Source organism: Thermobia domestica, chromosome 9 (genome assembly GCF_964235325.1).
Source record: "Thermobia domestica chromosome 9, izTheDome1.hap1.1, whole genome shotgun sequence".
NCBI classification, from domain to species: domain Eukaryota; kingdom Metazoa; phylum Arthropoda; class Insecta; order Zygentoma; family Lepismatidae; genus Thermobia; species Thermobia domestica.
In genome coordinates, this window is record NC_137462.1 from 122789972 (window position 1) to 122862060 (window position 72089).

Here is a 72089-nt window from a genome sequence, read left to right on the forward strand (position 1 = left end):
GGTGGAAAACACTGTGTGTACGTGGGTTTACTCAGAGTCTTCCCCTTTCTTCATTCCGTCATTTCATTCATTTAACATCATCACCGTTTTTGCCGTAGCCTACATCATATCGCAACGTGAGGGAATTATTGCAATAAGTAGTTATAACTGCAATGATGACTATCGCAAGCTACATTGCAAATTTTGCATTGCGTTGATGTTAACTAGTACGAAATGAGTTCCCTTTTGTTCAGCTGATCGGACCAGCACCTTAACCCTTATCCGGGCAACCGGGGCCTCCCGGCCCAGTAGCTTCATTTTTCTAAAATTTCTCAATAACCATACATATTTCGAAGACATAAAATACTGAATTCTTCTATCTTTCGTCGAAGTTAAAATCATGAACATATCGAGTTGGTAAAGCTTTTTTTTTTAAATTTGAAAATCTTTTCCTGACGTAACCGGCCAACCGGGGCCTAGGAGGCCCCGTATAACTTTAGTGAAATTCCTGTCAAATATTAGATCAAATTGTCACATAATTATATATTGAACACGTGACTATTGTAACCTTTAGTCGGAACAGTATGCAGCAACAGACATTGAATTTTGAGTGTTCTGCACTTAAAATATATACTGGGCCTGACAGGCCCCGGTTGCCCGTTTACGTTACAAAAATGTCTGGACCGGATTTGCTATTCTGCTTGGTCGGCTTTCAAAAGCGTGACACGAAGTTTCGCTACTTGACAAAAATATATACCGGTACATTCTAGACTAGTCTGAACAGTAAGTGACAATAGGCATTGATTTTGTGTATTCTGCACTTAAAATATATACTGGGCCTCACAGGTCCCGGTTGTCCGTTTACGTTACAAAAATGTCTTGCCCGGATAAGGGTTAAATTATTTTCAATTCTTTTAGGTAAAGCATTCTAGCTTCACTGCTTTACAAATGAAATCGAGGGGACAATATTTGATATACCAGAAAGCCTTAAGAAATGTATATTATTTTTGGAAGCCCTAATGGTAGATATTTTACTGAAATAGGTCCAAATTGCATTTCTGTTTCATTTGAAAGGTTTTTTTCTTTTTCTTTCTTTTTTTTTGTGAACCTATAATATACTTCATTTACATATTCATATTCGAATCCTGTCATATGAAATAGGACAGTTTTGTCTTGCAGTGAGTTCTCTCGAACATCGGAAAGCTTACAGAGGAGTGCAATGCCTCATCTGCCCCTCCCTACACAAATTACGGTCCTGATGGCAAGTGTGGCCAATTTTTTTATGACAGGGGCAACGCAAAAAGAGAAATAGGCTTTGAGAAGTAAAAAATCCGTTTCCAGGACTTTTTACAAGTAAGCTGAATTTCCTGACTTTTTAAGGATTTCCAGATCAGTGGGAATAATGTATATTGTATGTTAAGCAAATTTGTACTTGGTTTGATATATTTAGTGCACTGGACTTCACTTCAAACAATATCTTAAAATTTATCCATCAGAAAATGTAGTCAAATACTTTTGTCGGGAAATGTTTGTGACATATCTCGATTTACTTATTGTTAGTTTGGACTGAGATGTTACCTGAGAAGTGTGAACGTTTGGTACGAAGATGATATTTTAAACTTATATATATTTTTTTATATATATATATATATATTTTTAATTATTATTTTAGTTTTGTATTCCTATCTACTTGAAAATCTAGAGGATTTTAGAGTTAAGTGGGCCTCTCGAAACAGAGACTCCCTTGTGTTGAAGGCGTTCAAAAATGTGAATTCATAGTACTGTAATGTGTCCTGTAGCTAATGTGGTTAGAATCAACAATGAGAAATGTCTTATTTGGCTTTCAGGATTGTGTGTATTTATGCGTCCAATGACAAAAGATGCAGAGTGATTCAGTGTTTCATTCTAGAAAAGGCAGCAGCGCCAGACTTGAGACTAATGAGCCGTTCCGTCTCTTTGAGCAGTCAAAGTTGTTTCAACGTTCAACAAGAAAGATCACGGAAGCGCGTGCAAATAAATTGCTAGTTATCGAACAAAGAAATCTAAATCATAAAACATGTCTGTACAACACACAGAAAAACGTATTTCATAATGATTTTGCTTTATAATGTTAAGCTTTACGATTATACAGGGTGTTTTTTTTTTTTTTAACTCGTGGATTTCATTTGGGTCTAGAATTTCAAACTGAAGTCTAATTTTCCTGCGCTCATGTCCAAAATGATTGTCGCATATCTATAACTGTCTTCTTGTAAGAATATAATTTGATAATGATTTTGCAGGGTACTTTTAATACTGATACCATGTGTATAATAGGGAAATGTATGTTTGTAGTTAATTTCATAGGAAAAGAATTATAAATACGAAAATTAGAATGAATAAAACAAAATGTTACTAATTGGACAAGAAAGATTTATTTTCGTTTTATTGTTCTTATTTACTGCTCTTTTGACATGAAATTTTCCACATACATGTCTTTGCCGATTATACACTACTAAGATTATAAGAAATACCGGGCAAATTCGTTATCAAATTATATTCCTACAAAAACATAGTTATAGACATGCGACAATAACTTTGGACATGAGTATACATTACAATTTGAATGAGATGCAGTCAACGGCGCCGACTTTCCAAAATTTATGTGGGTGCATATCATTGGCGTGTTATATGTTTTCAAGGGAGTCTCGATATTTTTTTGATTGATTTCCTTTTAGTTAAAATATTTTATGAACACTGCCATAAAGGGCTGTTATCGATTCTATTCATAATATAGTTCCTTTTTTTTTTTTTTTTTTTTTTTTTATTGTGGGGACTGCCTTTGACTAGGCCAAAGACAAGCAAGAAAGGGGGAAGTGTGCTGCTTGGTTGCTTTTGCACAAACATATTTGAAACAAACAATTATGTTTTGGGTGTTAGAAATTTTAACTATGAACTCAATGTTTACATTACTTATTATTCTTTGAAAATGACAAGTGAGAAATATTTATTTTGTTCTTATCAAACTAAAAATCTTGAGGGTGCGGCGCACACACAAGATTACTTTTCTGGATGATGGAGCCCCGGAGCACCCACATAGTCGGCGCGCATGGATGCAGTGTGGGTTTCTTCGATAGGCGGCAACCTCGCTAAGGTCAATAAGAAACAGGAAACTAGGCCGTTGTGCTGGGGATTGTGTTGTACAATTCTGTGCTACTGTGAGAGTATCATCAGGGTACAGTGAGAATAGTGTACTCTTTGGAGCAACATGAGTTTATCGTTAAAAGTTTTTGGAGAATGGAATCTGTTGTTGCTACGCAAAGGGCATTTGGAAACAAATTTGCCTCATGTTCTCCCCCAGACAGGAACATAATATGATTGCTAGTGAATAAATGGGAAGAAATAGGATCGCTTCTGAGTGAGACAGGGAAGCATCGGGATCGGACCCCGTAGGTGGGTGTTGTAGAAGATGTCAGTTGTCGACTCCTTAGGTCGCCAAAGAAATCTCTTCGTAGTTCTTCGCAAGAAACCGGCTATGGCTATTCAACATGTGATCTATGGGTGTTACCACTAACACTTAACTTGTATTCTCATTAACACTTAATTTGTATTCTGCAATTTCGCTTCCAAAATCCAAAACCTCATTCCTATTGTAAGGTACACTGGTCAATATTTGCTGTTATTCTTGAAACGTGGTCGATATTACGCCGGATGAATTTAAACCAGTAAATATAGTCCGATAGATCTGCCATCCTTCGTTGATCATTTGCCACAAACCGCATGAAAATTGGACTTCAGTTAGAAATTTTAGGCCCAAATGAAATCCGTCAGTATTATAAATTCACCCTGTAGTATTTACTTAATGAAGTTACCTTTTTAAACTTTCTTTTTCTTTTCTTTTTCTCTTTTTTTTCTTTTTTTGCTATATGAAATATAAAAGGAAAATCTAATTAAATAAAAGCATGTATCTCTACAAAATGCAATATTGGGAAAGATATTTTTAAAGGCTTATGTATACTTATTGTTTTGAATTACTATATACATATGTATCTACACACTTTCATAATTTTTTAACTTTTGTCTTATAAACAAAAGGATAGATGATAAGTCTAAATATTATGTAGCAGGCACATTTGTATTACAAAAACTGTGTAATATAATAAAAGAAAATCACATAGTTCTCACTATTATTATTATTATTATTATTATTATTATTATTATTATTATTATTATTATTATTATTATTATTATTATTATTATTATTATTATTATTATTATTATTGCTCCCCGCTAGTGGCTTGCTTGCATGCCTTTGGTTCCGAGTCGTGGATTCGATTCTCGATGCGAGAAATGCAAGAAAAATTTGAACGCATTATGGTGGTTCGGATTCCTCCTTAAAGTGTAGATTTACGTCTTATATACTGTAATAATAATAATAATAATAATAATAATAATAATAATAATAATAATAATAATAATAATAATAATAATAATAATAATAATAATAAAATTCGATTTCCGGTTGGAGCTCAGGTAGTTCGAATTTCACATTAAGCAGTAGTGTCATGTCCCATATAGTCTCCTTGATAACAAGAGTAATAGAACTCAAAATAATCTAAAAATCTATAAGTATTTTTTTAAGTACTAAAGGGAGGAGGGAGGAGAATAAAGATAAAAATTATTAACAACGTTCTGGGTAAGAGTTATACTCATGTAAATTACATACAAAAATAAAAAGTTTAATTCTAATTATTTTTGAAGGAGAACCATTAACAATAAACATAGAGAGGCCTTTAAAACTATTATGAAGTGTTATCATTACAGCACTATGAATTTTACATAGATTTAAGAAATAATTTCATATTTTTTCAGAGAGTAGAGAGCGAGCTCGTGGAAGAAGAAGGCTGTCCGGTATATACCTGAATACAAGCTTACTAACATGTATAAAATTTAGTTGGAGTCACTCGTGTCTATACGGTAAGCATAAGCGCGTTTGACGCAGAAGATTCAGGTTTGATCCCCCAAGGAACCGTATATGATTCGGGTTCCAAAGGCGAGGTGAGCCGAGCTCGGCTACCAAATGGAACGATCTTTATTTCTTAGACGATAGGCTACTTGGACACTGAATTTTGTTCAGATACGGCCAGTAGTTACTGGTATTAAAGTACCACATGCAAGGCAGGTCGAGCCGAGTCGAGCCTGGCTATCAAATATAGCAATTTTTATTACTTGGCCATGGGCTATTTACCCATCCAATCTGGTTCAGATCTGGCTAGTATTTACCGTGATATAAAGTACCACATTCATAACGAACTGAGCCTGGCCACTAAATATAGCAAGTTTTATTCCCTATAGAATGGGCTATTTGCCAATCAAACGAGTAGGTAAAGAGAAATAAAGTATCAGGTATCATAGAAGGCGAGCAGAATTTGTCCCTGGCCGGTCAGAGTACCAAATATACAGATCTTTGTTCCTTAGATAATGGGCTATTTGCCCCCTGAATTTGCTTCAGATTTGACCAGTAATTATCGAGAATTAAAATACTACAAGTTGAGCTTAGCTTGTCCGTAGTCTAGCCTGGCCAGCTAATATAACATTTTTTTTTTTTTTTTTAATATTATTCAATTCGCCATGAGTTATTTATCCACAAAATTTGGTTAAGATGTTTCCAGTAGTTACGGAGAGATAAGTACCACAGAAGGCGAGCTAAGCCCGGCTACCAAATATAGAAATCTTTATTCCTTAGACGATGGACTACTTTTCCACCGGATTTCGTTCAGACCTGGTCAGTAGTCACCGAGAAATAAGGTACCACATACAAGGTGAGTCGAGCCGGGCCGAGCCGGCCACCACATATAGCACTTTTATTAATTTGGCCATGGACTGTTTGCTCACAAATTTGATTCAGATCAGGCAGTAGTTACCGAGAAATAAAGTACCACACACACACACACACAACTCGAGTGAAACTATAAGTTTCCGCATGCTTACGCCGGAACCAAATAACTAAGAATGAAGTATTGGCACACATTCTACAAGTATAAACAGTCTTATGACATTTTGCTTCTAATATTTATCTCCAACATTACGTTAGAAAATAAAAAGTAATACTTTACAGTTCCATATTGCAGGGTGCAAATGTCTTGTCGACTTGACACTATAAACAATATTATTATTTTCATATTACGCCCATTCATTCAGTGTTACGCATATTAACGCGTTACAACGAATATCTTTCGCTTGTCAACTTATGTTTTTCCTCTTTCACAGCTACTAAAGCATAACATGTAGAATTGACATTATCAGATTGATTACGTATTAAATACATAGACTATTTAGTCTACGTTGTTTACATTATCTACGTGTTGTTTATAGTAGTGATTCGTGTTCTGCAGGAGCAGTGGTTGCAGTACCAAAGGTATGTGTGTACGTGCTAGTGTTTTCCTTCCTCAGCGTTCTTGGGTCTGGAAATATGAATTAGAAAGGCTCTTCAAGCTCTATATGTATTTTTATTGATTTAAGTGCATTATCTAATATTGATTTAATATATAGACTATTTCCTTTGTTATTAAATAAAATAACCAACCACTGTTAATGTACGTACGTTTATACACTATTTATGTACAAAACTTCTATAATGATGTTATTAAACAAGAGATAAATAGAATATATAGCATGTGCTCTAAGGCATGAATGATGAGGTTGCAGGAAAAGAAGAAACTTGCATATACTCATGCACGCAGTTGAAAAAAATTATTTAGTTAAATAAATCATATTTTATTTAAAATGGAAGCTCATTCTTCGTTCTTTTCGAGTTGCAAATTCTTCTATGTATTACCTTCTGATTGAAATCTGGAATGCTGCTCACCAAGTCTCTCTCTGAATAAATAGCATCGCTACCTCAATTATTTCCCATTTTATTTTCTTTAGGGTAGAGAAACACCTCTCTCTTTCCGACAATCGGCATTTTGTTAGCATTTTTAATATATATATCATACTGTAAAGAAGTATGAAATCTAAGATTTTCTCCTTCAAAAATGAAATAAATAATTGAAACTTTAAGTTTATAGTCCCATGCTTATGTCTTTAGGCTAAAGGAGACAGACAATTATTGAGAGTGAATGACTGTGAGATTAATTTGAGTGTTCTCCTTCACAATCGAACACGGGACGATGTGCACCAAAGGCACAGAGCTAGGCATTAGACCAGCGGTAGAGCTTTATCTCCCTTGAGACATCATTTACTAAATATTAAAATTTTGAATGATTTGTCGGTTGTCAATCAATGGGATTTACCATGAATTGGAAAACTATTGAATTTGATGGTGAAAATACCTTCAATAAGGAATTTCTCTTTTGTGACTGGTAGGAGTATATTTTCATGTAGGAAAAAAGCGATTGCCAGTACTAGATATTTAATCTATTATCAGTGTTCATTTGATTTTATTTTATCTGTTATTTTTCTGTACATCATATCACATGTATGTTTGAATATTGAGTCTTCCTTATTTCAGTCCTTAAGTGTAACGATGTTTGAAATCAGAGAATATTGTAAAAACAAAATGAAGGAACCGATTAAGCATAAAAGGAATATGTATGCTTCTGAGCATAGTAATATTATTATTCATTCACTGTCACAAATTATCTCCCAGATTATAAGTTACTTGGTGTCCCTAGTTCGATCCCAGCTCGTCAGTGGTAGACTGCTTATCTCTGGTGTGTAAGGTCCCTGGTTCGATCCTCGGCCAACTAAGTTTGTGGTGAACAACGTCGTGCCCATGGGTTTTCTCGGGGTACTCCCGTTTCCTCCTTTTTCTCTTTGCACCAATTCTTCTATCATTATTCATTTGCCTTAATCATCCGTTTCCCTCAGCCTAAAGGACATAACGTGGGACGTTAAACTGAAGGATTTTACTACCAGCCAAGCTTCCTTCGAGAAACGTTTGTTCATGGGTGCAGGATCAAAATGTGAAGGAGCTGAACTGAGTAGCAATTTAACTCTTTCTTAGTCCCGCGGTGGGGGTCAATTGTCCAACTCTTGGAGGAGAAAGCCGCCTCCTAACATTATACTGGAAGAAATACTCCCACCACCAGAGGCACATTTGTTCAATGCGAGTTTATGTTTTGTGAATCAGTCTTCTCTCCATACTCTTGCCACTCAATTACCTTAACAATTGTGTCAAATGCTACCAAATGGAGGAACTCGTAACTATCACAGAAGCTAACTACAACGTTGTATTTACCGGTTGCCAAGGTGTTGCAACTACTAACAGACAATACGGGAGGATTGCAGAGATGCAGGTACAAATGCGGTCTCCAATGTTAAGAAATGCTTGCTCCCTACCATCGTTGCAACTGGAAATGTAAACCTTTCTTTCTTTCAGTTTATTAAAATGATTTTTTTAGAGATGCATCAATTGCACAACCATGCAACATATAGTACCAGCCACCCCTGGTTTATGTGTAAACGTAGACTATCGATGTTTACGCGTAGACGCCGCACATTACTGCATGACATTACACTACTGCCTTTTCAGGGGAGTACTTTAGAGGATTTCGGCTTCTAACTCCCTTGAACAACATATTATACAGAAATAAATAATTTTACCATATTACGATATGTATACAAACACCAGAAATGATATGAACGTGGAAGCTTAATCTCCTCTTTATGGAACTACGTACTCTTCTGTTTTGTACACTGTCCAGTCAACTGCAGAAACGAAAGAACCATTCCTCCTATGATGAGAGTGAGAAAGCCCTCACCACGTGCTAACATTCATTGATACATTAATACCCACGCAGCCTTGTGGTAAAAAATCAACATTCGAGGAACCCACTTTGAAGATTTTTTTCCGCATTTTTAAGTCTTCATGCAGAATGGTCTCAATAGGTCCCATAGAAACGCTTACTCTACAGGTAACCTAGTGGCACCTAATCGCTGGTCCTCCATAACAACTTCATACACTCGCAAAACTATTTGAGCTTGTTCGTGATCGAGATTGCTTGAATTCGTTAACCTATCACACGACGTTCAATCATCTGTCAACTTCCGTATCCATGAACCAGTGGCGGCTAATGTTAGTGTTGCAGCGTTGCGCAACGACCAAAATATTTCAAGAAAAAATATTATTAGCATTAGTAGTAAAGAACAGGAAAAAATACTCTCTAATACTCTCATTTACTTTAAATAACATATTTTTTTACTTCTATAACTGTCATTAATGTTTTTTAAAAAAGCGAAAAACAATCCGTCACAGAGTCTCTAATTTATATTGCATTGCAGCGAGCATACAACGACCAGATCTCTACAGCGCGGCAATTGGAGCGAATGTTAAGTCTCCTTTCTCCTATCTCAAAAGTTAAAGGTCTGGTCGTTGCAGTGCTTTTGCAACAACGCGGCACGGTTTCCAGTGAACGAGAAGGTTTTTCACGCTAAATAAGATTTCTGATTTTTTTTTTCACTACCATTTACTGAATTTTTCACTGAATTCATTTTTATGCATTCATATTTTTAAATTACGGGACTATATTGAAGCAAACCCATATAACGACAATTAAAGAAAAAGTAATCGCAGAATTACAAAATAAGAAAGAAACTATGTAGTAGAGCAGAAAACAAATGAAAGTAAACACGCATTTACAAGTTAATTCTTAGCTTATATTGATAATGAAGGTTTCTTTACAGTAATTTGTGAACCAAATATTAATAAGTCAATATATAGAATCTCCCCTCTGTGGATAATATTTTATTATATACATGTTTGTTTTATAAAATAAATGTATTTTCTACTCTTGATAACTTTCCACATAAAACTGTATGATGGGAAACGACACATTGGAGTTGGGACCAGTTAGCACTGCTCAGGGGCGCAGCTACGAAGGGGGTCCACCGGGTCCAGACCTACCCAAAATTTTGAAACTCGACTAACATTTGTAGAATTTCTTAACAAATATACTTGTTTAACAGAGAAATGATTGATGTAAGCTAAATATTTTATTTTACGCCTCATAATGTACTCTTTCTTTTCTTATAAAAATAATCATTCTATCACTTTTTTCTAAACATATAGGTGGCAGTAATTAAGAATTACTTATCGTCTTTCGGGTGCAGAATAAGACAGGTTAGGTTCGATATTACATAGACGCATTAGAGCCCCTCAAATCCTTTGGATCCCTCCCAGCAAACATTTCTGGGTATAGAACTGGCAATGTTGTTTGTTTTGACGTTCTTTGACTTTTGGTTTCTGTTATATGCTGCTCCTACATCTGGCGGGTTTCAAAGTTTTCTTTCCAGAAGTATCAGATTAACAAGCACTGTTTCGCCTCGTGTGGAAGGAGGCCTATATTGTGTTCATCGTGCATCGCTTACAAGCAAGAAGGATGATTTGGAATGTAGTTTTTTTTATTTTACACACGTGTGTGGGTTGGTATATATGTGACACTCGAGATTCATATACCTCTTTTGTATCAGCTGTTTTATTTGAATCAGCTGTTTTGGTTTTTATTTATTAGTTTTACTTGAGTTATGTGTACTCTAATTCTGTAAATAACCTACAAATTTTGAATGTATTCTATACCATGACTTCTGTACATAACTTAAAAAAAAATCAATTTGCCCAGTTCTCCACTGAGGAAAGACTTGCAATTAAGGCTTAGACAAAACAACAAAGGGCAATTCAGAAGAATGTTCGATAAAAAAAAATCCGGTTTAAATTCACAAAACATCATATGACAGCAATGTTGTTTGCATTAGATATATTTCTTCAATTTGTTTTAAATTTTCCTAGATAAATTATGAATAATGTGTGTTCAATTTACGTTTTTTATAACACTAATCTCTGCCACGAACTGTCTTCAGTCTACGCTGCAAAGGAATTTGGATCACTGTCAGGGACTGGGTTTGCTAGAATGAATTTTTCGCAATAATCTAGAAAAATGATTAGTGAATCTACAAAGCTTCTGAAATTAATATTAACTGTACCTATGATGTCAGCAAAAGGAGACAGGCGTTTTTCCACATCGAAAAGAATTGACACTTTCAAGGAATTGAACGTTCCAAGAAAGGTTATCACCATTGGTTATGCTTTCCATCGAAAAAGACCTGACAATGAGAACACCAGAGTTCAACTAGCATGTATTAGACAAATTTACTCCAATTAGAAAGAGAAGAATGGACTTACTAATTAAATAAGGTGACTAATCGGATGAAATGTTCTGCATTATTTTTAAATTTTTAAAAACAGAACTTTATTTAATTTCACATGACTCACAGCATTTGCATCTAAAGTTATGATGATTAGTCAGTGAGTCCAATGTATATCTTCTGTCTCCGATCGTTTGTACTGCAACACCCGAAACCACAATCCACCGGCCGCCACTGCCATAAACGCACATTTTTCACATCCATTACTCATTCACTACAAGCCTTACTGAGTTGCCGATAATTACCCATAGTATACACTGGTTTTACACACTGAACGTCGCCATTCGTAGTACTGAAAACGCTGTTCATTCTAGCAGCGGCTGTAGGAATTACGAGTGCCACATAGTTCTGCCATCTATATTACAAATTCAAAAAGGCTATAAGCGTATTTTAAGACGAACTGCATTCTTCCGTCTTCTCACAGTACCTGAAAAAACTTAGAACTTAAACACATCTTATATATTTAATGATATTATATTATATTATCAATTCGATGTTACAGTTAACTTTTTAAGAACAAATTACAAATTTTATTGTTACATAAAATACTATATAGCTGAAATGCCCTTTCTTCGCACGAGAAGAACATATTTATGGAAATAGTTTGAAAAGTGTATTTGACTCTCCTCGTCCCCCTTAATATGTGTATTTGAATCGAAATGAAATTATTAAAAAAACTTATCTATGTTCAATATAGGTGCAACTATATTAAAATATTCATTTAAAAAATGCAGCCATTCTTCTTCGCGAAAAATTTGAATCTCCTTCCGCCCTTTAGGATGTTATTTCAATCAAAGTGTAAGATAAAATACCACGTCAACCCAAGATCTAACTATGTTCAATAATACATTGTAAATGGTTCAACAATTTCTTTACATTAGGCATTTTATGAATATAAAGTGGGAAATTCAAATATTATAGATGCGGAATTTTCGTAAGCCTTGAGACACATGCCAAATTATTTTTAATAAAGGATTTATATTCCAAATTTCATCTACCTAATTTAAGGATCAAGTGAGATTATAATCGTCACAAGGTTATAGGAGTACTTTTGTGGACGCTCTGTATATTTCGTAAAGACAGTAATTATTTTTCGATTTATACTTTATTCTGCGACGCAATAACTTCTTTCTTTGATGGGAACTTTTCTTCTTCCCAAGCAATGGAACAAACGAGCCTTTTATCCCTCACTCATATATATATATGAAACGTTGCTTTGTTGTGAGAATATCTTAGTGAGCGACAAAGATTCTCAGTGTTTCTTCCTTACGTATTAATTTGTAAAAACTATGTTCTATAGTTATTTGGAACTGAATCAAGTGTATTCTCCAATCAATATTGCACACCAGGTATCTGAGCGCCAGAACAACGGCAGCCACATCGCTTTACCAGTTCGTTATCTAAACGTTCCCACACTCAAGTTATCGCAACGTCTTGTACGTAGTGGTCAGTGGACTAAAATTAACGTTAATTCTTTTTTATATTCGATTTGCATGTACATACAGATGATTTAACCTGAGTGCTTTTGAGAAGGAACTGCCAACATTGACCAGGCGGTCAGTGCAGCTCGTATCTCGAATCTCTGAGTTCGAGGATTGTTACTCCGTATTTCGAAGCAGCAACCACGTACGTTGCATCGGGTATCAAGCATAATGTTGTGCTAAAGGGCATACATTATTAGCCAGTCAAGGACATAGTTATGGCTAGCCCCAATCAGTGAAATCCCAGTTGTAAACGCGCCCTCCAACATTCCCATTCCATTTTGGAGACTACATACTTTTGCTGAAGATTAACGTCAACCCCTAAGGATTTTTTTGGAGCAGCAACTATAAATACTTCGTGGATCATCCCGATGTTACCCCACAGTGCTAATCCCCCATGTGCATTAACGGTGTGGAAAAGTATCTGTAGTAAAATCCCAATCTTAAGCTTCCATTGTTGTGGATGTTTCTCTCCGTTATTTTTTAAAAATATTATTTTAATAAATAATCATAGTGTCGTTTTATCCGTGTTTTTGTTGTATATATGAATAACGTTTGTGTGCGTTGTGGTCTGAATGACCATCTCATAGTCCGTGAGGTTTTCGAGACGAGACATTCGAAGCTCTCGGTGCCCAATTTTAATCTCGTTATGAAGACCGGTGAGCAATTTGGGAACGATTCTGTAATCCCTTTTTGGAGATGTCCCGCAACGTCTTACCCAGGTAAGTCCAAGTCTCCGGAAAATACTTATTGGCAGGACAATGGAGGACAGACCCCGGAAAGCGGTTATAAGATATTCTATTTTTGTGATATGGCTATTTTGAAGCTTATCCGTCCCTTAGGATACTCATTTTACTGAAAGTTAATGCATTTTGAGGTAGGTGCTAACTAGGCTTGTGTTGAAAATTTAATTTCAAATGTGTCAAGCATTTTCTCGTGACAATGAGGCGGACAACATCGATCTGAATATGGAGAAACAACTACAAAATTGCTCTTTTCCTCGATCCCTAAAGAGAAATTTTCGAAAGTACTGGGACATTTGTCTACTTATTTTTAATGAGGCATATATATACCAAAATTTCATGTTCCTAATTTAAGGAGATCATGAGATGTTCTATTTTTTCAAAAATAAATAAATAAATAAAACTCCATTTCACCCCTTAGAGTACGCATTTTTAATCAGAATGGCATAATGAAAAGGTTCGAGGAATGGGGGGGGGGGGTTCTAACTATAAATCAATTCATTTCAAACTGTTTAGCCGTTTTGCCGTGATGCGATTACAGACATCATTACTTTGTTTTAACATATTTTTTTCTGTAACTTACAATGCCTCAACTTTGTCCTAGCATCTGCCTATCGCCAAGAACGTTTTCAGTGGTATCAGACTGTAGTGGCAAGGCGAATAGAGTGTGGTGAGGTTAAGCGGTGTGAGAAATTGTATTTTAGACACAATTATGGGCGTATATAAACTTGCATTAAAGAGGGAAATTCCAGCGTTTTCTCATGTCATTTAAGACTCACACTTGACTTTCCGATGTTTGATAAGAGAGGGAGAAATAAGTGGTGTCCCTCTCGTCTTGATTCAGGAGAGTATGCGTTCGTAATGTCAATCCTCTTTTCCGATCTTATCTGGACTCTTTCTTAGACCTCATCTTCCAACACCATATAGCGTGTTCCCATGCTGCCAAATTAGTCCAGTGTATTCTACGAATTTTACGCCTTCTACTTTTAACCTGCTAGGTTTCCGGACCTAAGCCTTATTGAGCAAGTGTGGAACATGGTGAGACGGCACCTGACGACCAGCAAGCTCTGACTGTGAGAGCGACCATCTCCCAGACAGGTCCTACAGCATCTGACCTGCTACAAATCCGAACAGTTTTGTGGCCGCTTGGAGAAATTACATATTTTATTAAGACAAGTAATGTATGTTTTGGAACATGTTCAGGATGTATATACCATACGTGCCATTGGAAATGGTATCACCTGCCAACACCTCCTTGTGTCAAAATTTAGGACCAGATTCGAGAATTCCTACTGTATATTTTAAAACATGTTTGCACCAGTATCGTTCTATAGTATTTTTTTTTTTAAATGAAATCATTAATGGGTAAGGAATCTTATGATGACTCTCGTCATTTGATTACAAATTTCGAAGATTTCTTTCTTCTTCTATATTTTTTAAAAAGCCATTGGTCCATTATCTACCTTTTCTCTTCTTTTCACTATTTCTTGAACTTGTTCCTTAGAATCACAATTTCTTTTCCATCTTTGTTTACTTCGCTTTCATCTTTTATACCCAAAATACACAGCTTTTTCTTTGTGCTGTCCCTTCCAATGTGTCCCTTCCATCTGTCTCAAGTTGAACTTTGCTCGTCAAAGACTCATTTACGCATATTGTGTTTCTATGTTGACATAGTAGTTTTCCTTTGCTGCCTTCATATTTCGATTGAATTTGTCCCTATACATTATACCATATTCAAATTTGGCATATTTTTAGCAGAAGGGGTCCAGCTCTTTTCTCTAAAAAATGTTACAATTTTGGTAATTTCTGTTCACATTCGGTTAGTTTAGGGTAGGTTAGGTTAGTTTAGGTTAGTTTACGTTAGGTTAGGTTAGCTTAGTTTGCATTATATTAGTGTAGGGGTCCTGCATAATTTTCCAAAAAATGATAGAATTTCGCTTATTTCTACTAATATTGGGTTAGTTCAGGTTAGTTTAGGTTAGTTTATGTTAGTTTAGGTTAGATTTGGTTACGTTATGTTACGTCTAAGTACTTGCATCATTCATTTCTCCTGTAAATTTTGTGTTTTTACGTGCTTCTGGACCCCTTGTACTAAACATACTCCTCAAATTTCCCTATCATTTAAAATTCCTCTTGACATCTTTACGTCTATTATATACTTTCCCCTCTCTTTGTTGATTTTATTTCTTAATTTGCAGTTCCATTTTCTACCCCATTGTTTTACATTCTTCTGTGTAACTTTCCCAGCAAGAGCTTATGTGGTTCGGATTCTATGTTAATCAGAGCAGGGCCGCCCACAGGGGCGATGTATGGCGCAAGCTGCGCCATTGAGAAAAATTTTGGGGGGGATTTTACTCTACTTTCGAACTAGCAATTTTAATGTCTGAATAGCATTAAAACACGATTTTGAGAAGCTAATTTTCAAAAATTTTCCGGGGTGAACCTCCGTACCCCCTGCTTCGATACTCGATGAATGAAGTACCGCGCAAGTAGCCATATGAAAGGAAAGGTTGGTTCGTTTTAAGAGAGAAGGACCGCCCACAGGAGGGATGAATGGCACAAGTTGTGCCATCGAGAAAAAAATTGGGGAAGAATTTTACTCTAATGTCGAATAAGTAATTTTGCTGTCGTCAGAATAACATTGGAACACGATGCGATTTTTTTTTTTTAAATCTCGAGAATGAATCTCCCTACCCCCTGCTTAGAAACTCTATGAATGAAGTACCGCGCAAGTTTCTATATGAAAGGATGGCGCCAAGTTCTGGTGAATAACAGTTACAAACACTCAAGGAAACACTTTCAAATTTAGATTTGAAACTTGCCTATGTTGTCTGTTGAAAATTATAAAGTAGTTTGACATAATTGTGAGCTAGTGGTAACCATACAGACAACAGCCAAGTTTCAAATCTAAATTTGAAGTGAGCCAGTGAGTGTTTGTAACTGTTGTCCACCAGAACTTGGCGCCTATTTTTTGTGATTTCAATTCTTTTTAAGGCCACTCGTACTTGGCTCTTTTACAGGAATGTTCTTTGTTGGATATCACTTCTTTTTGTAGGCTAATTTCGAGGATAACATTTTCTTTTGGTATCAAACTCAATAACTTGTAACTTGCGTCTTACTTTTCATGTACTGTACAAGGGAATTATATCAATATTTTGTAAAGAAAAAAATACTACTAATTGTAAAAAAAAAAAAGAATACCTGTGCCATACACAGTGTGTAGAAGTTTTTATACCCTTCAATATCCTTATAGAACATATTTAGTATTGTACACTACCAAGACTATTAATAAAAGTAATGCCATTTTTATAATTACTACTGACCCTACTACTACTACAAGCATTCTATAATACTATTACAGGAAATAAAAACAACAAAAATAACAATTACTAGTACTATAAAAACTACTGCTACACTGGGCAATTGTTTTTAGAGGACTTGAGTTTTGAGGAGGGAAGAGATTATTAGTTTTGGGGGGAGTGCACCACAGGGATTGCTCTTAACCTTTGTGCCGAACTTCTACTTTCACGCTCTCTTCACAGTGACGTCACCAGCGAGGAACTTAGAGCTTGTCGTCTGCTTGGCGCGCGAAGATTTGCTACTAAGACCACAAACAATTCTTTATGTATTTTGGGTTTTTGCTATGTTGAATTGTGTTGCTTTCTTTTCTAGTGGTGTACGTGGACGAATATTATTTAATAGAGAAAAGGTCTATATCTCGGAAGATTTTTTTACGTGGGCTTGGGTGTACAGACATGCAATATTGTAAGATAGTGTGAACTTGAGTACGCGTCTACATATGTATTTTTACGTGTATTTCTCTTTCATCTCCAAGTGTTCCACATTATAGAATTAGGGATGTACCGATATATCGGTATCGGTAATATCAGCCACTTTTGGGAGTATCGGTATTGGCATTGGCAAATAAACACCGATATTTACCGATACATTTTTCAAACTATTTTCAGTTTGTTTAATATTAACAGTGACACTTATATTTCATCGGTTTCTTTTAGAGTTAAAAGTTGTTCTAAATTATTATCAATTGTACAATCAATCGATTTCTTTATGCATGTATACGCCTTTGATTTGCACTTTTCATACTCAACTCATAGTTTTAGTCCCTCCATGCCAAAATAGTGAAGAAAAGACAAAGGTCCTCAGTCAGGATCATAGGCACCCGAAGAAAATTTTCTAGGGGCAGCCGATTTCCCGATTTCAAAGTAAAATAAATTAAGTTTATTTTCCTTATTCATTTTCATAAATTTCTATGTATCCATGAAGTTCATAATTTAAAATTATTTTTCGATATTTTTTCTGCTTATTGGTCTTCTAGATCAGCGTTTCCCAACCGGTGTGCCGTGAATGGAACGCTGGTGTGCCGCAAGGAATCGAAATATAATTATTAATTTTATAGCAATCAAATTTCAAAACGTAGGGAAAAATGTATATTTGTATTTCACATTACTATGAACCTCTACTATGTTTCATACCGGGTTACTGTTCTGTACATTTCTAATGTTGAAAAAAATAGACATATTTGTTTTCATTGTTATGACCATTATTGCTTCTTTATTGTTGCAGACTATTTCGTAAATTGAAAATTTAAAATACCATGCAATCCTTTCGACAAATTACCTATTTGTGTTTTAAAAGTAAAATAGATTTGTTTGTTCGTTCGTTATTTAGTGATCTCCCTTCTTAGTAAAAAGTTGGATACAGTTTTTAAAAAGAAAGCGTATTTATTTTTACAAGTTTTATATTTACAAATGATAATACCTATAAGTGTGCTGCGAGAATCCAAGTAACACCCGTAGTGTGCCGCAAGTTACAAAAGGTTGGGAAACGCTGCTCTAGATGTTTATTTGACTTAGAAATCAGAGTAAAACTCCGGGACATCGTGTGAGTAGAACAGGTGGGGCGATTGTCCCACGCCTTGCACCACAGAATGGAAGAGTTTGACCGTTGAAGAAAACTAGCAGGTTAACTATTTCTAATTCATTGTTGAGATTAGTGTTGTCCACGGGACGAGATCGAGGTGAGAAATGTCTCGTCTCGCCTGCAATTCGAGACGAGAAGAATCTTTCAAATTCGTTTAAATTTAAAAATATGGGAGTTCTCGTCTCGTTTTCGAGGCAAGATGAGAAACTTCACGAGTCTCATGGGAAACACGGGTTCACCCAAGTATTAAACCTTAAACACTGGTTTAGTGTTGCATGGTTCATCGTTTTAAAAGAAAAAAATATAAATTGATAAAGTGATTGTAAGAACACAATGAAGAGCATTCAAAGATACACAAGTCATTACACAATATTCTCCAATAATAAATATGGTTTAACTGTTGTTATATCTCATCCTTCGTGGATCTCTCGTGACTTTAGGAAGTCAGGACAAATTTTGTACACAAATTTATACAAGAGGCTAGAGAAACTTCGAGGCGAGACGAAAAGAGCTTTTTTCGAAAATCGATTCTACAAGACGAGAAAACCTACTTTCTCGTCTCGTCTCGATTCGTAACACTAGTTAGCATACAAATATTTATATATAAACCAAATACATTTTTCCGGACTGTGTACTATTAATGTCACGAAGTGCAATCATAGCGTCAACAATGGTTACATTAAATATAATCTGTGATGGATAGTCGACATGACGTTCAACACGGATGGGTTCCGTTTTAATAATCATGTGGAGAAGATATGAATTGGCAATTTTAAACTTTAAGCCTGAGTGCCGTATTTTGAACAAAATAAAATGCTAGGCATCAAAGGGCTTCCGCAACTGAATGCATCGACGATCTATTATTAATATTCTTCTTCTTCTTCTTCTTCTTCTTATTATTATTATTTTTATTATTATTATTATTATTATTATTATTATTATTATTATTATTATTATTATTATTATTATCCATGGTTTTAAGTATTTATTGAGATATTCTTATCAGTAATCACAAAGTAATCTATTTATGCCGGGTGTGGAGCTCCCCTTATCATTGGTTCCGCAATTACTTTAACTCCAGGCACCGGAAATTTCAGAGATTGCCCTGGTAAAACACATATTTATCTGCAACTTTGTTAAATACATTCACAGCAACATTTCAGATATAAATACATTTAAAATGTAATTATAATTCAACAATTATCTATCTCATCAAAAGATAAATAAATGATCATGCAACACAGGTACACCTTGTCTCAAAAAGGTTGAGCGCATTCTTTACTGGTGTTTTGAGGCAATAATTTTCTAAGTCCAGCTTCGGGTATCTTCGGGAAAAAGTAAGCCAGGTTCGAACCTCCAAGCCAGCCTTTGCAATCGGGAAAAAGTTTGCAGATGTGTTTTTCTTCTTTTAAATATAATAAGACTTGTTACCAAGTGTTTAAAAAAGCAACATTGATTGAAATACTTAATGATACAATATTTCGAAACCTTTTTTTTTTTTTTTAATGTCAGCACATGCTTGTTTGCCATTTAGCTCTCCATACGTAATGGAACATTTAAATACATTAAAGAATCTTTCCATATGTAAAAGATTGCTCAAAGTTAAGAAATAGAACATAATTATCGCCTGAGTACTAAAATAAAAGTCAAAGTAGAACAGAAACAGCGTTTGTAATGGATATGAATGTCATAATTATCTTGAGATCCGTTATACATCGCTAGAAGCATAATTCTAGAAGTCCTTGTGCTAGCTCATTGGTAAGCTGTCGGTTTTCAAATCATAAGGTTGAGAGTTCGAATCCCGTTTAGGTTGATCCTTTTTTTTTAAATTATATTTTCCGCAATGCATGAAAAATTATATAAAATAATTACATTAGAATACATAAGTTGTGTATATATAACATAATCATTGCAGAACATAGTAATTATTATGTTTAAAATATAACATCTGAGATAATTTTCACAGTAGGTCGGTATTATATATGAGGATGTAAATACAACTTAAGAAACTCGTTCAATAGCAATAAATAAATCATGTAGTGTATTTATTTGCAGCTATTTGTCATATAGAGGGTAATTCTCAACATTCATAATACAGAATGTCATTTATGTTCTTGAAAAGTTATTCGATGCATAAACAGAAGGTATAAACAGAGAATCCAAAGTCGGAACGCTCACAAAAAAATTCATGAACCCCAAAGGTCACGTGAGTAGACTGGAATTGTCCTTATGAAGCATGCCACAGCAGAAAGTCTTTACATAGATTTTCAATTCAATTCCTGATATATGCTTTTGCAATGTGGAAATGGTGATGCCTTCAGTCGCTCTCTCTCGCTCGCTCGCTCGCTCACTCTCTATTTATACAGAATATAAAAGTGGATTTATGTGTGTATTTCAACATAATTCTGATATATCTAGAGCAATTTTAACTATATTTCTTACAGTCTGGAAAAAGAGTACTGTCGGGATACATATAAAAAATGCTAGAAACGGGTCGATATTAGTATCGAATCCATAGTTTCGTGGTCGCTTAGGTGAATGTTTCTACTTTCAATTCAAGTCCAACTAAGCTCCCATTAGCACCCAGGGTGGTTACGTAGCGACATAAAGATATCGAAATCATTCGATATTAGAATCGAATCGTAAGTTTTCAGCGCCGCTAACAGTGCAGCATTTCCCATTAGTCCACAATAGTCCACATTTCACATTAGTCCCATTGCCTAGAGGGCAACATATTTGCAGAGTGCAAAGTTTAAAACTTGAATAATATTTTATTTTTTTCCGTATGAAAAAGTTATAAATCAAGAGAAAATATACTATTTCACGAACAATCCTCTTTTACTATTCTAATATGTTTAATAATAGCGTAAGAAATCTAATAGTAATTCAGAACATGTTTCACAGTTGTTATTTTTTGTTACATAGTTGTAGCTGTAGCATGTAGTGAGTGGAATTTAACTGTAATAAATTCACTAATTAACCATATTCGAATTAAGTTTTATTTTTAAGTTCGGGATGAAGGGGCGGAGAAATATGTAGTTATTGGGGGCACCGAGCTTTTCTACATTTTACTTTCAAGATCTCCATTTTTCTTTTGTCATTTGCTCCTAATAAAAACAGTTCAGTCACTTTTGGATTGTCATAGGATAGTAGGAGTTGGATTTTGGAATGCAGCCTGTGAGATTCTAGAGGAGCTAACTGCTTGAAAAAGTATTTTTGAATCATCTGTAACATATGAAATAAGGATATGTATCATAAAAAATTGAAAGTAACTATGTCTGCGTAATCATCACGGTCAAATTGCAAAGTCAAATAAATTGACGTTTGGTATATAATCAGGCTCCAATCCCAACTGGGAAGTTATCATACGCGTGTCACTTTCATTATAATACATATCCTTAGGGGGAGTAGAAGTCCGAATTTTTGCGAAAAATTGAGTTGAGTTGAGTTGAGTTTAGCGTCCCTTTCAGCAACGAGGCTATATGAGACGTGGACCTACTGATTAACGTGGAATCCGAACCACATGAGCGAAAAATTGAGTATCTCACAAGCCGTTCAACTGAGAGCTGAAATTCAGCATATAACTCTTTATTAAAAATAAAGAGAATATGTCCTGGCATTTTTTAAAATTATCTTTTATGAGCGGGGGGACGGGGGTGCATTTTCTATATATTGGAAATTGGTAGTGGGTTGATTTGTAAAAATAATCGAAAACGATTGATATTAGTTGAGAAACAGATTGAGTAATGCAAATTAAAGTTCTTTTTGAATTTTATACCCACTGCTTTCTATTTATAATTGCTGAAGCTGGTGTTTAATATATGGAGCGTTCCGAGCATAAGGCAATCAAGCCATAAAGTTAGAGAAAAATGGCCATAAAATTTGTATTCTAAACTTAATTACATGGGCATTTTCAATTAGTACGGCATGCTTAATTATATAGAAAATTAGTTTCTCTCTCTCTCTCTCTCTCTCTCTCTCTGTTTTTTTTACGTTGGTCTACTTTTCCTTGATTTGAAACTTTCAAATTTCACCCTATTTTCTACTGAAATGTGTCTGTAAGGCAACAAAGAAATAATTATATATGATAAATTTAAATTCATTTTAATTTGGAAGATGAGAAACACTTTGCCATTATATATCGTAAAGGTCAGACCCACCAGTATTGTAACAGAGAGGTGCTTGAGCCATTAACGGTAGAAATTCAAACTCCGATAAGTGATAATTTCACAGTCTTGTTTTATTACAAGTGTAACCTCTTTAGCCAATGGAGAGGAGGACGTGGGCCATCGGTCAGAGTTGATGTCGATGGGTTTTGGTGGGTCGGAGTTGGTCACAATGGTTCAGAGTGGTTCATAGTTGGTGGTGGGCCAGAGTGGATCACGATGGTTGATAGATCAGAGTGGGCCAATGGGGCATTTGGGTGGTGGGTGATAGTGGGTCATGGTGGGTCGTGGATCAAATTTTCATTGACCCACACCATCTCTGGTTAAAATTGTACTAAAGATAAGAGGCACCGAAGATGCATGTCGGCTATTATGCTCAAATTTTGCTCATGGATAGTACTCCACCAGGAAGCAATAAATCTGAAACGGTTCACGGTATCACCTTCTAGAACTCGAGATGTAGGGGTTTGTCTGATTGGCTAAATTAAGACGTCAATGATTTATCCTTCAACAACCAAGCTTTTTATGATCGTTTCCGTGGGGAAGTCAGAAGAACACGTGCCTAGTAATCGTAATATTGATAGTTTGCGTCCACCCCGGGTATTTGTTTTGTGTTTTTTGATTCACCTAAATATAAACAAATCACACATATAGGCATTTTGACATATTTTGGGAGAGTAATTTTGTGGTTCGTTGGCGTTTCATCGCGTCTCTGCTGCTGGTAGTAAAGTTTTCAAAATGAAACTTGGGCCACCACGGATCGTCGCTGCGGGGCCACCAATTTCTGGCGAGAGGTCAATAGTTGACCATCTGTAGTCCACCGACGCTTACAGCTTAGAGTGATGAACGATGTCTTTGCCTTGTAGAGTTCATGACTACCGACGTCGGCAGTCAACTAGCTTTTAGTATTCCTTTACTAACCATCTATTGTTCATGTTTGTACACGGTGTTGTCATAATAATAATAATAATAATAATAATAATAATAATAATAATAATAATAATAATAATAATAATAATAATAATAATAATAATAATAATAATTATTATTATTATTATTATTATTATTATTATTATCATTATTGTTATCATTATTATTATTATTATTATTATTATTATTATTATTATTATTATTATTATTATTATTATTATTATTATTATTATTATTTGTAGTAATAGTAGTATAATTGATGATAGAATAATTATTGTCTATGTATTGTCCAGGTAGGACTACACACAGGATTTTGCTCGTTTTGGTTCGACTTGACTCTAATCCGAGTCGAGTTGGAAGATATTTTTCGCGCCGAGTCCAAGAGTAGACCTCAAAGATGTCTGTTTCGAGTCGAGTCGAGTTTCAAAGAAAAGTCGTTCGTGCCCATCCCTACTAATGAGAGCTTAATCGGAGTTAAGCGAAATTGAAAGTCTCACTATTTATCTAAGCGACCCCGAAAACTATGAATCTAATATCGATCATTTTCTACCAATCTTTTATATGTATCCCCCTCCCATTCACCATAGGTAACCCGACAACACTCTTTTCGAAACTATAAGAAATGTGGTTAAAATTACTCTAGGCCAGTGGTTCTCAATCTAATTCCTATCACGATCCCCTTTTATCACACGCTCTTGCCAGCGACCCTTTTATAATTTGTTTTATAATAAGCTTGTGTGGGATTTTTAACATGCCTATTTCTATAATAGTAGAATCCATTTTTTTGTTTATAGTGAACAGTGCCATGGAAAATCAGCGCCCGGGGCGAGAGTATAGTACGATGTCACCGTATATATGAGTGACGTCGACAGACTAGCTACGAAGCGCCACCATGGTTGGCACGAAGCTCAATAACATTTTCAAAATAAACCCTACCTTTCCTTAATTTTGAGCACATTTTATTAGTTTTTTCCTTCTATTTTACCCATGTACACATGCACTTTCCTAACATGAGTAACACACTTCCTCCGAAATGTGTGGCCCCTTTTTTCGGCGCCCGGCACTGACAGTGGATACAGTAACTGTAATATCAATATTCCCAACGACGAAGGTGCTGGTTCAAGATGGATGTTAAACTCCTTCATTGAAGAGGCCATTAACGTATCCGATCTAAGCCCACAACTTCTTGACCAAATAATAGAATGATCATGCGACAAGTCTTTGCAACTGGTTTTTTGTAACGAAGACTTGGACAAGTTCTGCCTGATGAGGAGAGAAGAATATCCTGGTCTGGGGATTGCTGCTTTAAAAGTAATAATTCCATTTGCTATATCGTACTTGTGCGAAAGTGTGTTTTTTATGGTAAACATTAAAACAAAGATAAGAAATCGCTTATCAGTTGAAAGTGGCTTGATAATGTTCGTCATGAAGATTGAACCGGACATTGCTGAACTAGTGAAATTACACCATGCTTAGGTGTCTCATTAGGTTTTAATTTTAATTGTATTTCAATGTGCAGGTTTTGTTGCATGTGTATTTTTCTAGTATTTCTATATACAGTTCTCATTAGTTTTATATCATACCTCTTTGATTTAAATTCATTTTTAAACAACTCTACTAACTAACTAACTCTATGGCCTATGGAACCCGGAGGTTCAATGCAGCGTTCACAAAAGCTCTACACTGACTTCTATCCTTAGCCAATTGGATCCAGTTTCTACTTTGTATTCGTATCTCAGCGAAGTCCATCTAATATTGTCCTCCCATCTGCGCCTAGGTCTTCCTAATGGTCGTTTTCCGATTGGTCTTCCAGTCAAGATTTTGAAAGCGTTTCTACTTTCTTCCATTCTAGCTACATGACCTGTCCACCTAAGCCTTCTAGACTTGACGACCCTAACAATGTTGGGTAAACCGTATAAATTATGTAGTTCCTCGTTATGAAGTTTCCGCCATTCCCCATTCCCGTTCCTCTTGGGTCCGAATATTCGTCTAAGGATCTTGTTCTCAAATACTTTCAGTCTATGTTCTTCCCTCAAAGTAAGCGACCATGTTTCGCAACCATACAGAACAACAGGCATGATTATCGTTTTGTATATTTTAAGCTTCAAATTTCTCGACAGAATTCGCGACGACAAGACTTTGAACCGAATAGTAACACGAATTCTACACCCTTTGAAAATGTTCAGTAGACTTATTTTTTATTGTTCTTTACAGTGTGTATAAAAAACAAAAGTATGCCTACCAGAACAAAATTAAAAATAATATTTAAAAATAATTTCTGGTATTAGATTCTAACTATATTTATCTCTTCCGCCTATCTTCGCGATCCCCTAGGGGCCGCGACTCCCAGGTTGAGAAACCCTGCCCTAGGCATACATGAGTTATGTTGGAACATACATACATACACTTTTATGTGTATAAATGCAGATAAGAGAGAGTTGAGAGAGAGCGATTAAGGAATTACCGCTCTCAATCTCTTCACTTTACTTTTGCGATTCGCGAATTTCTTACGTGACAGTTTGGGGCTAGCTAGTTTTTTGTCTTGGACCACGATCCGATTTTCGATATGCTCTACCTAAATGCTGTAATGCGAATATTGAGAAGTTATCTGTGATGAAAGTAGCTGCAAATAAATACATTACATAACTTATTTATTGCTATTACACGATTTTTTAAATTTGTATTCAATATTCACACATAACACACCGACGTTCTGTCAATACCTCAGATGTTATATTTTAAAGATAAGAATTACTTATGTCGTGAAATGATATGAATATATATATTCAATTGATATATACAACTGATGATATGAATATATATATTCAACTGATATATACAACTGATGAATTGTAATGTAACTATTTTACATAATTTTCATGCATTGAGGAAAGTAGAATATCATAAAAGAATTTCACCTGAACGGGTATCGAACTCACGATTTAAACGCTCGGTGGTGTACCACTGAGCTAACATGACCGCTTTTCGGAAGCTGCTTCTGAAATATAACTGAGCTCATACGTAAATGCTCTTTTCCGTATGGAAATCACAATGACGAAACGAGAGTGTGAATACATAGTCTCGAAATATTGTATCATTAAGTATTTCAATGTTACTTTTTTCTACACTTAATACCATTTCAACATGTCTTATTATATTTAACAGAAGGAAAAACATATCTGTACATCGTTTCCCGATTACTAAGGTTGGCTTTGGAGGTTCGAACCAGCAGCTTTAGTTTACTGTTTTCCGAAGATACCCGAAGTTGGACTTCGAAAGAGTTTGTCTCAAAACAGCTATCATCATATCGCTCAATCTGTTTGGTATATGTTTTTATACGTGTAAAGTCAGTATAACAATTCATTCTTTAAACAGCTTTTCGTATGTATTAATATTCCTTTATAAAAACTGTTTTTGATATTATTATTACGGCACACCATTTTCAGATTTCTTTCGCGAGTCGTTGACCAAGTCGTTCCCCACCAGCGTTGCCAGACTCACAGCTCGGAATTATTCCAAAACCTGATCGAACTTATGCTAGATTCGGTCAAATTATGGTAGATCCTCATAATTACTAATTCAGGAGTTTAAAAAAACGAAGTTGAGATACGATAACGTAACTTAAAATACACAGAGAGCAAGAATGCAATACTTCACGCACCAAAATTTTAACTCAGCTAAATTAATGCAGTCGTTGCCAGACTCAATGGCGTATATATCGTATAAATGAATGCAAAGTTTTTGTTTACATATTTTGAAAGAAAATTACTTCGCAGCATAAGGGGAGTTGGGAATCGTCTGCTAGGGGGGGGCGGCAGATTTTTGGTCGGTCTCGGAGCTGTCATTTCAGGAATAAATATGATCATGAAGTCAGAAATAAAGATGGCGAAGTTGTCAAAAAGTTGGGGGGAGAATGGCCCCCATGGCTCCGCCCATGCCTCGGAGTTAAAGGATTAGAAAACCCTGGGTGGAGCCACAAAAAATCCCAAAGACGTTTCGAACTTACTTCGGAAAATAAGACTGCCTGTATGGTTTACCGACTGTATGAATCAATGGAAGAGGATACATTTCTGCCGTTCTTTTTCTTCCCACGACCAACTTCTTTCTCATCTCCAGGTTTTACGGCTTTCTGATAAACTTGCTGAAATTGTGCTAGATTTGGGCAGGATGCTAAAAGCAAGATGCTAGACATGCAAATTATGCTAGATCTAGCATCATTATGCTAGATCTGGCAACGCTGTTCCCCACAATAGGCGTGTCGTGCAAGTAACCAATCACACGTCAGGTACTAGCTTTTACCTATTGCTTCCTTCTCACAGCTCAGAACATTGGTAACTATGGATAGACGTACAGCAGTAATTACTTTATGGGAGTTGGAAGGTTATTCTGCAACTGCAGCTAGCAGGCGAGTAGGTGACCCGTCCTCTACAGGAAGGCGATGGATTCGGAAATATGGTGCTACAGGTCAGACTGATAATTTACGATCTCCTGGTCGTCCGCATGTGTCAACCGAAGCCCAAGATGCGAGATTAGTAAACGAAGCCCGGTTGGACCCACTAAGGACGTCTAGACAGCTAAGGGAAGTTTCTCTCTTTCCTGGTAGAAAGCATACAGCTCTGCGAAGGCTTCGTCATGCTAGGTTACGTGGCCGTGTTGCTGCCGTGAAGGAAAAACTCTCAGACGACCACAAAATTTACCGTCTCGCGTTTGCACAGGCGAATGTGGGTCTCAATTGGGAAAACGTAGTTTTCTCAGATGAATCCATATTCACAACATCAAAGGAGGGACGCCGTTTTGTGTATCGTCCGAGAGTCACCCGATATGACCATGGATATGTGGCTGCTTGCAATCGCAGTGGCCATGTATCTATTTTATGTTGGGGTTGGATTTCCAGTCGCGGAGCAGGACAGCTTCATAGAATTGAAGGACATCTGGACAATGCTCAGTACTTAGACATTATCAGTAATATCATGGTGCTATCTGTACGAGTATTTCAGCCTGATGGTGTAATTCAGTTCCAGCAATACCAGTCGCCAATACATACTTCCCGTGTGATTCAGGAATGGTTCGCAGGGCACCCTGAGATTGATTTAATCGACTGGCCGCTCGTGGAGAAGACCTCAATCTCATGGAAAATATGTGGGCAGAAGTGAAGCGTACTCTAAGGGAAAGTTGGCCTGAGGCAGATCCACCAAGAACTCAGGATGACCTGTGGCATCTTGTTTCCGAAGCATGGCTGGAGGTAGGGGAAGGAGATAGATTTGTCACCCATGTAATAGATTCCATGCCCAGAAGAATGGAGCGTGTAATAAATTCAGAAGGGTCTTGGACACAATATTAATGTCCCCGCCTTAACTCCCGAAAACAGCCCTTTTCAGGGCTACCTAAACGCTTCTGAAAATATTTCTAGAAATAAACCACTCCTTGTATCCGATTTCTGTGCAATCCTACTAACAAAAGAATGATTACTAGCTGTAGGCTTTGAACTCAAGACCTCTTTATTGTCAAGTCCGTACTCTACCAGTGAGCTAACATGAACACGCAAACCCAACCTGAAGAAACACGACTTTCAATTTCTGGTATTCGATGACAATGATGCTCATATACTTGGCAAATGTTGTATTCAACTTGGGATATTCCGCAACACACACACACACACATACATAAACAAAGCGAAAGAGAGAGAGAGAGAGAGAGAGAGAGATGAATACACAAAAGCATATTCAACGTATTCGAATGAGACTCTAAGTAACGACATTCCGTTCTAAAGAGAGTTTGTGTTTCTTCCCGTGACGTTAAGGGGATCGGGAAAAGTTATGTGTCTTGAAGCAGGATACGACTTTGGATACTCTGTTTATACACTTTCTATATCCGTAGGAATATATTGTATTTCACGAATGTAAATGACATGCTGTAATGAGAATATTGAGAAGTTACATCTGTATGACAAATAGATGCAAATAAATACACTACATAACTTATTTATTGCTATTGAACAAGTTTCTTAAGTTGTATTTACATCCTCATATATAATACCGACCTACTGTGAAAATTATCTCAGATGTTATATTTTAAACATAATAATTACTATGTTCTGCAATGATTATGTTATATATACACAACTTATGTATTCTAATGTAATTATTTTATATAATTTTTCATGCATTGCGGAAAATATAATTTTAAAAAAAAGATCAACCTAAACGGGATTCGAACTCTCAACCTTATGATTTGAAATCCGACAGCTTACCAATGAGCTAGCACAAGGACTTCTAGAATTATGCTTCTAGCGATGTATAACGGATCTCAAGATAATTATGACATTCATATCCATTACAAACGCTGTTTCTGTTCTACTTTGACTTTTATTTTAGTACTCAGGCGATAATTATGTTCTATTTCTTAACTTTGAGCATTCTTTTACATATGGAAAGATTCTTTAACGTATTTAAATGTTCCATTACGTATGGAGAGCTAAATGACAAACAAGCATGTGCTGACATTAAAAAAAAAAAGTTTCGAAATATTGTATCATTAAGTATTTCAATCAATGTTGCTTTTTTAAACACTTGGTAACAAGTCTTATTATATTTAAAAGAAGAAAAACAAATCTGCAAACTTTTTCCCGATTGCAAAGGCTGGCTTGGAGGTTCGAACCTGGCTTACTTTTTCCCGAAGATACCCGAAGCTGGACTTAGAAAATTTTTGCCTCAAAACACCAATAAAGAATGCGCTCAACCTTTTTGAGACAAGGTGTACATCGTTAATTTTCCATAATATAAATTGCATTAAGAAGATGTTCTATGTATTGCTGGCTTATTATTTATTTATTTATTTGTAGTTTGTGTGTAGAATGTTGTGACAGCGAAAATGTTATGCATAAAGAAAGAAAAAAGAAATTCTGGTTGCTTCGTACACCTCTATACCTACAGTGACTCACATTAATATTCGGACACCATAGATATTACACATAATTTGCTTGCTATACATGTAAAAAATAATAAATGGGAAACCAACGGAAAACAAGCAAAAAGGCAATGGTTTAATCGAACAAATATGTTATCAGTTAATTAAATTATGCAAATTAAGTCCACTTCATAAGCACGCAATTGTAATAAACTGTATTTTGGACGCCACTTTAATATTCGGACAGTTGTTTTGACGTTTGTTTATCGATAGCGAACGAGACAGTGGAAGAGTTCCAGTTGCAGTTTAAGTTGTCCCGAGACAGGACATGTGTATCTACTTAGTTTACGAGTGATTAGTGTGACCGAGAGAAAGCATAAAAGGAAAATGGGGCACAAGGAACCAAGTACAACGTTTAAGCAAAGACAGTTAGTAATTTTTCACCGTGCGAAAGGTCTATCGTACAAGGAAATTGCAGATCTACTCAATATTTGTAAAAGCACCATTTTGACATTGTACAAAGATTTAATAGAGATTTTGAATCGAGTCAGTGCCTCAAAAGGGCCGACCTGTGATACTGAATGATGGAGAGAAAAGCAAATTGATTCAGAAAGTGAAGCAAATTCCGGAATAGGTGCGCTGAAATGAACAGCAGAGCTGTATGAAGACACAGGGAAGACGGTGCATCCTGAAACTGTGCGGCAAGTGTTGTGAAGTGAAGGGTTTAATGGGAAAATAGCTAGAGAAAAGCCTTTTATTAGTAAAATTAACAAAGATAAAAGAGTTAAGTTCGTTAAAGTTCATATTAAGAAGCCCCCAACTTGGTGGAATGGCGTGTTATTCACGGACGAATCACAATTCAATCTCCATGAGTCCGATGCCAAGATAATTGTGTGGCAGAAGCCAAATACAAAGTTAGATCCTGCAAATCTTCAACCTAAGGTAAAGCATGGAGGAGGAAGTGTGATGGTATGGGGGTGTATTTTTGCATCGAGAGTGCGAGAATTGTTGTTTGTTGAAGGGATTATGAGAAAGAAGGTTTATTTGAATATTCTCCGGCAAAATCTCCACCAAAGTGCTGAAAAATTAGGAATTATGGGTATGTTTAAATTTTACCAGGATAATGACCCGAAGTGTAAAGCACATGTGGTGCGCAAATGGTTACTGTATAATTGTCCGAAAGTGCTTGAAACACCACCGCAGAGTCTCGACCTTATCCCTAGAGAGCATATCTGGGATGAGCTACAGCATAAGGTCAAACGGGTACAAGTAACGTAACGAGACGATTGGAAAAGGGCTCTCCGTGCAGCATGGGATGACATATCGCCCCATTCTACCAACAAACTTGTTGGAAACATGTCCAACCCTTTACAGGAAGTCAGGAAACATCGTGGGTTTCTCACTAAGTACTAGCGAAGCGTTTGTGAGCAAGCAACAACACACACAAAACATCTATGTATTAGGTGTCCGAATATTAAAGTGGCGTTGCAAATACACAGTGTCATCAGTATCTGTAAGTTCTTTCTGCTTCTTTCGTTCAAGACACCATATTTGTACTTCTTTTCTTTCTATAAGTATATGAATATCTAAATACCTAATTTTTTCACTCACACGGCTCTCATTTATTTCATAATCCTTCCTACTTTTAACAAAATGCAAGTGTCCGAATATTAATGTGAGTCACTGTACTTGCTGCTCCTCGCTGGTGACGTCACGCAAAACGAGGAGCGAAGCGTCTGTGCGTATAGCTCAACCTTTCCTTCTAGTAACCTTGGTGCACCATCAGCTTTTGGGGGGATGGGCACTCCTGAATCAGAGGTCCACATTTCATATAGCCTCGCTACTGAAAGGGACGTTAAACTCAAAATCAACTCAATTCAATTCAGTGCAACTTTGTTTCCGTAGTTTTCTTTCCCTAGTTTTCCAAAGAGTCCCCTATAACCTATGTGTTGTATTTGTACTACTTTCATGATACTAAACCTTTGCTCGTAAAGTTCGAAATGCTGTTTGGTTCCTGTATCTACTTCCTCTCAACCCATATAGCCCTACTATTCATCGAAATTTTAAATAAATGTTTTTACTTCTCAACTTTCGAATTTGGATATCTACCTTATTATCTCCTACTTTCCTTCTTGGCTGTCTGTTTTCAGAGCAATTCTAGTTTAATTAGCATAAAATACGAAAATATAAAAACTTTTGCTTTTTACTAAACATACTTTTATAACCATAATGATAATCATCAGAGACCTATCTTCTATTATACTGCAATGCAGGAGACTGTGCGCTACAAATTTAGAAGCTTCCGTACAGAGAGATCATTATGTAACTTTGCCTTCACATAGCAAATTGTACGATGCTTTGTATGTTTTAATACTATCCATTAATTCTTGTCGTTCTCTCTGAAAATTCCTTCTCAGAAGACAAGTTTCCTTAAAGTAGACACACAGTGTAATTAATCATTATACACTTAACAATAGATATAACAATCATTTGTTTTTCCTATTTGTTCACTTCTTCGATATAAGTACTTTTAGACGTATTCCATTTCCTCTCATACGTATAATCACAGAGAAAATAACAAGATTGTTATTTTCTCTGTGGTATAATTCTGGAGAATGCGTTTCTCTTATCCTCCGCCGCAACTACCGTAGATAACGACCCTGAAATACAAACCCTCTACATTACACCATTGTTGTAAAACAAAACAGGTCATCTGCCTCGGTAGCGCAGTAGGCAGCGCGTGAGTCTCATAATCTCAAGGTCGTGAGTTCGATCCTCACCCGGGGCAGGTACTTTTTAATCGTTTCCCAAGATGAACTACTTATTTAATAATCACAGTTTGTTATATGAAGCTTACTTATTGGACCTGTTTCTTCTAAAAATATGTTACTGATTCCTTTTGTTACACAATTACGGACACTTGTGAATGAAACTTATTTTGCCTAATAGTGGTTCACAGTTGCATATTAATACTATCATGTGTCAGAATATATACAGCAAATACACCGATAATAGCGACCCCCCCAAAAAAAAAGCATAGAGTAAACAAGAAATAGAGAGCTAACTAGTTTCTTGGTCCAGCAATTCCCAACAGGTGTGTCGCGCAGCCACATAATATGTGGCACGAGAATTTAGAATTTAACAACTAGCAGTGGCCCGTGTACACCACGTGAAGGAGTTTGGTTAAGGAAAGTAACTGAATAGTATGCAACTAACCAGACTTTTAGGTACAGTTGTATTTCATACTACCATTCGAACCAACCAAATTAGTCACCTCCATTAACGCCAAATTGGTCTCGATTTCTAACTTTTTTACCCTCCTGGGATGAATTAATGGTGATGCATCAATTGATTCTTGAGATTTTTTATTGTTTTCCGGGCGGACCAGTGGCGTAGCACACTTTTGCGCTCCCCCCCCCCCCGCAAAGTATAGAGAAGGGGCCCTAGTTGTAAAGCCGACAGAAGTAAGGTTGAAGTTCTACTTCTTTAAATCTTTATTCATCGCAAGACTTCGGGGCCCCGTATACCTCGGGGCCCCCCGCACTGCGGGGGTTGCGGGGGCAGCTGCTACACCACTGGGGCGGACGGACACTCAGACAGACAGGGTACGTGTATAAAGGATATTTGGTCGGAAAACCAAACCTCTTAAAATCAATTTTGTGCTGCACACGAGACCTATAAGTTTAGACTGTGTACTACACATTTGTTTTCCATATAAGTTGGTAAAGTTAAATTTAGAACTTTCATCTACAGTCACATTGTTTGACAAGTCATCCTGGCAATAGTTTGGGATTTAGGTTTGTTGCTTTTGCACGGATATTACTAATTTGTAAGTTATAAGTTGTCGAACAGTGTGCTGATGTCACGTGGTACTCTATATGCAACTCATGCGAAATCTTAATATAAATTAATATCAATACATAAGTTGAGTTCAATACATCAATCAATATCAATAAATACCTTTGAGTTCAATACATAAGTATATGCAGGGTGTTCGAAAACAACATCAGCACTTTTTGGGTATAATTCCTGACACCAAAATAAAACAAAAAAAAAAAAAAAAAAAAAATAGATACCAACTAAGCTGCAGAAATGAAATGCCTAGTTTTGGCTCTATTATCATCATCATCGTAGGTATTCTGCCATTATTGGTAACCCACTTTTGAGAAGAATCCATATTCCACGGACATCCGATGCCTCTTCGTCTTTACGTATGATTTTTATGTTTTGATACCGTCCACCAATTGTAGCCTCCTTCGCCCTCTCCCTCTCTTTCCTGCCACCATACCCTCCCTTATGAAACAGTTCCTTCTTAGCTAATGTCCCAACCAGTTCCTCTTCCTCTTCACAATAGTATCTAAAACTGTTCTTTTCTCCCCAATCATTTCTAACACCCTCTCATTCGTTTTCCACTCGATCCAACTTATTCTTTCCATTCTTCTTCACACCTATATTTCGGAAGCTTCGAGTCGTTTTTCATCATTTTTACATAATGTCCGTGTTTCTGCCCCATACAGTATAAAGTTTTTTCTCAACTTTTTATTTAAGGTCCCACAAAACAGACTTTTCTTCCTCCCAAACGTTTCTTTTGCCATTCCCATCCTTACTTTTAGTACATTTTTACACTTTATAAGGCACTGCGGTCAGTTGAAAATTTGTCGGAAAAATGCGTAAACAGCTATAACTCGAAAATGGAACGTAAGATCAAAGTCGGGAAAAAGGAGGATATATATTTTTAGTCGTAGATGCCACGAGTGTACTGTATAATTGGGTGCGCTGGAGGGATGGTGCAAGGATACCAACTAAAGAAAGTAGGAAATGCCTTGGGCATTCTAACCAAAAGTAAAAGCAGAAAGTAAGGAGGATCCTTATTCATCATAGGCCATATAAAACCCAAGTGCTGGACATAGATGACTTTCCACACTCGGGCTGGTAGCCAGCCCAAAAATGTAGGGGGGGGGGGCTGAAGTTAGCGGGGGCGATCCAACCATATTATAGTTCATCACCATATTATAGTTCATTTGCAAGTCTACCGTGAAAATTTTAGGGGACCTGCAAAAATGTAGGGGGACCGGCCCCCCTAGACCCCCCTGGATACGGGCCTGTCCACACTTACTAGTTAGTAGACTTCGGCACATATGGGAGAGTGTGTTCAGATATAAGGATATAACACCAAAGATCTTTGGGAAGTGATTGCTTACACGAAGTCATGAAAAAACTTGTGGACAATCATGGATGTTGAAATGTGTCAATTCCGAAAATTTGGTGGAACGATGTTTAAAGAAAACCGTGGCTTGAGAATGAGTGTCGGGCCAAGGTCGGGTGAAGAGGCTTAACAATTATTTTCATCTCTTTATTCCAGTAATATATTAGTGGATGTTGAATAGGGGCGGCTAAAGCGGTTAATCTCAGAGAGATAACATTTATGGGGCATGCTTCAAAAGGACTACCATTTTGGCAAGGGCACCGATTTTTCTTTAAATTTGGGGGGCAGAAGATATATATATGAAGATTTTAACACAAATTGCACTCAAATTATGCCAAATATTGTATATTCACAAATACAATAGGGGGGCCCACATGAGCTTTGGGGGACGGTCCCCCTCCCCCATAATCGGCGCCCTTGATTGTTGGTCATTGCTGAATAATTGCTTTAAGAATCAGCGATGCATTTCATGGAGTTATAGTCCCAGTACTATATTGTTCCACCCACACTGGCATCAATATTTCCTGCGAATGGAGAGGTGGTTTTCGGAAACGTCCTCTTCGTTGTCAGGATCAGTCATTGCTGAGATCATTTGCGATTGTCATAGTCCATCCATTTTTCATGAGAAGTGACAATCCAATGCAGGAATTTCCCCCGACTATTCCGAACACTCAGAGAATCGCGCACTTCCAAATAGCAACCCTTATTGGCCAGCAGCGACGTACGCAGGGGCGGGTTCTGGAGGTCTATGACTCCGGAAATTCCGATTTTTCTGTGAATGTGTCTAATTTTATGGAGTAATTTTGCAAATTTTAATATAATTTATTCTCATATTGAAAGTGAATTTCCCTTTAAATAAATTCCAGTGAACGTCCCTCTTGGCCTCTTGAACTGTGAACGTCCCTCGTGGCACCCATGAGCCAAACTGTTTCACCTTAACCTATTGCGCAGAGCCGTTGAATAATAGTGATAGTAGAATGCCTAACCATTTGCGATTGCAAGAAAAAGTGGGATATGTTCAAAATATTCACAGTGAAGAATCAATGATTGCCAGAATCTAGAAAATACGTTTGGACCCTCTACAATTGTTTCCGAAATTTCCTTGGTGTTATTCGAACACAATTTCCGAGTACGGAAATTTTAGGGGAGGGGGAAGAAAAGAAAAGAAAAAATGTCATTATTTTCGAGTAAATACGGTAATTTTGTAATTCAGATGTTGCATACATGGGAGCCTAATACGCATGTATTTATAAAATATGTTCTGAATACCGCATAGATTCAGTCCAACAGCCAGAACAACAAAACAAGTAGGAAGCGAGGTAATTTAGGGAGTGGATAGGCCTAACTTGAATTCACCTCGTATTCTCTACTACTTGTTTTGAACATATCTTTATCTAAAGAAAAAAGTTGAAGTTTCAAGAGGAGAGGACTATTCCTTCTCAACATCCGTACAGTTAGCTGAGAGCCTGCTTACATTTATCAGCTGTTGTAATTATTAAATGTATTTATTTTCGTAATTCATTTAGAGTTATACAATATTCAAGATTATCTTTCCGGATGCGAAATCATAAGAATCGAGGTGGGGGGAGACAGGAGTGCAACAAAATAAATGAATGAAAAAAATAACTTTCTCCACTAGAATGTTTTGACAGAAATTTCACATAATTCTCAACATCTGTAACTATCTAACAATGTACTGCAATTTTAAGGATACTGCTAACCATTACTTCAATCATTAATTACATATGAAATACATATGCATAACTGCAACTAATTAGAAAATTTACAATAGTACTGGCAATAATCTCACTTTATCCACTCTCTAGCAAGTTATTAGGGGAGGTTTCTTTAAAAAATATTAAGTTGGTGCATTTCACCTAACCCGCAGGATTTAGCAAAATACCTTTCCCGAAGATAAAAGATATATTCCACTAAATTCTACGAACATTATGTTTCCACACAAGATGTCTCTTCTTTTAAAATTTCTCAATAGTTTCTTGTCCAATAACCCCCCCCTCTTGAACTTCATAATACAGCCTATTATTATTTTTGTTTAAATTATACAATTTCTGATCAAACTTCTAGTTCAGCGTTTCCCAACCTTTTTTAACTTGCGGCACACTACGGTTGTTACTTGGATTCTCGCGGCACACTTTTGTAAATATATAAAACAGTGGTATTTTTTCTGCGATTATTTATCTCCTTCTCATAGAGAAGAAAGCTCGAACACTGGTTTTTCCCCGTGGTATATCATTATGGTTATTTTTCACTCTAATTTAAAAATAGAAAACAATTGCAATGAAATATTGGACTCTAAGTTTTTAAAAATACGCTTTGTTTTTAAAAAATGTATCCAACCTTTTACTAAGAAGAAAGATCACTAAATAACGAACGAACAAATAAATCTCATTTACTTTTAAAACACAAATGTAGGTAATTTTTCGAAAGGATTGAATGATATTTCCAAGTTACGAAATAGTCTGCAACAATAAAGAAGCAATAATGGTCATAACAATAACAACAAATACTTTTTTCAACATTAGAAATGTACAGAACAGTAACACGGTATGAAACTTAAAATTTTAGATTCATAGTAGAGGTTCATAGTAATGTGAAATACAAATATATATTTTTCCTTACGTTTTACAATTTGATTCCTATAAAATTAATAATTTTGTTTCGATTCCTCGCGGCACACCAGCGGCCCATTCACGGCACACCAGTGTGCCGCGGCACACCGGTTGGGAAACGCTGTTCTACTTGCTAACTGATGTGAATGTCCTATATTCATTCACTCCCGTAAAATTTCAATGACGCAATTTAATGCCTTCATTATGGTAGGCATGCTTTTTTTTTTAAATTAAAAAAAGTGTCCGAATAGGAGGGGGGATATCAAAATGTGACGGTTGCACTGGGATACTGCTAAATGACGTGCTCTATAGAAGAGTAACATGTAATAGCACTTTAATTTACCTTAGTTCCTGGGAGTTTACCTAGAAGAAACGCTGCTGATATATATAAATTATCATTTAAAAACTAAAGCATCACCTTACGGGCGAGAAAATGCATTCGCAGCAACAAGAATTGTGAATATCATTCTTGTATATTAGTTTTGTGTTGTAATAAAATCATCTTTTCGTCAATGATGGATCTAGCGTGAGGCCTGGGAGGACCTAGCCTTCCCCAGTTTTTTTGAGTGACAAAATTAATGTCAGCTAATATATAAGTTTATAGTAAGCTCATGATATACCTATCATAGTCGGGGTTCTGGCTGGTACCCAAAATAGACATAAAATTTGTACTGTAAGCTTAGTTACACGGAAATTTTAAGTTTGGATTGTACGCATAATTATATGGAAAATTCTACTTTTTTTTCTTTACGTTGGTCTACTTACTGTAACGTACATACATTAGCTTATGTAAATATATTAAAATCGTGATATGCATATAATTATTTTTTTGCCTAAAATTTACATATTCACATATATTTTCCGTATATTAATTTGCATTTAAGATAGAATAAGTAAAGGATTAGTTGTGGAAGTAATTGTGTATAGTTTATTTCATTTTTGTGTTTATTATTATTATTATTATTATTATTATTATTATTATTATTATTATTATTATTATTATTATTATTATTATTATGTGTGTTATATAAATGTAAGGGTAAGGATTAAATCAAGATAGAAGTTGAATTAAACACCTCGATTGAGAATAATATGTGCAGAAAGCAATGCTTTGGAAATCTTAGGAAGCTAGACGGTACATCGCATGAACCCAGCACACAGAGAGAGAAAAAAAAAAGCAAAGTTGGGAGATTCTTTGTCTCGAGGAAAAGAACACCCAAGACTCAAGTGCAGCTGGTCCAGGGTTGCTATCTATAATTTTCAGAAAGAAGAGAATATGGATGAATCTTCAGTGTGCATAAACCTGCGATAGATACATATGGGAAAATTACTATGGTCAGAGACGATGTGTACCTGTAGACTCCAAGTCGGGAGTAGCCATTGTTTAAGTTTGCTTGCTGGAGTTCATAAGTACATGCGAAACTTCGACTACAAAGAGGTGTGATAATTTCAGAAGTTGGCCAGAAGTAACACCTTTTAAGCAGCTAGCATCATTTCCAACGGAAATTCCGCCAGCTAGAATCCAACCTCGAATTTCGCAGCTCCCCTCACCTCACCAGAGAAAAACCGAGGAACGGAGCATTCCATGTAGAATCCTTCACCCCTGTAGATAATTTTACTTCCACAAGTAATTCTTTTAATATTGTAAAGATTTTCTTGATATTTCGTTAGTGTAGAATATAGCTTAGGTTAGTCGCTGTATTGTGTTATTTTTATGTCGTATCAAAAAAGGCTTATTTCAGTACAGGACGGCAAGTCCGGCAGTACTTCATGGAAGGAATGCATGATAGATGTAAGAGCATAAACTTCCGGTATCTTAGCAGGCGACGTCCTGAGGGGAAAAACTGCACCAACAAGGGAGAAAATGTAAAATTTCTATGTTTTTAAGATATGACAGCATGTCACACTTACAAATAAGCTGTCTTATTGTATATAGGTGTTAATTCTCGGGTGTGGTATGTTGACAAACATTTTAACTGAACAAAAACAATGAAAATATGACAACTTCACATAGCAACCCCTCACAGAGGTGAGTGGTCGCGGAGAAATCCCGCTAGGTGTCAGGACCGTCAGGTCTGAGGAGAGCAGCGTGTCCTCTCAGCCGAAAATTAAGCAATTTTTGTGAGAAAAACATAAAATACATGGTTAATAAGAACATGATTAGTGAAGGGCTATGCATCATTTTAAAGCTAGACATTTCAGCTATACTGTGGATACATCAGTTTGCTTGTATCTATTAACAATTTTAAATGATGTACATTAGAAACAGTGAAAGTGTAAATTCAGGTCAGAGGGGACAATGACCTCTGTAGGCAACCCCTTTTCTTCCCCACTTCACCCCGTCATAAGACTCGCAAAAGTTATGAGGCGAGCCCAGCTTTTTGTGTGGAAGGTGGTTTTGACAAAACCTAGGAGGCAGGGGGAAGAAGGGCAATTCGTGTCTGGTGATCGGAAGAGAGGGACCACTCTTCGCGCTCTCGCATAGAGAAACTCGGTTTTGACGGACAGAGAAATTGGTGTCTGTTATATTAAGAGACAGTGTTAGCTACAAACATTTAAGCTCATGGTATGAGCTATGTATACAAACATTTTGTAAATACTTATACTATTAATCATACATATAGTCAATATTTATCTTAGTTCAGATATGCTTCGTAAAATGTGTATATATATTATATCTCGTTGTTAATCCTGCGCGACGAACTTCGCAACTGTGTGCGTTAAGTACAGTACAGTGGTGTACGAACATTTAATAAAGTATGAGCAGGATATAATATAATCTGTTAAACGAACCTTATAGTGTCATCTTCCCTTTTTCTATAAGGGTGATGAAGTTAGCTAGTCGAGCAATAGCCACCTAACAGGCTGGATCGCGTTAGGATAGGCGAAGCAACCTGTGCTGAGATCCTGATCCACTGCAGGCACAAGATTCAGAGATATGTTAATTATTCTCTGAATAACCGACCGGAGACAAACCAGGAGGAGAGCAGAGTATTGTCATGTTTACTGTGGAAGAAAACATGATCTCCGTGGGACCTACGTTCTGCTAAAAAGGGAAGAGAGCAGAGCCATCGGAAGCTGCAAGAAGAGGACCAGGAGGACATCCAGGAGAAGAGGAGAACCATTGAAGATGCGCTAAATCGTGCACGAACATTTAATCTAAACAAATAAGGCTTTACTTTTGAAATTAAACATTTCGGCGAAAGTTCAAAATTTAATCATTTTTTTTTTATTATTTTATCACAGTGTATAATGTTGATGCGTGAGTTGTTACATCTCATTAAAAGTCTATCACATGAATCTCGTGTGCGCTTCATTCTCCACAGGAGGTCTGACAAGGTATGTGCTCAGTGTAATATTCTCATGTATTTCTTTCAGCTGCTCCGGAGTTGTCAATGTCTGGTAAAATACGGTCTCTCACAACCAAGTGTTGTTGTGTGAGTGAGAAGTAGTATTGTCTCTAACCACCTGGGGAAACACGTAGACCAGTAATTTAGAGTCTCTCTTTTTGAATTGGAAATGCTATACTAAATTACTCTCATTTTTGTTCATTAAATTACTTTATCTTTTATATTACATATTTTGCTCTACCGACATTTTAAACTTAAAAGCTCTACCGGCTTAGCTAGTTATTTACATATTCATCAGAACATTAGCATTTCAAGATTAGTATATGCAAATTTATTTAAATTTTGATTTAATTTCCATAATAATTAATTTATTTTTTTCACGCTACGGCCCTTCCCCTTTACAAATGTGGCGCCCAGCGTGGGGCATGAATTTCTCCAGGTAGAAAATCAGTAACAGCATAAGGATAGGAGAAAACTGTTCAGAATATATTTGGTAACCCTTTCAAAATTTTTGCAAATTTTAAAATTTGTTGTTTTAATACAACTGAACAGTAAAAGCTGAGGCAAGTTAAAGTAAAGTTAAGTACTGTAATCTTGTTGCAATGGTAATAATTTTGTGTCGATTGAAAACCTCAGCCGAGCAATACTATTTCTCACACAACCGTATTGACTGAAATAAGCCTTACGCGTGTCAGGTTAATTATTTGTTTGTTTTTTTTTTCTTCGCGCAGAACAAGAAAATTTCTGTGTGTTTTTGCTTGTGTATTTATGATTATTTCTTGTGTGATATTTAGAGATAGATATGTACATTTAGAGAATTTTCCCCATATTTAGAGACTAGGAGGGGGATCAATTTTGAAACTCGTGTGCTAGAAATATTTGTTTACTATATATTTTCGTGTATTCATGGTGAGAACGCGTAGCCAGACGAGGAAGATGGCTAACTTTGAGGAAAATTTGAACCAGCTAGGCGAGTTTGGTGTAGACCTAGAGAACTACACACAAGAGTTAGGAAATAATGACGACGGAGGAACAGTTAGACAGGACACACCTGTGGGGGAAGAGCAGGTATCAGATGTAAACGCTGGCAACGCTGCAGCTGGCGAAGCTGAGAGAGAGCGCAACGAAGAACCAGTTCCGGGAACCTCGGCTCGGCTCATGAGCAACATGACAGACCCCGCCCTCTCCTCGTTGTTTTCTATGTTGAGGGAAATGTCGGACAGGCAGGAAAAATCCCTTCAGGAAATTTCCCGCAAACAAGAGATAGCATTACAGGAAATTTCAGGAAAAATAGGGGAACAGGAACAAAAACAGGAAGAAGCCAGTCAGAGATTACTACAGCGATTAGAGACTGCAGGTCGCGAAATCACTGTCAGCGTTCGACAGGAACTTAACAACAGTGTTCTGGAGTTAAACGCTCGTTTAGACGCGACGGCAGAGTCTCTAAATGAGAGATTAGCGGTGACGTGCGATGAGCTCAAGAATTCGATCCGGGAAACAGATGAGCGAGTTCGACAACTTGAGATTAGCTCAGGAAATAGGATTGAAGAGGTCACCGAGGCTCTAGGCGCAGATTTAGCCAAAGTAGACCGAGAAGTGGGTCACCTGCGTGGTGAGATTGAAAGAGTAGGGGACCACGTGACAGATATAAATACTCAAGTGGAAGGTGTCCGCGAAAATGTAGGAGATTTAGTTGGGCGTATTGACAATGTTGAGGGAACTGTAGGACAACTACAAAACAACCTGAGACAAGTCGAGATCAGTTGGAGAGAGCAATTGATTCGAGCACGACGAGAATTCGGGCAAGAACAGCAGCTCGAAGAAGTTCGAAGTGAATGTCGGGATGGCATTCAGGAAATTCAAGAAAATGTGAGTCACGTATGTTCCAAGCTGGAACGAGAGCTCGAATCGCTGAGAGAAACGGTTCGAGACCGGACAAGCGAGGTGAACACGTCTGCATCCGTCTCGAATAACAGAGCGGAATCTCCGGTTCCAGGCCCGTCGAGACAGACCCCTGAGCATTCGAGACGAGACAATATTGCAGAGCAGTCGTCTCTCCAACTGCAAAATGGACCTCAAACGTGTCAATTAGCGTCCGCACTAGGTTTCTTACATCGCGACCTTACACTGCCAATTTTTTCTGGTGGTGAAAGTGAAATACAAGCTCACAACTTCCTTCAGGAGTTGGAGAGCTACTTCGAACTGACTGGCGTGCCTGAAGACAGAAGGTTGGCCTTCTGTGGACGAGCATTCAAGGGAATATCCAGGCGTTGGTTCCAAGTAACCTCAATTAAGTGCCAGAGTTATGCAGAATTACTGAGTCACTTCCGGGCTACTTATCTAAATGAAGAAAAACTGGCGAACCTACGAGCATCGATTTTGACGTCGAGATTCGAGCCGAGGGGCAACAAGAAACCGACGGAATACTTACTAGAACTGTTACACAATAATAGTATTCTCGACCCACCACTGCCCCAATCAGTCTTATTGCGTGTGCTTTTGAGACAACTACCGTTCTCGATTTATCGATGTATCGTCTCGTCGAAGCCACGCACCATCGAGGAGCTACTGGGAATTGTTGGAGAGCTGCAAAGCACGTACCAACCCCAGAGTAGCAACAATGGTGGTAGGAGGGGGATAAACATGTTAGAAGTTCAGGAAGTAGCTAGTGAAAAGTCACCTCCCTCACAAAGGAACAATAGGCCAAGTAACCCCTCCAGGATACGCAGAAGGACGCACCAAAATAGGGGCCCTTATGAGCAGAGGGGTAGGAGAGGCAATCAGAACCACCAGAATAGGAGCCACAATAATGATGAGAATTGGCAACAGGGCGATCGTGGCTAGAGAGTTAGAGACAGCGCGGCACCACGAGGCATGAATAGAAATAGGCGTGGTCGTGGCAGAGGTAGGAACTCTGGACACGAGAGTGGAAACGAGTACACTCAGGAGATTAATGAAGTCAGTGTGCAAGAGCAGAGGGCAGGACCATCGAGACAGCCTCAGTCTCGAAATCGCTCACGTCCGAATAGCCCTACCAGCGTGCGAAACTGAGGACATCTCGTGCGTGAACAGGGAGGCGGAGATGCAAGATGCATACTGAATATTCTGGAAACGCCTGCGATTATTACACCTGGACACGTACGTAATAATGAAAACGAGAAATGCTCATCTCATGAAGTAGACTGCGAGACGCTAGTTAAAGAAATTGAAAATATAGAAAGTAAATGTAGTCAAAGTGTGGAAATCATTGAGAAGCAACACTTTTCCAGTGCTGCGAAAGTTGTTCGTCAAGAAATCTGTTTGATTTTGAGAAATGGGAAGGAAATTAAATTCGATAAGGAAAATTTCGATGAGACAAATGCGATTTTTCGTAACTTATTAGATTCTAGTGCAGGAAAACTCCCGACCAATAATGTTATTACACTACCGGAAGTGGAGGTAGTTCTTTTTGGAGAGAAAATTTTAGCACTTCTGGACAGCGGGGCTACAGTGAGTGCTTTGTCAGAACAGCTGTGGGAACGCGTTAGTAAGCGAGAACCTTCTCCAGCATTTATAAAATCCACTAACATTAGGGTCAGTTCTGCTTTTGGTAGGTCCATTGCGTCACTCATTGGACAAGCCATGTTGGAAATTGAAGTAGAAGGGAAGATGTATTACACCGTAGGAATCATTGTTAAAGGGCTTAATAGAGAACTGATTTTGGGATCTCAGTTTTTCGTAGAGAGTAGAGCCGTCCTGAATTATGATCAGGGCGTGTTGCAGCTTAACCATCCTTATTCAATAGAGGTATCTTTTCGCAACATAGAGATCGAGGAAGACGATCTGATCATAAGAAAATTATCCTGGGAGTTCGACGACGATGTTAGAGAGTTGATTGGTGACAGTCCCAATGTTAGTAGTATGTGCGTGTCAAATAGAGGACCCCATACGAATGTTCAGCCTCAGTTGTTAGATGCAGGAGGATGCCGTGGTAAGGAATTGGCAACACTGCGTACACGGTTGGATGATGGTAAATTCCCAACCACCGCTGAACTGGCGAATGTCGTGTACTCGCCACATGATTGGACTAAAGTTCGAACCCAGGCTACACCAGCAGAGATCAAGGAACATGTCGAAAAGTATACCGATTTAAGTAGGGATGAGAAACAACAATTGTATAACGTTCTCTATAAACACCGTGAAATTTTTGACGAGAAGCCCGGGTGTATAAAGAATTACCAACACACTATCGAGGTCACAGACGACCGACCTCTAAAAGCAAGAATGTATCCCTATGCGCTAAGATTTAAGAATCAGGTAACCAACACCATAAGTCGATGGTTAGCGTGGGGAATTGTAAAGAAGTTTCCCACATCGTACACGAGCCCACTTGTGGTTGTTCCAAAGAAAGATGGACGCGCACGCGTATGTTTGGATGCGCGTAAATTGTCTGAGATCACTAGAAGCGAATTCGACCAGCCCATTCCAGCGTTAAGTACATTACAGGACCTGTGTGATAGACGATTCTTCTCTGTAATAGATTCAGTGGAAAGTTTTCTCCAAATTCAAGTGGAAAAAGAAAGTCAAAAATATTTAGGTTTCATACATGAGGGCATAACATATGTTTTTGTAAAACTTCCTTTTGGTACAAAGCAAAGTCTAGCGTCTTGTGTAAGAGCAATTGACTCAATTTTAGGAGATGAATGCAGGAGCTTTAGCGGCCACTATGTTGATGACGTCGCGATCGCCAGTTTTTCTTTTGATGAGCACATGCATCATCTTGATGTAGTACTTGGGAAATTACACGCAGGTGGTCTGACACTTAGATTAAAGAAATGTCAGTTTGCGAGACAGCGCATTAACATTCTGGGCTATGAACTTTCGCCTGAGGGCATAGGGAAGTGTCAAGAGAAAGTAGAGAAAGTGATGACTTTCAGAAGACCCAGAAATGTGCGAGAGTTGAGAAGCTTTATAGGGTACTGTCAATTTTACAGAATATTCAGTACGCAGTTTTAGAAATACTTTTCCCGCTATTCCAGCTACTGAAAAAGGGAGCAAAGTTTCAGTGGCTTCCTTGTCATGAAGATGCTTTCAACCGGATCAGGGAAGTATTTCAGGAGAAAGTTGTACTGAAAAAGCCTCTCCCCGACAAGCAACTGATCTTGGAATGCGATGCATCCGATGTCAGTTGTTCATCGCATCTCTATCAAGTAGACGATGATGGAAACATCCGTATTATTGGAATGACGTCACGGATATTCAATTCTGCGGAACGTCATTACTCGATCACAGAGAAGGAATGCGCAGCGGTGATAGATGGCGTCAATAAATTCAAACATTATTTGGTAGGCAACCGGTTCAAAATTCGCTCAGATCACCAATCACTTCGCTTCTTGTTACTGTGTAGACTGACGTCGCAGAGGCTAGTGAGATGGGTACTCGCACTCAGCGTACTTTCTTTCGAGTTCGAGTATGTCCCGTCGAAAGAAAACTTAAGTGACTATATGTCGAGATATCCGCCCAACACCGGAAAGAAATTCGACGAGAACAAGAAGTTAGTATTAAACGAGTCCCTAATGACCATACTAACAGCGTTACCAGGGAAACTCAGGGAACTGGTAGCAATATTACCCGAGATGCAATCGTCGGATCCAGTGTATGGGGAAATAAAGAAGAAAATTATGAATGACGACCATACAGGAAAGGTAGCAAGCAGTAATCACCAGTACCTTCTTTCAAATGGACGGTTATGCAAGCGTGACCGTGATGGTTTGCGCATTTGCATACCGGAAGTACTTGTGCAACCACTGCTCCAGTATTATCATGACGAGCGTGGACACGTCTCTGCTAGCAAATTAGTGCCAATGCTATCCGAGTACTTCGTTTGGCCTAGAATGAGAAATGTTATCAGGAAATTCACAGCGTCTTGTGGACTGTGTCAGAAAGCAAACCCCCCACACACATACCAACCGGGACCACTGAACCCCGTGGTAGTAAACAGACATAGCTACATGGTTTGTGTCGATTGGCTAGGGCAACTGCCTGTAGGGATAGGCAATGTAAGCTACATTTTGGTGTGTGTTGATGCATTCTCTAAATTGATAGGTTTGTTTCCATGTAGAAGAGCGACGACGAGTACCGCTCTCAAAAAGTTGAAGGAATTTCTCAAACTGTGCCCGTCAGTAGAGGTTGTTCTGACAGACAATGGGTCACAGTTCTCCAGTGCCAAATGGAGGAAAGAACTAAACGAGCTAGGAATAAAACCCATCTACAGTACACCGTATTATCCGCAAGGAAATATGGCGGAAGTAGGGGTACGTTCGACAGTGAGAATGTTGAGAAAATTGTGCCATGACAAGCAGAGAGAATGGCCAAAACATATAGAAAAAATTGAAAAGTGTCTGAATTCGGTGGTACATCTGTCGACAAACCTAAGCCCGTATGAGGTGCACTTTGGACAGTCTATGTCAAAAGAAGTGGCTAGACTCTTTGAAATCCCGGAAGTGGAAAAGCACAAGAGCATACAATATTACTCGGAGATAGCTGCCAAGAACTTGAACAAGAATGCACAAGAGAGGAAGAAAAGCTTCGATAAACGACACCACACTGTGCAATTCGAAGTTGGAGAATTAGTACTGGTCAGAAACTTTCCAAAATCTGACGCATTTAAGGGAATTACTAAGAAGATATTACTGTTATATTCTGGGCTCTACCGTATCCTGTCTAAAACAGAGAAAAATGTGTATAACTTGGGTGACCCTGACACCAAGGAACACATAATGAAGCGTAACGGCTTCCATCTCAAGCGGTTCATTGAACGCGAAAACAACCCCCAGCAGGGTGCTAACCTTCCTGCTTGAAGAAGAAAAGAGAAAAAGAAGAAAACAGCGTTGCGGTAGAAAACCTGTTTTCGTCGCTGCACCTCACTGCAAGCACCGGAGGTAACAATACATACCTGATTTTTTTTTGTACAGTTAAATAGTATAGCTAGTTTCTAGGTTAGGAGTGTAATGTTTTTGTTTTCATTTATGCATACATGTTTTCATTTCTGGATCCTCATTAGCTTTGAATATTTATTCTTATTGTCAATTAGTTTTGCGTATCATGTTAGTGTTTGTTTATTTGTTTTGATATTATTATATTTTGATTATGATGTAACTATTTCCAACACAAATGTAGGAATATACAAGGATTATCGGAATAACCTTGTATAACCCTTCAGAGGGGGATAAATGTAACGTACATACATTAGCTTATGTAAATATATTAAAATCGTGATATGCATGTAATTATTTTTTTGCCTAAAATTTACATATTCACATATATTTTCCGTATATTAATTTGCATTTAAGATAGAATAAGTAAAGGATTAGTTGTGGAAGTAATTGTGTATAGTTTATTTCATTTTTGTGTTTATTATTATTATTATTATTATTATTATTATTATTATTATTATTATTATTATTATTATGTGTGTTATATAAATGTAAGGGTAAGGATTAAATCAAGATAGAAGTTGAATTAAACACCTCGATTGAGAATAATATGTGCAGAAAGCAATGCTTTGGAAATCTTAGGAAGCTAGACGGTACATCGCATGAACCCAGCACACAGAGAGAGAAAAAAAAAGCAAAGTTGGGAGATTCTTTGTCTCGAGGAAAAGAACACCCAAGACTCAAGTGCAGCTGGTCCAGGGTTGCTATCTATAATTTTCAGAAAGAAGAGAATATGGATGAATCTTCAGTGTGCATAAACCTGCGATAGATACATATGGGAAAATTACTATGGTCAGAGACGATGTGTACCTGTAGACTCCAAGTCGGGAGTAGCCATTGTTTAAGTTTGCTTGCTGGAGTTCATAAGTACATGCGAAACTTCGACTACAAAGAGGTGTGATAATTTCAGAAGTTGGCCAGAAGTAACACCTTTTAAGCAGCTAGCATCATTTCCAACGGAAATTCCGCCAGCTAGAATCCAACCTCGAATTTCGCAGCTCCCCTCACCTCACCAGAGAAAAACCGAGGAACGGAGCATTCCATGTAGAATCCTTCACCCCTGTAGATAATTTTACTTCCACAAGTAATTCTTTTAATATTGTAAAGATTTTCTTGATATTTCGTTAGTGTAGAATATAGCTTAGGTTAGTCGCTGTATTGTGTTATTTTTATGTCGTATCAAAAAAGGCTTATTTCAGTACAGGACGGCAAGTCCGGCAGTACTTCATGGAAGGAATGCATGATAGATGTAAGAGCATAAACTTCCGGTATCTTAGCAGGCGACGTCCTGAGGGGAAAAACTGCACCAACAAGGGAGAAAATGTAAAATTTCTATGTTTTTAAGATATGACAGCATGTCACACTTACAAATAAGCTGTCTTATTGTATATAGGTGTTAATTCTCGTGTGTGGTATGTTGACAAACAGTTTAACTGAACAAAAACAATGAAAATATGACAACTTCACATAGCAACCCCTCACAGAGGTGAGTGGTCGCGGAGAAATCCCGCTAGGTGTCAGGACCGTCAGGTCTGAGGAGAGCAGCGTGTCCTCTCAGCCGAAAATTAAGCAATTTTTGTGAGAAAAACATAAAATACATGGTTAATAAGAACATGATTAGTGAAGGGCTATGCATCATTTTAAAGCTAGACATTTCAGCTATACTGTGGATACATCAGTTTGCTTGTATCTATTAACAATTTTAAATGATGTACATTAGAAACAGTGAAAGTGTAAATTCAGGTCAGAGGGGACAATGACCTCTGTAGGCAACCCCTTTTCTTCCCCACTTCACCCCGTCATAAGACTCGCAAAAGTTATGAGGCGAGCCCAGCTTTTTGTGTGGAAGGTGGTTTTGACAAAACCTAGGAGGCAGGGGGAAGAAGGGCAATTCGTGTCTGGTGATCGGAAGAGAGGGACCACTCTTCGCGCTCTCGCATAGAGAAACTCGGTTTTGACGGACAGAGAAATTGGTGTCTGTTATATTAAGAGACAGTGTTAGCTACAAACATTTAAGCTCATGGTATGAGCTATGTATACAAACATTTTGTAAATACTTATACTATTAATCATACATATAGTCAATATTTATCTTAGTTCAGATATGCTTCGTAAAATGTGTATATATATTATATCTCGTTGTTAATCCTGCGCGACGAACTTCGCAACTGTGTGCGTTAAGTACAGTACAGTGGTGTACGAACATTTAATAAAGTATGAGCAGGATATAATATAATCTGTTAAACGAACCTTATAGTGTCATCTTCCCTTTTTCTATAAGGGTGATGAAGTTAGCTAGTCGAGCAATAGCCACCTAACAGGCTGGATCGCGTTAGGATAGGCGAAGCAACCTGTGCTGAGATCCTGATCCACTGCAGGCACAAGATTCAGAGATATGTTAATTATTCTCTGAATAACCGACCGGAGACAAACCAGGAGGAGAGCAGAGTATTGTCATGTTTACTGTGGAAGAAAACATGATCTCCGTGGGACCTACGTTCTGCTAAAAAGGGAAGAGAGCAGAGCCATCGGAAGCTGCAAGAAGAGGACCAGGAGGACATCCAGGAGAAGAGGAGAACCATTGAAGATGCGCTAAATCGTGCACGAACATTTAATCTAAACAAATAAGGCTTTACTTTTGAAATTAAACATTTCGGCGAAAGTTCAAAATTTAATCATTTTTTTTATTATTTTATCACAGTGTATAATGTTGATGCGTGAGTTGTTACATCTCATTAAAAGTCTATCACATGAATCTCGTGTGCGCTTCATTCTCCACAGGAGGTCTGACAAGGTATGTGCTCAGTGTAATATTCTCATGTATTTCTTTCAGCTGCTCCGGAGTTGTCAATGTCTGGTAAAATACGGTCTCTCACAACCAAGTGTTGTTGTGTGAGTGAGAAGTAGTATTGTCTCTAACCACCTGGGGAAACACGTAGACCAGTAATTTAGAGTCTCTCTTTTTGAATTGGAAATGCTATACTAAATTACTCTCATTTTTGTTCATTAAATTACTTTATCTTTTATATTACATATTTTGCTCTACCGACATTTTAAACTTAAAAGCTCTACCGGCTTAGCTAGTTATTTACATATTCATCAGAACATTAGCATTTCAAGATTAGTATATGCAAATTTATTTAAATTTTGATTTAATTTCCATAATAATTAATTTATTTTTTTCACGCTACGGCCCTTCCCCTTTACATTACCTTGCTTTGAGACACTGAAATTTCATCCTTTTTTCCACTGAAAAGTATTGATAATTCAACAAGGAAATAATTATACTATGATAATTTAATTGAGATTCATCGTAATATGGCCCATAACGGGGCAAATTCCCAGGCCCCTCTGAACACTTCCCCGGAACCTCGTTCCTTTTGCTTTCTAGAGGGAGGGAACTTGGTAATGACATCAAACCTTCAGCTTCATGTGTAATCACAAAAATTAAACTTATAAACAAATAAGAAATCATCATTTTATCAGGCTTTAATTGATAATTTATCCACAAGATTCCCTGTCGAAGGTGTGGTTCTCCGTGAGTCGACATTGCCAACTGACATGGTCGATATGGAAAAGATGTATGGTGATAGAGATGTGATACTTCTTGCTGAGTATTTCAAAACTGACCGAAAAAAATTGTTATCAGACTTAAGTGTAACAAGCAGTTTGTCGATGAGGAGTTGCAGAAATTTCCATGTCGGGTAGAAGTATTATCAATTTCCACGACAGAGTGCGAACGGGGATTTCCCCTTATGCATTTACAGATATTAGAAATAGACTAAGTGCTCAAACATTGTCTAACTTGTTCATCAATGCTAATCCCCCACCGCTTGACAAGCTCGAAGTAGACGAGTTAGTTACTCTTTTCTGAAAGATGGACATCATTCCGCTGCGGATGATTTACCACGAAAAAGTTCTGAAGACCAATAGAAAAGAAACCCGATTTCAGATTTGTTTTAAGGCGGCAAATTACGAGTTATGGAAAATATATACTTGTATTATTAATGACTTATTTGTGTTATTCAACTTTGTAACTAATTTTTAATAAGTCTCTTCTTTCCTTTTCATAAACTAGAAGGTAAACTACTTTGAATAAATCTTCATAATAATTGCAATTATGCATATTTGTAACCTAAATTTAACGTAGTGTTTTAGTGATTACACAAATTACAATTATGAGCATACTTTATGAAGATGCTCCCACAGAGCTCCCGAGCTACTTTATACGCTATGAAAAACAGATTTTTCAAGTCTTTTGTGAGAAAAACACTGTGAACTGAGAAATCATAACCTTTTATATATTGTACAGGGATATTTTCCTGAGAAAGAAGTTTCTTTTGGAATGCATTGAGAAATTAACACTTGTAAGGATACTCTCCTAGTACAAGTATATTTTAGGCATACACTAATTCCCTTCCCCCCCCCCTTCCACACACACACCTCTTAGTGTTTCAATTTCCACATTGACAAACACTTTATCGTTTTATATCGTAAAGGTCAGATCCACCGTTATTGTAACAGAGTGGTACTTGAGCGATTGACCATAGAAATTCAAACTCCGCTTAGTGACAATTTTACAGTATTGTTTTATTACAAGTGTAAACTCTTACATCAGTAGAGAAGAGAAGAGGCCGTGGATCATGTGTCAGAGTGATGACGATGGATTTTGGTGAGTTAGAGTAGATCACAGTGGATGAGAGTGTTTATGGTGGGTGGTGGGTCAGTGGCTCGTGAGTCAAGTTTTCACTGACCCGCGCCAACTCTGCTATTGTCGTCTTGTGGTAAAATCGCCACTTTCTATAGTTCTGCTATTTGTTGCATATCGTCGTTTTGCTCACTAGCATGATAAACCTAAAACGCATTGTCAAAGAATCACAGAGCTTCATCTCTTTTTAATAAGTGAATATAATTCTGGAAACACAAACCAATAACATAACATATAATTACTATAAATTATTGAGAATCATATGAAATGAAAAAGAAAATTTACTCTAGCCCCCTGGGAGGATCGAACTCCCGACCCCTGGTTTACAAGACCAGTGCTCTAACCACTGAGCTAAGGAGGCGATGAAGAGTGAGGCTGCAAAAACAATATATCAATGACATACATATTCGGATGCTTGAAATTATTGTTTCAACCCACTTTTCTGAAGTGATATTATTACATGCTTGCTTTTTTCATCGTAATAGTGTACAGAACTCTGTTTTAGAGTATTATTATATATGAAATTACTCTTTATCTCAACATGGCTGAAGCTCCAGACTTCCGAACGAGTATACTAGTATGGATTAAGGAACAAACAAAATCCGTGTGCATTAAATTCATTACTAAACAGTTTGTTTATAGTTCATGCTGAAAGTGATTTACAATTACTTGATGATTATAAAGAAATCCCAAGGACTGACTCTTCAGAATCTTTGAACCAGTTACACCAGTGTTTTGTTTCACGCGGCCACCGAAAGAGCATAAATTTTAAACGTGTAATGGTTAGACATTCAATACGCACACATTCAGTGTTGCTAACTAACAAATTCAGATTACTTCTGAAGTATAATGATAAAATTAAATCAATGTCCAACGTTTATGCGCTGCACGCCAAAACAGATGGATAATTAATAAAAATGAATGTATGTTTGAGAGTCGGTGTAATGAGAATTAAAAGGAAACAGAAGAACCCTAAGGAAACACACAGATGTGATGTTGCCCACTACAAAATTACATTGCATGAGCGGTTAGCGTAAGCGCCTTTGGCGTGGGACACCCGGGTTTGATTCCCTGCGGGAGCTCATGTGGTTCGGATTCCACGTTAATCAGTAGGTCCACGTCTCACATAGCCTCGCTGCTGAACGGGGCGTTAAACTCAAAATCAACTCAACATTGCATGAAATATAAGTAATCTTTGGTCAAAATCTATGCAATGTGTTTTGGATATTTAACTATTTTTTTCAAAGATTTTGAGGAATAATATCCATAGATAACAAACAGTAGTGAACACACTTTATACTGTAATCACTACTGTCCTTATCTATTACCAAGGAGTCCAAGGGTGTAACCATAATATGTGTAATCCCGTTCTTTGCCCAAGATGAATCAAGTTTAAAAGGAAAATGAAATAAAATCTTTAACGTCCAATGTTTATGCCATCTAGGCTAAGGGAGACAGAAGAATAAAGTTTAGTAAATATAAAACCGAAATTTTGAACATTGGAAACACACTCTCTTTTTTACCCGTTAGAAGAGGAATTTTCGAAAACGCTGCAACACAGGTGTTCATCTATTTTTGATTATGAGTTGATATATCGAGTTTCGTACCTCCAAATCAATCGAATCCTCAAACAGTGGCGGAACTAGCCTGGGGTGGGGGGACTAGGCCCCCAGTTTTTTGTGTGACAAAAATAATTTAAGCTAGTACTTAACATATTTTTGAGTATGATAGAATATGAGCTTTCCCGTATTAGAAATTGATTGTCGAAAACTTCCGAACATGTATTCTCTTATTTTTAACTAAGAGTACCGAATTCCAAACACTAGCCTGAGTGAATCATTACATTTGACAGTTTCACAATGAACAGTCGAAATTTATAATATATAACTTATCCCTTATCTTCATGGTAAAAGGAGTTTCCTGTCCATCTTTTTGCTAACTATAGTAGTATGATATTTATGTTGATAAGTCACCTTTACTCTTATATGAAAAAAAAAATCTAAACTATGTCAACACATGATAATTCGAAATTCCCAAATGCATTAGTGGAAAACTGTTCAGGAGCATAGCTTGAAACCAGTGTTGGACAAAATCAATTAAAATCAATTGCGATTGATAAATCAATTGAAAGTAATTGCTGTGGAAATTTGTTGAAACTGATTTCAATTGCAATTGATTTCAATTTGTCCTTTGCAATTAATATCAATTTCTATTGAATTCAATCATAAAATTTGCAATTAAATTTAAGTCAATTGTTTGGTCACCAGGGAGTTTAAAACTTGTAATTCTTAATTGTCAATTGAAAAAGTGCAATTGAAAAAAAAAAAAACATTTAATTGTTAATTGCAATTGAACTCAGCCATTAAAAGTGAAGATAAGAAGTGTGTATATTGTGTTGTCAACTTATCGCTACTGTTTTGCATATTTGAACTAAAGTACTTATGTGAAATGCTGGATAACGACCATTCCCTCGCCCCTCAGAAAAAAAGTCGGAAAGACCAGCTTTTTAATATTATGTTTATGGCTCTATGACCCTCGGGAAGTCTCTATATGTCTGTCATGCTCACAATTTACGGACAATGAAGTTCAGTTATATTTTTATTAATATGACAGACCTATTCTTAAAATGGCTGAAACTCGATAGGAGGGACTTACTATGATTTCAATCAAATATGAAATCGGTAAGACACGATGTTCAAAGGTGCCGGTACTAAGAGAACATTCCCTAGAGAAAGAAGTAAAACTATTATATTATTAATTTTATTGTTGCTATTATTAGCCCTATATTTTCATTAACGCTACTAAAACTGATGGTGTAACGTACTTAATATCTTGACTTTTAAGAGGTGTTCTTTCTAGAAAAGGAGTGCTAGTAAATTATGCTTATTGGAAGGGGCGACACATTGCGTACAGCCGGCCCCGCCTACAGCTTCGAATCAAAATGAGCTTTCACCAGGTATCGAGTCTGGATCTCCTGTGCTGAAGACATTGTGGGTTAACTATATAGAAACACAAAGAGTTTAGGAAAAAATGGTCTAAATGCTTATATAGCAATTAGTAAGTTCTACGAGTCAATTTGTTCCATACGATCCTATTCAAGCTTTAACGACAATAAATTATAATAACTTATAGCCTATACACAGTAAAACATTAAATCGACACTGTTTTCACTCCACAATATTTAGAGATAAGCTATCATTATTACTTTAGTTAGCTCCTTATACAAGTTGGTCATGAGTTCCCTCGTGGTTATATGGTTAGCGTAGACGCGGAAGACCCGGATTCGATTCTCGGTGGGAGCTCACGTGCTTCTGATCTCACATAAAAGTTGTAAGTCCAAGTCATATATGGCTTTGGTGTGTAAAAGGATGCTTAACTCCCAATACCACCAACCAACCAAGTTGATCATTTCGTGTGAGACCAAAAATGTAGAACTTCGATAGATTAAACAGCATTTATCAGTTTATTGTTGTAATTTGTTGAGAATCGTTACCCTGAAATCCAGTGGCAGCTCTTGAAAGAAATTACATCGGTAAATATTTAAATTTTATCGCTACAACCTAAGCAAAGAAAGCTTTATACAACTTCAAAAAGTTATATACGAGAACTAATACCTTACGTAAGTTTTTCCCTTACCTTGCAGTACAGACAATTGTTTGTAGCAATAACATTTAAATTTACCAATGTGACTTCCCTAAAGAGCCACCACTGTTCGGATCATATTTGCCACGATTTGTAACTGCATATTTTAAAGTTTTTGAACCCATTTCGAAATACGTTTTTGTTCGAAGTTCAGAATTATACTTGCAATCACATCACTATTGTTACTGACTTTAAAAAAAAAAAATGGAGCTTAATTTAGTGTTTCAGATATTTTGACTTGGTTATCTACCAGAATATAATTCAATTCAGATAAAGAAAAAAAAGTTACCTAGGTCCCACCGAGATTTGAACTCGGATCGCTGGATTCAGAGTCCAGAGTGCTAACCATTACACCATGGGACCGTTAGCTTCCGTGACCTACTTGTAGCGTTTATCCGGGAGAAAGTGTAATACAGTAATTAGAAATCCATTGAATATCTGTAAATCTTTCAATATTGGAGCCGTATATCTTTTTTTTTTTTTTTTTAATAGAAATATATTTTTCACAGGACAGTTGATACAAACAGTTGCGTAACTCTAAATACAGACAACCGATTTTCCTCAGCTAACGCCATACAGCTAATCGATTTAAAGTAGGCGGTCAGACAACTCAAACAAGATTGGGGCAGGAAAGTTCATTCATTCGCCGCTTTCATTGTTTATAGGTTGATAAGCCGGTGAAAACATTTTAAAGGGATCAGTGCTGTCTATCCTCCAAACCATGTGCATGAGCGTCCGCAGGATTGTAGCAAAAGAGCAGGGGACAAAATTTGTAGTCCTCTGTTTTCTTTAAATTATGTATAACCCTTTTGTATATAATCCGGCCGGTTAGGGAAAGGGAAAGAACGTGCAAAACAGTGATTTATCTACACTCCCCTAACACCCTCCCAGCACCCTCCTAAAATTTTCGGACACCCTCGCAAAAATGAATTCTTTACACTCCCCCAACTAGGAGGGGGTGCAATATTTAAAAAAATCATTCTCGTTCTGTCTAAAGCCCTCCAGGACTCTAGAAAATATTTTAAATGATCTTACCTTTAGGCAGAACGAAAATTCCCGTTTCGCCTAAGCTTTGGAGATAGGAAATTCTATGCAAGGAGGAAATTTTTAGGGCAGCACTGAAAAGCTTGCGTGTTTGAATGCCGATCGGAACTCATGTATAAAATGGCTGTGGCAACGAGGGCTGTAGTATAAAATGGGAACTAAATCCAAGCGTTCAAAATACAAGAAAAATTCTGACGAGTACAAAATCCAAGGGACAAAATTACAGGAGTATATATTGGATGTACCAGAGGACTAGGGTTGCCAGACGTCCCGGTTTTCCGGGACAGTCCCGGTTTTCAATGAAAGAATTAACTGTCTCGAAAAATGCTTTCGGGATGCCTGCTAGTCCCGGTTTTCGTTCTTGAGATTGAAAAAATCAACCTGCAAGGACTAGTATGTCTCACCTAGGAACGAACGTTTTCGGAAAATTTGTGTAGCCAATTAACTTTACTAAAACAAAGAGGCAGAGTTTGAAAATCACATCCATTCTTTCGTCCTATGGGTTCTTTAGCTTTCCGGGAAAAAAGGATTTTAAAAATATTCAAGAGGGGCATATAATTTCTTGAATATCGCTTTCAATAGAGAAGAATGTATTTTTCCCGGTGACGGATTCAACTACTAGTTATTTTATATTTCAATCATTCTATATTTCATTGTTGGAGCTTTAATTAGCAATGGCGATACTGTTCTCAGTTTAATTACAATCAAGCGTCTTATCCAATCCGGTGCGTATATTCTTACGTATCTTTGCAAGTGAAGTGAAGTGAAGTGAATTTCTTTATCGGCATAGAGTGGAGTCAGATTTTCAGTAACTTTCAGGTTAAAATTCCGTAACAACTTACTCTAGCACAAGGAGTGGCAGTTAAACACAGAAAGGTGTGTGTCTTGTTTAATTTTGATTCTGGATCTTTTCTGCCAAACCTTTGGAGAGCCTGCATAAGTCTTTGAAAAGATTTACTTTTTTCTTTATTGTTCTGAATTTAGCGTAAATGTAGGCTATGTTTTTGTTTATTTATGCTAAATTTGTATTTCTTTTAGGATAGTGTTTCTGAGTTAAGTGATGACGAAACAAAGAAAAAGTATCTCTTCAATCATAAATGGGAGGATGTGTCGTAATTGGCGCGATATTTAGGATTTGTTAAACACAACAAATCGGAATTCGGAATGAGGGACGAAAGGCAACTCTTCTTTTTATACATCCCTTGGGAGGCATCATTTGTACTGTAAATAAATATATATATATATATATATATATATATATATATATATATATATATATATATATATATATATATATATATATATATATATATATATATATATATATATATGAATGACATACACTAAAGGTACTATTCGGGAATTTTTTCCAGTTGGTGGGGTAATGTAATGAAACCATGAACTAATTTTTTTTAAAAAATCATCAATTTTATTCATAAAAATGACAATTTGGTAGGTGAAAATGGAGCGAAGTTTTTTTTTTTTTTTTTTTTTTGTAATATCTTAACTGTTGGATACGTGCATAACATTATTTTTAAAAATCACAAGGACAGTATTTGTAATCAAGAAATCGTTGGAAGCAGAAGCAAAATAGTCCAGAATCACCTGTAGTTAAATAACAATGTTTATCAGTAGTAATTAACAATTCGGATAAAATCAAGAAAAAGATTAAAGCAAATCTCAAGGTAAATTAAAGTTCGAAAGTAGGCATACGTATTTTTACATCATTAAACAACAACAATATTTTTCAGAAAATGTAATTAGGACTTTCCTAAGACTTTGTAAATTTTTATATTGGCTTTTGGCAAAGTAAAAAGGAAAATAATTAAGGCAAACAAGGACAATCTATTATATAAAAGAGAACGCACAAATCCTTTGTTCCCTCATCACGCTAATACGGCTGAACCAATTTCTTTTATTTTTGGGGGGTTATTAGGATTTGGACCCTAGATGGTTTTTATCATATCACTTTAATTTTTAATTACCAGTGTCTTGAGATAATTGACCATTCAAGTGTCCATAACGTACAAATCCTTTGTTAGTTCATCATAGGTAAAAATAAACGTATTTATATGCAACCCGCATGACCGTGTCACTCGGCGGGTTAACATAAATGACAGGCGATATAATGTTAACATTTACTGCAATCCACTATGGTTTTTATCATATCACTTGAAAGCGAAAACTTCCGGGATGACCGCAGCGAAGCGGGGCGGGTTAACATAAATGACAGGCGATATAATGTTAAGATTTACTGCAATCTTCTATGGTTTTTATCATATCACTTGAAAGCGAAAAAGTAAAAATTATCTAAGTAACAAAGTTTATTGCGTTCCGGGGTGACCGCAGCGAAGCGGGGTGAACGCTGCTAGTAGTCCATATAAAATAACCAAGTCTGCAAGTAAAAAATTAATTCTGCTTTCTGCATTCTGGGTCCTGCAATGGAATGGTCTATACTAAATTATAAATACCGCAAGAAAGAATATTGTCTGGTCAAAGCCAAGCGAAAAATGCAATACAGTATGACTAGAAAGAACTTTAACTGTCTATTTTGCACGTAACATGATATTAGGAGGTATCCAACAGTTAAAATATTACAAAAAACTTCGTTCCATTTTCACCTACCAAATTGCCATTTTTATGGATAAAAATGATATTTTGTAAAATTTTTAGTTCATAGTTTCATTATAGTACAGAATGAACTGTTAACTGTGTGTAGACTGAACTGGAAAATTGTGAGCAGTACTTTGGAAAAGATATGTAATTAATTGATTCTGACCAAATGAATAGGAACCCTGACCTTTATATTACCTAAGGTTGGTGTCCCGGTTTTTCATCCACTAAATCTGGCAACCCTAACCAGGACCTAACCAGGACCTAATCTATATGATTTTCTTCCCTTCAATTGTCATATATGCTAAAATGTTTTCTGTACTTTTTTTCAGCTGAAATAACTTTTCCTTCTTTTAAAATGCCGAAAACTCAATAAAACGTATTTGTGGTGGACAAAAACCGTGCTCGTGGGTTTTCTCGGGGTTCTCCCGTTTCCTCCCACTTTCTTCATTCCATCATTTTCACTCATCTCTCAACATCATCGTCTCCTTTAGTCTAACCGGCATAGCCGTGGGACGTAAAACAAATATTTCATTTCATTTCATTTTCAATAAAACGTAAAAATGTTATAATAAATGCGCCTATGATTCTGTCGCTTGAATTTAGTCATTTTGTCTGAATTTACCTTGGGATTTGTCCTCTTGAATTTTGTCCTGCATTCGTAATAATTAGTTTGGCAATTCTAACAGAGGCTGTAAGAACAACTATTTCTTCAAGTTTCATCATAAATTTTAGACCTTATCCTTGTTGTTCTTCTCGGAAAAATGACCACGATACAGTTCTTTATCAGCAGTGTTATGCACATCTACTTTGGTTAAGATGAATGTGATTAAAAAAAAAAAAAAATGGAAAATTAATTGACTCAGTTGCAAGAAAGCCGTTAGACGTTGTAACTGAAACGAACATAAAATAAACTTAATTCGGTATAATATCAAATTATTTTACATCAAGATTTTATTCACTTTTTCAGTAGTTCATCTCTAACATGCTAAGTGTCGTAATACGTAAAAGGTGCCACCGTTCACATCTTCAAGTTATGTTTTGCCATATATTAAATAAACAATGCAAGAGGATGCATAAGGCAACTCTTAAGAAAGAATGTTAGTGTTCTGAATCACAACTCCTTTTTTGGCATCACCTTATCAGCTGATTTGTTTATATGGATAATTTTATACTATATGCAATAGTATCATACTTTTATTTTCATATTTATATTGTCAATGTAAATAGCAACAATACAACATATCAATATCAATATTGAGATACTTGTAGTGTTAGTGTTAGTTTCAATCAAATCAATTTTTGTAGTGTTAGTTTCAATCAAATCAAAAGGTCAGATATTCGGAGATAAGGGCCATCTTACGCGTCGTTTTGCATTGTTTGCTTAATATGTGGCCCAACATGTGTGAAGTGTGGCACCTTTTACGTACTGTGAGCAGTGGCGGTTTTAGCGGTTAGGCCGGGTAGGTACGGGCTATCCAAAAATTTTGAAAAAATATATCAACACTAAAAGATACAATAAAAAGTAAATATATTCTCCACCTTTCATATTAATGGTAAATAATTATTTAATAAACAGCGTCAACTACTACTGTAAAAGTAATTTCCTATTGTCATTAATCCATCAAATATGTATATGTATCCATACGCGAGGGAGCGAGCCTACCCAAAATTAAAATCCTAAGGCCACCCCTGACTGCGAGCCTTAGCATGTTGGAGCTGAACTACTGGAAAACTGAATAAAATTTTGTTATGAAATGACTTGATACTAGACCGAAATAGGTTTGTTTTAGCTTTAACTACAATGCCAAACGGCTCTCTTGCAACTATCAATCAATTTTCCATTTTTCTGCAGGTAGCTTTTTTCCCCCTTTAATCACATTCATACTTACTGAAATACACTGTGTAGATGTGAATAACACTGTTGATAACAGAACTGTATTTAGTTTTTTTTTTTTTTTCGAGAAGAACAAGTAGAATAACGTCTAAAATTTATGATGAAACTTAAAGAAATAGTTATTCTTCTTACAGAATCTGTTACAATTACCAAAGAAAAATTCTCTTAAAGAAATCCCTCCCTGGACAGAATTTCTTGTCTCGAAAGATGAGGCAGAACGCGAATTCCCGTTCTGCCTAACTACAAACTGCTGGAGGGCCTTTAGTCAGAACGGGAACACACCATTAAAAATCTTGTTATTTTGATTTTTTTTTTTAAATTTTGAATTCTTGTTTTTAAGTGGGAATAGAATAAAACAACTTACTTTATCAAGATACATTTTCAAGCAAAGCACGCAAGGAAAGATTAAAAGGAAATCAACCTTTACACGGCTGTGATCGTCAGAACAACGTTTGGTCGATCGATCGATCGATCGATTATTATTATTATTATTATTATTATTATTATTATTATTATTATTATTATTATTATTATTATTATTATTATTATCGTTTAGTTTGGTATTTTATAATGGATGAAGTGTGAACTTCTGAGACGACGAAAGGCAAGCCCTGTGCTGTGTATTCATGCATCTTCATGCATCTTCATGCTTCAAGCATCATGTGAAGAACCAGAGTACTGACACAACAACTTGGCTGTGTGAGAGAGAAGAAAGATAAGTGCAGACAACAGTTAGTAACAAAGGGAAAAGTAAGAAGTCAACGGAACACAAATATCAACCAGACGTCGCTAAAACAGAAGTTCGAGTTTAATGGATGGCAGTAAAGAACAGAGCCAGAGAAAGTGACGAACCTCTATCGAAGATCTACCACGAAGAAATGGGTACATTGTTTAATCGTGGATTGGATTTCGTGACGGACGTTACCGAGTACAACAGCTTCAAGAGAAACATGAATTACAAGAGCGAGGAGATCTTCGAGACCCAAATTTAAGATTGTAGTCTCGCGTGGCGCTCTCGCCTTTGATACGAGCGGTTCTGGGCTCGATTCCCGTTGGGGACACTCGGTCAAAAAAGTGTAACAACTTTTTCAGACCAACCATCTTGAGTGAGGTTTTTCCTGGGTTCCCTCATTCACACTAGGCAAATGCCGGAATGGTATCTATCATAATGATCCCAGGCCACTTCCTTCCTTTCCCAATTCTTTCTTCCTTCCCTTTCATCGGATAGTGTGCTCGCCGAGGGACTTCATCCGATCCCTCATGTACACTCATGTCCAAAATGATTGTCGCATATCTATAACTGTCTTTTTGTAAGAATATAATTTGATAATGATTTTGCAGGGTACTTTTAATACTGAGACTATGTATAATCTGTATAATCGGAAAATGTATATATGTGGTATATTTCATAGGAAAAGAATTATAAATACGAACATTAGAATGAGTAAAACAAAATGTTGCTAAATGAACAAGAAAGTTTTATTTTCGTTTTATTGTTATTTACTGCTCTTTTGATATGAAATTTGTCACATACATATCTTTGCCGATTATACAGATACTAACATTGTAAGAAATACCGGGTGAATTCGTTATCAAATTATATTCCTACAATAACATATTTATAGACATGCGACAATAATTTTGGACATGAGTGTACATGACGGGCTAAGTGGCCTTATATGCCGATAGCCCAGAAATCTAATCATAATCCCGGATTCAAGACGAAAGATCGTGTTAACCGAGAAAAACCTGAGGATGGACGACAAATCAAACTTTTTATTCTGGATGAAGGACATGAACAGAGAATTCTTGTTTTCTCGAGTAGGAAAGGTCAGGAAATATTGCAGCATAAAAAAATAACTTTTTGGATGGAACTTTCAAATTGTGCAGTAAGCAGTTCGCCCAACTGTATACATTTTACGCAGATGTTGGCGGTATAGAGAATGAAATAAATATCACTCGGTAGCTTTTGCCTTCCTGCTGAACAATAAAAGAGAACTTACGACTTCCTTTTCAATAAATTAAAGGAATGTTTACCGGATTGGGCTTCACAAAAGATCATGCTTGACTTTGAAAAGGTGTATATTTTTGCGCTTGCTTCCAACTTCCCGGATTGTATATACAATTAAGGGTTGCAATTTTCATTTGAGCCAATGCTTGTGACGTAAAGTGCAAGAACTAGATTTGGCATCTGTGTACAAAGAAAATCAAAATGAAGAGACATCCGCACGTGAAGCACTTTGGTTATTATTTCCCGGGAATACGAATGTTGAAAATGATTGGCTAGCAATACTGAGTACTATGCCAATAGAAGATTAAGTTACAGCATTTATAGATTACTTTGTGAACGAATGGATGCAAGATGTGAATGTGCTGATCGACGTCTGTAACTGTAAAGGTGAACGGCATCGAGCAAATAATGCCGTTGAAGGGTGGAACAACAAGCTCAAGAGCAGGATTAACTTGCATCCAAATTTCTATGTGCTTTTAAAAACACTGAAATAGGAAGCTGAATACAGTGCTTTGCATTATGATAGGATTTTTCTTGGTTTGCAGGGGGGAGGGAAAAGTATATGTACGACTAAACAACAGGGTTGAAAAAAAAAAAAAAACTTCATCGAGTATAAAAACAAGTTTGCTCAAAGATATTGTTCGATGTCTGAGAAGTCTAGCCTACATCCAAAGAATTGGAGTGAAAACGAGGAAGCAATATAAACACACAGTAACAAGGATGAAAAGGGAAATAATTCCTTGCTAAAAATAACAAACGATGATAAAGGACAGTTTTCTACATAATTTTATCAAGGCACAATAAAAATACATGACAAGGGGAAGGGTTCTCGTCATAATGTTATCAAGGAATAATAATAATAATAATAATAATAATAATAATAATAATAATAATAATAATAATAGTAATAATAATAATAATAATAATAATAATAATAATAATAATAATAATAATAATAGGCCTAATAATAAAGAAATGACAAGAGAAAGAGTTTCCTGCTTGAGCTTGTAAACACGCCAGAAAAAGGAACAGGTTTGGTTCACTTTACTGATAGACCCAAGTCTGGTTCAAGTGTGAGGAGAAGCTACTTTACACGATATAAAAATGAACTGTAGGACGCAAACATCCCGATGCAAATATATAGCGGGCGCATTGGGAATTATATATATATATATATATATATATATATATATATATATATATATATATATATATATATATATATATATATATATATATATATATATATATAAATTGCGTTTGGTATCATCTATTTCTTTTCCACAAACTCACCCCAACATTCTACTGTATATACAGTATTAAAATACTACATTTATATGTTTGTCTATAGCAATTCACTCCCTTTGAGAGTCTTTCTGCCCTTTACTTGTGTTCGTAAAAGGACTTTCATAGATATGGTGAGAAATGGGAAGGAGATACAAGTTTCTTAAATTATAATTTTTTCCGGGTTCAGATCCCTACATATTGGACTAAAAAGTTTGCACTTAATTAGAAATTAACATTTCTAATGTTGATGCTCGATGTCCAGCGTATACTGTTTGTTCATATACCATAATTGTGATTATTCTGATTCTTGGTGCTTCCGTTTAATTTTAACTTATTATTTATGCAAACTCGCGTAGAATTTATGTTACTTCATTTTATGTTTTCCGTAATACATTCATGTAACATTTTTATATTTTGATCTCAAACATATAATATCGAGTCATATACTGTCTGTCATTTCTTGTCAGTACTACCAACATAATTTCGCATTAGTTAACTTTCTCTTGAGTTAACATCTGTAAATTCCATTGCCTGAGGTTATTGGGCGAATCTTGACTAGGCGAAAGTTGAAGTCACCTTACCACTTGAAGAAAAAATTGAGTAGGAGAATTATTGTGTGAAGCCATATCAGGTGTGGTCGGAGGGCGTTTTGGTTTGGTTGATCAGGCGGGGGCGCTAAGGCGAGTTCTTGCCCCGGGTGACAACTAGCCTAGTTGCGTCGCTTGATATGCGGATAAAGAGAATAGCGCAAAAATCACAAACCAACTTATGTTAGGAGGCGATAGTACTATCTAATCGAGTTAGGGCTTAAGTGCAGCAGGGAGGCCCTCGAGGCGCGTCAGCGACGGAGATTATGCGCACAACCGAGGATAGCACAGAAAACACTTGATATCGCATAACAATCGTCTTTTATATTCACTCACTTATTTTAACCCAGTAATGGTCTTGTAATGGTTTAACACTAGTAACACTAAAGTTGCAAACATAAAACATTGGTTTATTACATTGTGCAGAATTGCTCTGACAATGGAAACTAATATCCTAGGCCAGAGGTGCGGAACCTGCGGTCTTCAGAGTCAAAAGAAGACATGTGGGCTTCTGGGTCTGTTCTGGAAAATGCTAAATTATATTAGAAATATGTAATATACGAGAAACATAATTCTGAAAAAGTAAAAACGATGGTTATCTTATTTTGTCTATGTCACTAATAACAGTGAAATAACTAAAATTTTAGGTCTATTCAAAACTATCATATGAAGCATATGAAACCCTTTTGGGAAATAGGCATTGTCAATGGGGCCTTTAAAACAAATAAATAAAACTACAGTTCCCTTCCGCTGTCCTAGACAATCCTCTTTCATATACACTCACTCATTTTAGCCGTAAAATTATCATTTTTATGACGTACTATTGTAAACCAGTACCTTGCTGACCACCTAGTATCATATAGTACATGGGCGCCGATCCTGGGGGAGGGACGAGGGAGTCTTCACCCCAAAATTTCCTTGGCCACCCTAGGATCTGGATATATTTACTTGGATATCTAACATACCTGAACGGTCACTCCAAAGTCAGTGGCGTACGTATTTGGAACAATTTGGTGCTTAAACCCGCCTTGACCAAGATGATATGGAAAAAATAACATTTATCATATTAAGATATACTACCAAACCCGCACGTCCTGCGCAAGCGCATGACACTATTGTTGGTTGAATGATTGAATTTTTATATATTACTCTCCCCTTCTCCTCCCCTCCCCTAGGTTCTACCGACAAAGTGAAAATATTTTTAAAAACTTTCCAGGCTCGAACATCATCTATGTTGAAAATTTGATCGAGATCGGTCAGGTGGTTCAAGAGTTATTAAGATTTATTCATTTTCATATATCTCCCCCTCCCCTTCTCCTACCCTAAGTTCTTCCGTCAAAGAGAAATGATAAAAACCACCCTAAGTCCTAACTTTATCTATGTTGATAATTTGATTAAGATCGGTTCGGAGGTTTAAGCGTGATGAAGTCGCAAAGAGTCATTTTTCTTTTTACATATATGTCCCCCTTCCCCTTCACTACATTGTGCCGTCAAAGTAAAATGATGAAAACATCCCAGGTCCGAACCTTAACTGTGTTGAAAGTTTGATCGAGATCGGTCGGGTGGTTCAAGAGTTATTAAGTTTTATTCATGTTCATATATTTACCCTTCTCCCCTCCCCTCCCCTAAGTTCTACCATCAAAATGAAATATTAAAAAACTTCCCAGGTTTGAACTCCATCTATGTTGAAAATTTGATTGAGATCGATCGGGTGGTTCAAGAGTTATTAACTCACGAACATGGTCACTTTTATTCTTACATTTATTGATTTTTGTATATCTCCTCCTACTCCCCATCCCCTATGTTATTCCGTCAAAGTGAAATGGTAAAATCCATCCCAGATACGAACGTCATTTACGTTAAAAGTTTGATCGAGATTGATCGTTTGGTTCAAGGGTTATTAAGTTTTATTTATTTTTTATAATTCCCCCTCCTCCCCCAAGTTCTACCGTCAAAGTGAATAGCTAAAAACACTCCCAGGCCAGAACTGCATCTACTACGATAAATTTGATCGAGATCGGTCGGGTGAATCAAGAGATTAGGAGTCACAAACATAGTCACTTTCAATTTGGATCTGAAGTTTTTTGTTCACAGACACCGCTGTTAATATATAGATGTACCGTACAAACACCTAAAAATATATGAAATAAGGAACTTGAATCCCTCCCCCTTGAAACTTCTGCTCACGTTCCTGCCCAAAATTGTACAGAAATCGGTGCTGCTGATCAAATGCATATTGTAAAAGGTGTTTTTACAATAATAGTTTGAAGATACAGGAGAATTAAATTTAGAGAAGATTGCCCGTGCCCGGAATCTTAATTCAAAATATTGGTTTACTTGAATTCCAGGAAGTCAATGGCGGTCCTCCCTTCCACTCACCTCCATCCACAATCTTTGCGGACGTCCATTTCAACGCTCCATTTCATTCATCAAATACTGTTCGTGGTCGTAATTCAATGGCTGGCGGCAGACAACAGGATTTTCTTTTTGGGAATCGCGAGTAATACCATATATTGTAATTTACTTTGCTGCGCGGAAGAAGGGGGAGAGGAATAGGTTGTCAACTCCAAGGAGCAAAGCACAGCCCCCAAAAGTGTACCTGGAAGAAACGCTGGTGTTAAGAAATTGTATTTGTCTCGTAATTGAAGCTTTCTGTTAACTAGAACATGGATTTTCAGAAGGCAAAGAATCTTTTAGTAGTTGTTAGCCCTTGAAATGCATTTGCTTTTGTAGTTTGATGATGATGATAATCCAACACGGATAAATTATTTTGCATCAACTTTGACTGTTTCATATCAATGATAGTAATATCTCACTATGAATGCACTTCGCGACATTAAGACAGTCGTATAAAATATACCAAATGATAGTCTGTCATTTCTAAATGATCATTATTTTGATTCGAATCTCACAATGAATTAGAAAAAGTAAACTTACTACTTTTCCTGCAAAGCCTAACTCTCCTCCTATGGCTGGGGCTCATTATGCGCGGGATCAGTAGTCCCTGCCCTCTTATGTTCCTTAATTCTTTAAACGTTCTGAATCAAATACAGTACTGCCTTCGAATTCACCCCCCCCCCCAAAAAAAAAATCTAGCAATTTAGAATACGAACAAATTTGTCTCGGAATACGAATACTACTTAGGAATGAATCCGAATGGCCAGAATTCTTTTTGTATCGGTATGTGTTTGTGCATACGTTTCTGGTGCACTTGGGCCACCTATATGCCTTGTTGTTTTGTTCGTTGTTGGAATTGGTAATCAATGGATTTTGTGTGAATTTTGCTGCTTATTTTGTGCTTTTGTACCGATATCTGTTTTGCAAACACTAACTTTTCTTCAGAAACAAAGACCTACGGCTGTTATTATTTTAAAGGAAACAGGAAAGTAGTCACTCTTGTGTCTCCTGGTGACCATAGCAAATGGCTAACCTTCTGTAATCTGGGCTCATGTGGTTCCAATTTCTGTAAGCGTCTGTAAGTGTATGCCTATTTGAGAATGCGTTACCCCCCGCAGGGAACGCCGTCAAAGTGGCTACTCGGTAATTTTACTTTTGCCAGAGTTATAAATCATACTGTGAGCCAGTCAGGGTTACCGTGTCTTTTTGCCAGGTCCAGGTCTATACTAGCAGAGTTCCAATACTTTGCACAAAGCATCTTCCAAACAGCTGTTCCTTTCTAAAATCCCCTTACCTGGCAACACGTCTTTCCTTTTTGTCCTTCCTTTAGACATCTTTTAAACAGCAGGCGATCTATTGTTCCGAAACGCACCAAATACGCTCGAGCTGACTTTTTCTCCTCGTTTTATTGCTTTCGCGTTTGTGATTAGCCATCTACATTTAAATACATGGTCAGCGTATTCCAAGCATACGCATGAACAATAAATACGCTTTGCAAACACTACCAAATAGCCGGGTACTAAGTCCACTTTTTATAGCCTCGAAGCTGAAAGGGACGCCAAACTTCAGTTCAACCAACCAACTACATAGATCCATTTTTTACAGTCCAAGAGGATTTCAGAAAGAGGCAAGACAACCTTTCACATTATAAATACTTATTAGGATTACACTAGTGGGCTTAAAAGATTGTAATAGTAGTTCATCCGTCCGTCCGTTACTCTACTCGATAACTCTTACAATGAAAGTGCATTTTTAAAATTATGTTTATTGCGATGAACAGCTAGAGTGATTATCTCGAATGAGTTCATTAATGAAGTCAATCAGTTAATATCCTCACGAGTAATGGCAATTTCAACAGTGGATATCCATATTTAATTTCTCATACGATGCGTCACCCAGAATTTTTTGTTGGGAGCAGTCCGAAGTACGAGGGGGTTCCAATATTACAAGACACTACGTCTATTCTATACTCAAGAAGACGATAAATAATTGCCTTCACCGGCGCTGACAATGTGAGTATTCTAAATTCTATTAGGGAACATTAACAAACATCTATATATAGGTAACATGACTGCCAATAAGTCTCAGTACTGCATGGCCCATAGTATACATATATTTTTTTTTAAGATTTTGCTTTTTGCATATCAATTTCGGCAAAGATTTTAAATGTACCTGTACATCACACTTTCGGAAGCGAAAGAATTGTTTATGTATAGGGTAGAAGGGGGGAATTGGGAGGTATGTTTTCTTCAACCTTCCCCCCCCCCCTCACAAGTCACAGGTGTTTTTTTTTTTTCTAGTTTTAAAGAACTGATTTATGTCGCAGGTTCTTCTGCACCTACTGCGGTAGTGGTAAGCTTTCGGCATCTTTACTTTTGATGCTGCAGCATTTTTATTGTTGTTGTCTGATTTCTACACAAGGGGGTAATTGGGTGCAAAATGATTAAAACCATTGCCGGTGCTCATAAACCCGTGAGGATGATTGGGTGTAAATGAAGAAAGCTCAAGCTTTCATTTGATGTATATAACTTGTATTCCACTTAAAAACTAATAGTTTAATGGGGCCTAGAAAAAAATATATACCTTTGTTTACGCAAAATAAGGAGTAACTTATTTCTAAATCTCAAAGATATTTGAATGCTTTTTCAAGCCTTCCAGTTATTGTTTATAGTATAGCATATTGTCCTGTGAACTTAATCCAAAATGTATCGATATATATATATATATATATATATATATATATATATATATATATATATATATATATATATATATATATATATATATATATATATATATATATATATATATATATGTATGTATGTATATAGTGTATATCGATATATAGACACTAAGAAAAAAAGGACTAGGATTTCCAAATGGATCCATCATATTTACGCGGGTACGCTCCTTAACTAATGTCCATGTATAAAAGTACAGCAGGTGGGAACACCATGCCAAGTTTGGAGTTCGGCGTCAGGATTTCGGATTAAAAACATCTTTCCTCTCTTTCCTTCTCACAGAATGATGTGACGTCTTATAACTCTCGTAAGGTAGGGAGTCGCAGATTTAGGAAAAAAAAAAAAAAAAAAAAAGGACAGTCGTAGGAAGGTGGTAACAGCATTATATACGTAAGTTACCACCGTCGGAATGGGTATGGCGTTGGTGCTCCCACAATACAAAATTTTCGCTGGACGGTAGTGTAGATCGTACTACGGATGAAACATTACTTAATGTGGTGACGCACGTAACCTGGTAAAAACATCATTTACATGCCTTCCAGGATTCTCCGAGTGGGGTGCACCAATAACTACCAGTACATTTGAACTAAATTTAATTTTTTTAAATGCCTTTAGGTAACTGTGATGTGAATGAGGAATTCCTTTGGAAATGCTGTGTGTGTGCTCTCGATGAGT

The 72089-nt window shown here is 36.7% G+C and overlaps 3 non-coding genes across 3 annotated transcripts; 1 reads left to right on the top strand and 2 right to left on the bottom strand.

Annotated features, from left to right (window-relative positions):
- Nucleotides 1-33042: 33042 nt before the first annotated feature.
- Nucleotides 33043-33115, top strand: TRNAM-CAU (transfer RNA methionine (anticodon CAU)). The gene has a single exon. It is a non-coding gene; the product is annotated as a tRNA-Met (tRNA).
- A 20368-nt stretch (nt 33116-53483) lies between these two features.
- Nucleotides 53484-53556, bottom strand: TRNAT-UGU (transfer RNA threonine (anticodon UGU)). Its single transcript has one exon. It is a non-coding gene; the product is annotated as a tRNA-Thr (tRNA).
- Nucleotides 53557-57128: 3572 nt separating this feature from the next.
- TRNAQ-CUG (transfer RNA glutamine (anticodon CUG)) lies at nt 57129-57200 on the bottom strand. Its single transcript has one exon. It is a non-coding gene; the product is annotated as a tRNA-Gln (tRNA).
- Nucleotides 57201-72089: the final 14889 nt, after the last annotated feature.